General features: G+C 41.9%; 1 long non-coding RNA gene across 1 annotated transcript; it reads right to left on the bottom strand.

Moving 5' to 3' along the window:
* Window positions 1-19,154: 19,154 nt before the first annotated feature.
* Window positions 19,155-33,626, bottom strand: LOC115660829. Its single transcript, XR_004002956.1, has 3 exons — window positions 33,552-33,626; window positions 31,437-31,439; window positions 19,155-19,167 (listed from the first exon to the last, which is right to left on the bottom strand). It is a non-coding gene; the product is annotated as an uncharacterized LOC115660829 (long non-coding RNA).
* Between the last annotated feature and the right edge of the window lie 38,463 nt (window positions 33,627-72,089).

Raw genomic sequence — 72,089 nt, 5'->3', positions numbered from 1 at the left:
CCTTATTTACTCTAGTATAACAAAGCAGAATTTGGCACACTTTTACTGATTGGATTCACTCACAAGCTTAAGTGTTTGCAGGATCAGGCCCTTGGAAGTTAGTGGACTTACTCTGGATTTGCACTAGTGTGAGATCAGAATCTGACCCTGCCTATCTCAAAATTCTACAGAATACATTAAAGCAAATCTTGATTTATTTTTTTCCTTTGGTGTAGAACAAGCCAACCTCCAACACTATGGACCAATCATTTTCATGGAGGGGAGGAAAAGCCCTCATTAAATGACCTGGGGAATTATAAGTCTGTCAGTCTGACATTGATCCCAGGCAAGATAATGGAGCAGCTGATATGGGACTCGATTTAATAATGAATTAAAGGAAGGTAACAAAATTAGTGCCAAACACCGCAGGTTTATGGAAAATAGATTCTGTCAAACTAACTTGATATATTACTTTTATGAGATTACAAGTTTGGTTGATAATGGTAATAGTGTTGATGTAAAAGAATCCACCTTTTGTAAGGTGTTTGACTTGGCACATGACATTTTGATTAAAAAACTAGAAAAATATAATGTTAACATGGCCCCGGTTAAATGCATTACAAGCTGGCTAACAAGCTGGTCATTCTCGAAATGTAATTTTAAATGGGGAATCACAATCAAAATGAGTGTGTTTCTCATCGAGCCCAGCAGGGATTGGCTCTTGGCCCTACCCTATTTAACATTTTTATTAATTGCTTGGTAGAAAACATAAAATTATCACTGATAAAGTTCGCAGATGACAAAAAAAACTGGAGGGAGTGGTAAATAATTAAGAGGACAGGTCACTGATACAGAGCAATCTGGGACATGTGCTAAGCCAGGTGCAAGGAAACAGTATGTGTTTTAATGACTAATTGTAAACGTTTATGTCTAGGAACAAAGGAAGTGGGCCATATTTACAAAGGGACACTCTCTATTCTGGGAAGCCGTGAAAAAGACTCGGGGATGTGGATAATTATGGTTGCTCCCCAGCTGGTATTTGACTGGCCTGGCCAGTTTTTTTTATGGATTTGCCGGTTCCCAGAAAAATAATGTAATCTGCAAAGATTTTTTTATATATGGCTCTAACAATGTGCATCATTATCACAATACACTGGGATATCTAATGTTAAAAGTTTCGGTGTCCAGCTAAAGATGGCGCAATGTTCCCACTTCCGCAGTTTAAGCAATAACAGATCCAAACTGCTTTAAATACAGCAGCTGTCTGCCCACCAACATGGACGTGCACTGCACATATCAGTGAGAGAGGGATTGAGGCACTCGAGGGTGAGCAGATGTGAGATGTTATCAGTCATATCTATATGAGTTCTCTCTCTCAATACTATAAATGGCTATTGGGGTTGACCATAGGATTTGCAGCAGGCTTGCCTGGTTGGGAGGGGATGCCAGGTTTTTTGCAATTCAAAGCTGGGAACCCTGCGGATAAGCAGCTGAACATGAGCTCCTAGTGTGACACTGTGGCCAAAAGAGCTAATGTGATCCTGGGATGCATAAATAGAGGAATCTCGAGTTACATAGAGCGGTTATTTTACCTCTATATTTGGCACTGGTGCAAGTGCAGCTGGAATCCTGTGTCTAGTTCTGTTGTCCACAAGTCAAAAAAGCTGTTGATAAATTGGAGAGGGTTCAGAAAAGAGCCATGAGGATGATTTAAAGGATGAGAAAACCTGCCTTATAGGGATAAACTCAATCTTGTTAGCTTAACAAAGAAGTTAAGGGGTGACTTGATAACAGTCTATAAATAACTACATGGAAAACAAATATTTAATAATAGGTTCTACAGTCTAGCAGAGAAATGTCTAACACCGTCCAATGGCTGGAAGTTAAAGCTGGAAAAAGTTTGGAAATAAGACATCATTTTTTTTAACAGTGAGAGTAATTAGCCATTGGAACAACTTGCCGAGGGTTGTGCTGGAATCACCAGCACTGACCATTTTAATATCAAAAGTGGATATTTTTCTAAAATCTATGCACTAGGAATCATTTTTGGGAACTTCTGAGGAGGGCAGACTAGATAATCACAGTGATCCCTTCTGGCCTTGGAATCTGTCAGTCTATGAACAGCAGTCATTGTTACCACATATAACTCTGTGAGCATGAGAGTACTGTGCTTCTCACAGGGTGTCAGCCTGGAACAGTTAGGAAGCAAAAGCCATCACTGAATGGCAAAGAGAAAAGGGATTAAATGAAGCAAAAGAAATTCAATAATTTCCATTTGTAAGGGAAGAATATAATGAGGCAGGGATGCATTTCAGATTTATCTCTGGAGTCAAATCAGTCTTTAGAAATGTACAATACTATCCTTTACCATTCTACAATATCGTTTGCCCCTGGGTCTCAAACGCACCGTTAGGGGGAATAGTTATGACATTAGGCTGCAGAAAGAATGGCGCTTGTATTGTTACCAAGCAGAAGTGATTTATCTTCATGCTACTAGTTAGTGGCCCTGAAGAGTCTTCTGTCAGTGGCACATCCTATGTATCAAACAAGAAAATGGTGCCTAGAGTAATGACTGACCAGTTACCCATTTCAAAGAGCAGCGATTTCGACAATGTCATGGAATAAATTGGTACCTCTTATGGGGAGCCGGCAAAAACACAGAAAACCCAAATTCCCAAAATGTAGATGAATGAAACGAGTATTAATGCGATTCAGCTACTGTTCACTTTTCCTTGATCAGGCAAGGAAAAAGGCTTCTGCCCTGGAGATTTAAATGCACCTTTGGGTATTTGAGTATTCCACTTTCATGCTGCAATCTGAAGCAGCAAAGCCCACGGAAAGAAACATTCTGTTGGAGTCTAATATGATCTAATTCCCTATCTCTCAGCTGTGCTGCTTGATATCCCAGCATGAAGAAATGTGGACCACTGGATATTGAAACAATCCATTATAATACCAGGGCTGTCTGAGTCTGAATGCTGCCTTTAGATCTTTTAGCAACATGGAGTAGAGGTCTACATCTTGTGAAAGTGGCTGATGTGTAACATTAACCTGCAAAAGAAAGGGGGACGAATGTTATCAATGGGCCGCATTCTGCTTTCAGACAAGCCAATTGTTGCTGTACTGCAACATTTTTTTAACGTAAGCGCTCTCACAATACAGTTTTCCAAAGCGAAGTGCTTTGAATTTTGGTACTGAAGTTCTTAAGCCTATTTTTTTTTCTTGTGGGGAACGGGTAGATGAATGCAAAAGGTTGACAATGTAGTGCAAGGAGCAGCATTGCCCTTTGACGCGATACATTACGGAAACTAGTTGTTGGGATTTCTGTTGTGGTTTTTTTTATATATTTCCACAGGACGTGTTGCTAAATAGCCTGGTCATGAGAACAAAGCAGCTGCAAAATAAATGAAGCACAGACGAAAGGAAAACCTGGCCTTGATGGAAAAGAAGCACAGAGAGAACTTGCCAAGACCAGACACAAAAAAGACACAAAACAGAAAGAGAGAGAGTTGAAAGAATAACTTGCAAGGACACAAAGAGGTAAGGGCCATTGCAGAGAGACATGTAAACCTAGAGAGGGAAACAAGTAATAGAAGCAAAATCAAAATGTAGATCAAGTGTAGAAAGATATTAAGTAAGAAAGAGATCAGAGAGTTTTAAAATCCTACATTCTTTTAACCCCTGCAAGCCTGGAATTGGAATTATCATGAGCCTCCCATACATGTTTTCCTTAAATCCTCTGGAAAATACGTAGTACTAGTACTTAGATGAGCTTTATCAGAGATAATGGTTATTGTAGGGTGCTTTAGTCACATATCAAGTGATTGCTCTGTTATGTGTGGTTGTCACTGCACCTTAAGTTAACTAGTCTGTAAAATAAGGTTAATGATACATATCTACTCACTGGGCTGGTATGAAGCATGTATAAGGTTTGTACTGGCACACTGGGAGAAAACTACATGTGGGGACTTCAGCTTTGTTAAGAAATTATGGAGACAAAACCAGCCCAAAATTGAGCTGTGATTACATATTTGTAAATCTGGAGTGACTCCATTGAATTCAATGGAATCTCTTTAGATTTCCAGCTGTGGAAAATGACTTTTCATTTTGAAGTCAGTTATCTCTGAATCAAATGCCTAATCAGAACTAAGAAAAGAGCTGCAACCCTTGTTCTTCAATATTAGAACTGGGCAAAATTGATCATATGGATTTTTTTTCAGGCAAAAAATGCAGATTCCAAAATGTTATGTAAATTTGTTTCCATTTTGTCAAAGTCTTTTGGTTTAAAAAACGGTTCATTTTGACATTTTTGAAATGTTTTGATTTTTCAAATCAAAATTACTTTTTGTTGTAAAGTTTCCACTCATGTTATTTTTTTAAATAGTCAAAATGGTTTTAAAATGCTCAAAATGAAACCAAATATTTCATTTCAGGTTGAACAAAATGTTTTGTTTGACCCAAAAATGACATTAAATTTTTTTTTGAATCGCCATCAAACTGAATAATCTGTTCCCCCCACCCCAGCTCTACTCAATATGCCATATCTAAAAAGTGACACCACAAGAAGGCTTTCTTGCAGTGTTTTTTTAAGCACTTAAAAAAGGTAGAGGAAAATAGGAGATCTGAGTTTCAAGAAGATACTATGGATGGGGAAATAGTAAGTCTCAATCTTTTCATTAACACCAAGTTTTACTTAAGCCATTTCATAACTTACATAATAGGTAGATTAAACATAGAGCACGCTGGAATTGCACTGTATATTCCCTGTGTCCAGATTCTCTTCTCTATGAATTTCCCTATTGAGAGAAGATAGTACTGTAAGTGTGATTTGTTTTAACTGATACCACCCCCCAGTGTGCACCATCGGAAAAGCCTCCACTAATGTAAATGTCATTACTTTCCCCTGTAAATTCTAATTCTCCTATATTAGTTTTGGAGGCTAACCAATAACCGGCATTGAAACTAGAAAGGGAGCATTTTAAATGTATTTTAAGGTTATTCAGCCAGAAAAGAAAACCAAATGGAAGTGATTTTAATAGTAAAGAGTAATGATGCCAGCTATAGAGTATAAGGGAGGAGACAGTGGATGGTGTGAAAACAAATTCAGACCCTGTACACACACAATCATCAGGGCATATAAAAATACCCTAGTAACCAGCAGCCAGGGAAACACAGAAATGTGAAACTATGGCAACCCAGTATAGGAAGAAGCATTCCTTATTGGGAGATTGTGGAAGGGGAAGAGATGAAAAAACAATAGCCCCTAAATCTCTATATCAGCCTGGTTCCTCATTTTCTCAGCAGCTCAAGGCCTTGTTTAACCCTTTCACCCTGCCAAGTAGAATTCTTTTCCTGAAACTTCCCAGAATCAGCTGTCCATGAATCTACTATGGGGGAAAAGTCTGTGGTTTCACACCAGTATAGTTACCTGTGAGGGCAGGTTCATTAATGTACTACTATACGTGCTAACTTGTGAAATGAAAAAAAAAATAGGAGAGAATTCTGTGAGGCAGCACAAAAGATGCGAAGAAAAATATGGAAATGTAATAGCTGCTTCCTGTAAGGAAATTCACAGTTTTCAGAGGATTGCATTTTGAAATTGGTGGAGCCAATTTACACCATATGAAGATTGGGCCCAATGTATTTTGGAAATAGCACATGCAACATAATGTGGTGACGAAGGATCAGCAAAGAAGCAGAGTTTCGTTTGGGATAACAAATTCACAAAAAAGTGAATTTTGCCCGTTTTTCTCTTATATGAATTTGTTTCAGCTGCGTGTGTGTTGGTTTGAGCTAAAGCTTGGGTCTAATTCTCAGTTGAGGGATTTATGCTTGGTTTAGAGGCAGGTAAATAAAAGCAGACTTTGGTGTTCTCTTTAATTGAGGCACTAATACACATTAAACAGCTATATGAGAGGGTTTGTTTGTTTGAATTTGTGAGTGCTTCTCTGAATGCACACTTCATCTACATTTGTTATCAGCTATAGGGGTAAAGCCCGTTTCTTTGTGTACTGGGGCGGTCACCCCGCTTCGGCCCTGAAGGGGTTAAAACAGCCCTGGGAAAGGGCTGCCCCAGGGAGCCAATAAGGTAGGCTGATTGGGAAGGCAGCGACAGTTGGGGCCACGCCCCAATCAGGCCACACCTGGCCCTGTTATAAGGGCTCAGGGAGGACCTGGGTCAGTCTCTCTCTAGCTTTGGAAAGAGATGGACCTAGCTGAGTGAAGGAGCAAAGGGTACTGTGGACAGAGCAGTGCTGGGGAAGGGGCAGGCTGAGCTGGGGAGCTCAGACCTGGCAACCTCCCAGGCTGTGGCCTGACAGGAAGGCCTAGAGAGGTACTGGGCTGCAGGGAAAGGCAGCGGGTCCAACCCCCCCCTTGCCAATGTTGAGTGGTTTACAGACTGCAGTCTGCCCCAGTGAACAGGGGCTGGATGATGACTGGCAGTGGCCACTGAGGCAAGGTGGGAATAGAGTTTGGGTTCCCCTGGGACTGGGAGGGGAGACCCAGAGTATGGGGAGTACCGGGGGGAGAACCCCAGGGTAGGAACACGGGGCCAGTGGCAGGCAAGGCACCTTTCTGCAGAGGCCACACCAAAGCTAGTGAGAGCTAATTCCCAGGATGACCAGAAGGAGGCGCTGTGCTGGTGAGTCGTCATGTTGCTACACTTAGTGAACACAAAAATAAATGATAGGTTTTTCTTTATCATATCATACAATGATGCCTTTCATTTTTGTTTTGTAAACATTCTTTTAAAACTCTTCAAACAGTTCTCTGTTACTCTTTCTGTGGCTGAAGATGTCACTGGGGGAAAGAAGTAATGGATTTCAAAAGCACTACCTGTAGTCTTGGTCTGTGCATTTACGACTTACTTTAGACCAGTGGTTCTCAAAGGCAGTCAGCCACTTGTTCAGGGAAAGCATCTGGCGGGCCGGGCTGGTTTGTTTATCTGCCGCATCTGCAGGTTCAGCTGATTGCGGTTTGCCGCTTCAGGCCAATGGGGGCTGCGGGAAGGGCGGCCAGCACGTCTCTTGGCCCGAGGGCCAGTGGGAGCTGCGATCGGCCGAACCTGTGGACATGGCAGGTAAACAAATTGGCTCAGCCTGCCAGGGGCTCTCCCTGAACAAGCGGCGGACTGGCTTTGAGAACCACTACTTTAGACAGAGTAAGATGTGTTAGAGTCATGCAGGAATGGTACAAAGATATTTAATAATCCGAGCCTCCCCTATACTAAATGGATACAAATTGCTGCATATTTAAGAAGAGATTTTTTTCATGCACCTTGTGGGATTGAGGAAAATGATTGATTGGTCCAAGAACCATGTGGATTTGTGTGTGTATTTACTTATGTATTTTTGCATGCTCACTGCCTACATTTGTATGTGCAAATGAACATTTAAGTAGCTAAATGATTTGCCTATGTACTGAAATTACCTCTTGCAACAAGAAATTATGGGACCAAATGTGTGCATAGGTAACTGGTCTCACTTCATGAAAATGTTGTCTTATCTGAGCAAAATTGTTGAGCAGTATTATGGTTCTTACCCTGGAGGGAGCTGCATTTTAGCAGTGGATAGCTTGATTATATATAATCCTGTCTTCATTGAAGTCAATGGGGAGTTTTGCTATCGACTTCACAGGAGCCAAGATTTCACCCTGATTGTATTTATATATTGTGGTGCAGCTGCACCACTATATTTGAACTAAAAAGGAAGCCAATAGAAACTTTTTTGCAGGGAACACTTGCAGGACTGGGCCCATTGTTTGAAATGTGCCGTGAGAATTCTTGGATTAAAAAGTCCTATATACATTTTCTTATGGAAAGAAGATACTATCAGATTTTGTTTGTATCACGTATTAACTTTCTGTTTGAAGCACCATGGTAATTTACATTTGACGGAGGGGGCATTAATGATATCTAGCACCTTAGCTATTGAATTTTCACATGTACTTCAATATTGAGTCTATTGTTCTTCCCATCTAAACTACAACATCTGGCAATTTCACCATATTTGTCTGATCGCATAAGACACTGTATCCTGGGTAGTTTTTTGGCACGTACTAATGCCATGCTTGATCAACATACTCCCAGACACAGTCTCATATGTGTTGCTTTCCAGTGTGAAATTGACAAGGACGACATGAATCTGACAGCTCAAGTCGCAGAGGTCAGGATCAAAAGCAGAACCCTGCAGGTAGGGAAGGCACTGAGTTAATGTAGCCGGCTGTTACACTGTATTGCAGGGGGTGCACTGGAAACCCGTTGCAATTACTGGGGTGTCTGGAAGAATGTAACAAAAATTATATTGCCATGGTGCTCTCTATAGGCAGGCAATCAAGTGTTAGACAGCATCACCTAGGAGAAAATTGAGCTATGAAGGGCTGAATACCACTGAACTCGGGAGACAAGCACGCTTGCTGTGAGAGGCGGACAACCAGCTGAAAGGGCACAATTCCAGCTGATGAATGGCGGGGGGAAAAGAAAGAGAAACTGCTAGAGAAATGGTCCTGATTGTATCAGGTCAGAGTGGAAGGTGTGAGTACATGCATTATGTGATCCATATCCATAGATAGCTTGCAGACAGAGGTAGCTTGGCACATTGAGTCACAGTGTTCTGAACAGGGCAGAGCTCTGACATGCATCTGACAAGCAAGGACCCACCAGCGTTTTCTTTTATTGTTGATCTGCTGTCAGTATAGCATCAATGGTATAATCTCAAGGTATAGAGTGGGAGTGCTTTGTGTAACTGTTAACTGTCCTTCCATACATGGGCCTGTGAAATGGCAAAGCTCATTAAACCCTAAGAATTAGAGCTTGTTGGAAAACATGAACAAATTTTCATTGCTGGCTTCAGTTATATATAATTTTTTTTTGGACTAGCTCTTCAGTGGGATTACTTCTGAACAGAGCAGTTGTTGCCTAACCTGCTGGTCAGTGCGTGCATTGCCAAGCCATCTCTACGTGATTTCTGTGACATGAACATTTTTCCACCAGCTGATGTACTGAGACTATCCTATTGTTTTACAGAGGCCACCAAACAACCTTCTGATACTAACAACTTTCAGCATTCTCCCCTGGATTGAACTCCTACTATTGTCTTAGAACTCTAAAGCTCTGTAGTCCATTAATAAGCTTCCATCGCTACGCAAAGCAACACTTTTATATGCTAGTGTCAAATCTACTACAGGAGGTTGACAAAAACCTGGTTTCCTAGTGGAGGTTGTTTAATGGTGGGGTACAATTGTACTCCATAGGGCAGATCCTTCCCTGGGGTAAACTGCTTGGAATGGGTCTACATCAATGCTCACAAAGGAACTTTTAATGTGGGCTGGCAGGGTCCATATGGGCTGTTAGTAGAGAATCATAGAATATCAGGGTTGGAAGAGACCTCAGGAGATCATCTAGTCCAACCCCCCTGCTCAGGGCAGGATCAATCCCCAGACAGATTTTTGCCCCAGATCTCTAAATGGCCCCCTCAAGGATTGAACTCACAACTCTGGGTTTAGCAGGCCAATGCTCAAACCACTGAGCTATCCTTCCCCAATGATATACTAGTGCGCACTAGAGTTTACATCCTCCTAGTATGGACTAATGTCCCATGTAGGCAAGCCCTCCCTAAACTGCATACAGCAACCAAATCTGATGTCATTTTTTGGTATGAAAATAAATTATAGCACCAAATCAAGTAAAAAACCAAACACTTTCTGAGAAATCTTAAGCTGTGAAAATCCTTTCTTTAAGCCTTTTTAAAACCTGTAGCATATCTTGCATTGATTTTCCCACAGATATTCATATTCAGTTTTTCCTTCCATTTTGCTTCCACCCCAGCCAGCAAATCCTTCTAATTACATTGCTTTTCCTCAGCTGCCTTTTTTGTTTGTTTTGATGGAGGCACGTTTGCTACAGGAGACAGCCCAAATAATGCAAAGGACAAACTTGACTTGATTTCAGACCACGCCACTGTTGCTTTCGTAGCAGAAAGTTGCAGAGTTTGGTTGCATGTGCTGCAATGAGGGGGTCTCTGAAAATGTAGCTATGGTTGCAAATTGCAGCTGACCATGAACAATACATGCAGTGGTTTGCTTTGATGTTTTTTTACACTGGTGTATTTTGTCCAAGTAGAAGGGGCTGGTTGTCTGGATTTGCTGGGGAACATGTGTCATTGTGGGGGAAATGGCAGGTTAAGGGTGTCTGTTTATTTGAAATAATGGAAATCATCTGATCAATCAACCTACATGTTCCAGCCTGACAGAAGTTTAAAGGCCAAATTCAATGAGTACAACTCTGACTTCAGCTTCAAGCACTTATTCTAATCTGTCCTTACCATGGTAACATAGAAAGTGATAGGCTGTGGGCAAGCTCTTTTATGGCAATCACATAGCAAGTCTATGGCTGTATGGTATAGGGATTTCAGGGCACTATAGAATGTTCATAAATGCAGCTCAAAATTCATGGTCTCTCAGGAGCTAGTTCCATCACTACAAGTGGCTGCTAAGATAAGGGCAGGGGACAATATATATAATACTGTGGTTCACTTGCCCAGAGCTAATGAGCCTTTGCAAATGGACAGGCTTAACCTCAGCCTCTCTATTCCTCCATTAAGGGTGGGGCTAAGAGAGCTCTCAGCATTACTACCCCAGAGACAGGAGAAATCTCGCCAAGGTACAGGTGGATGGAGCATCTTATAACCCTTCCTCTGTATATATTGCAGGGGAGTCGGCATTTCAACCCTCTCTTCTGAGAACATCTCTTGTGAGTTAATCAAGTACAGCTCAGAGGAGAAAACACCCACTGGGAGAAGTGTTAGTTTTGGGAACCTTAGAATATCAGGGTTGGAAAGGACCTCAGGGAGTCATCTAGTACAACCCCCTGCTTAAAGCAGAACCAATCCCCAGACAGATTTTTGCCCCCTCAGGGATTGAGCTCATAAGCCTGGGTTTAGCAGGCCAATGCTCAAACCACTGAGCTATCTCTCCCCACACTGAAATCAGTAGCTGCTGCTTGCAGGGACTCTCCAATCCCATCACCTGATGATAAGACCTCATGTCACATTACTTTTGAACAATTAACAGAATCCTGCACAATAGCAGGATTTGGGATTGCTCAATCCATTTTAGCTGCTTTTCTTTCTTTCTCTCCATGCCTATAGACGCACTTGTGTTTAAGCTTCTCATCCAAAACATCCATTGTGGCAAAGTGAATGTAAACACTGGATTCATCCTACAGGAGTGAAATAAGTCTTGATTTTAAAGCCTTAGCTCTAATTTTTCTCTTTCAGAGAAGGGCACATTGCAATGAGGAGATGTGTTTTGATCATTCACTGTGTTACAAAGAGAGTGACTCTAAATGGCATTGGGCAAATCCTCAGTTCTAGCCACCACCTGAGGGGTGGGATGGTGCACTGGGTTGTAGAAGAGAAGAGAATTTTGCCTTTCCCCTCCCTGTGCTACATAGCAGCAGCAGAACTGCTCTGTGGCAGGTACTGTAGCTTCTGCACCCTGCTCTGGAATGGCCAACATAACTGCCATTAACCTCCCTAAATCAGCCCCATCTCCATCCCGGAGGGGGCAGTGTTCTATAGCACACACCTCCCCAAATCCTACCTTCCTCCATGGAGCCAGTGTTTCTGAGGCATGAAAGGAGAGCCATTAAATGGTCATGACTTTAGTTTATTGTCCATCTGGTCCAGATTTGAACCAGTTATCTGCAGGGCTTTAGTCTGTCTGCAGAACTGGCACACGTGTCCAAGTGAGGTCCAAGTCTCTAAATGCCCTCCCTGATCTATGTAAATAACGTACATGCGTGTGTAGGGAAAGATTCACAGTTCTGCCTCCAGGATTTGAATACCCAGTTCTCACCCAATTCCCATGAAAATTAATATGCGTATCCTCTATGCAACTCTGAAAATCTCAGCCGTCGTGTCGTGCACTGGATTAAGCATGTCTCTTTCTAGCAGCTAGCACCAGTGATTGGCACAGCCTGCTACTTACTCTTGTGCTTTTGGAGCTATGAGTCCTGAGCTCAGTCCCCATTAATGATTGCTGCATCAACATGAATACCTGCAGCTAGTCTGGGCCAGATTTTCAAAGGTATTTAGGCACCTAAAGATGCAGATAGCTGCTTAGTGGGACTTTGAAAAAATACCTAGGTGCCTAACTCCCATTGAGCTTAGGTATTTTAAAGGTTTTACAAATCCCACTAGACATCTATCTACATATTTAGACACTTAAATAGTCCTATATGCTATGTACACAATGGAAGAGGGTATACGCTTCTTGCATCTGGCCATACATGAAATATTAAAGACTGATAAGCAGTTCACATGCCTGATGGTTCCATGGACACTTGAGGAAATGGACGCTGTTTTAGCTGTCTTGCTGGCCTTACTGCGATTGATTAGACAGGATCTGGCATGCCTGCTTGTATCTCTCTTCTCTCTCCAGACTAACTCAAGAGAAAGTCTGACTAGTGGGTGTGATAGCAGCTTTCACTTTTCTCTGTTGTGGGTATCTACCAGAATGAATGGGGAACTGGGGCTAGCTGATATAGAAATAATATGCTCTCTCTCTCTCTCCACACACACATTACGGCTTCACACATTATATGGATTTTGTTAGTTAACATGTAAATAATATCACATGTCCCTGAACAGCAGCTGAGTCATTATGAAATAGCTTATGAATTGGAAAAGGTCAGAGAGAAAGCCAGCTGCTTTCCTCTCCCTGCCTGTGCTTTCAGTCTGGGCTGAATTATTATTATTTCACTAATTAGTAATCTGCATGCATATTAAAATGATTACTCTATAATATACACTGCATGACAAAACAACAATGGCAAATTGTTTTACTGTGCATAAGAGCTTAACTCTCGCTACAAAAAATGTTTTCTAATACTCCATTTGTATCCTTCTGCTGCTGATTAAAACCTCACTGCTTTTGTTTTTATTAGTCCTCGGTCTTTATGTTACTTTTATCACTGTGAGATCTTTAGAATTAGCCACAAGGGCTCAGCAGCTTTGCTGCGGCCATGTTTCCTTAATAAATCCGGTTACCTCTTGAGGTGTCAGGGAAATGAAATCAAACCCCTTTGTAATAATGTTCTGCAACCCTTTAAATATTGATTTTGACTATTTAGACCTGCTGACAATAATTTTTATCAGAAGGGAAATGAAAGAGGCCAAGGCAAGTCATTTAACCTCTCTGCATGTCAATTTTAGCCTCTGTAAAATGGGGTTTTAGACATGATTTAGGGCAGGCAATAGGAGGAGAGTTTTAAATTTACTTCCCTCTCAGGGGCTTTAGATTATTAGGGCTTAGGTTCTGAACGTTTGCAAAGCACTTTGGGATCGCCTGATAAAAGGTGCTAGGAAAGTGCACAGTATGTTTAACATCTGCCTCATGCCTTTTTGATTGGAAAAGCAAGATGGGTGTTGCAATCTGACTGGATTGTACTGCCTCATTCTGCACTCCAGGTGACTCCAACCCAAGGGTTCCTATGGGAGATTAAAAGAAAAATCAGTGACTGTGAGAGCAGAATATGGGGGTTGGTGACTTTTGTACCTGTGTGTTCCATCGCAGGATTGCTCTTCCATTCCAGGAGCTGCCATATATGCAATTAAAAATCTCTGTCAGCCATGAACATATGAACATACTTTCCTTTCAAAATTCCCTTTTTGCTTCAACAACACTGATAATCCAATTTTCACCAGCAGAGATGAATCATGTCCCTCACGAACACTTTCACAGTGGATGGAGAAGAGCAATCACGCGTATTGATTTCCCTTCCGTTTTTCTCTGGTCACGTCTCTTTCTGAGACAGCTATGAGTAACTCTGCTCCTGTTTTCTTTCGTGCTGCTAGTTTTGGTATCAGGTAAACAATGAATATACAGAGTGTGTGTGTGTGTGTGTGTGTGTGTGTGTGTGTGTGTGTGTGTGTGTGTGTGTGTGAATGAAGTAGCCATAAAGAGTTAGTGTAAAAGCTCTTTCTTGACCAGGGAGGGGAGTAAGGAGCACTCTTCTTCCATTACGTGGCTCTGGAGAGAGCAGAGAACAAGGGCTGATTACCTGCTACTCCCCACTGCAAGCAAATAGATGAAATGTAGTTTGGAAGTGAGAGGAGCCCCTTGCTTTGCCTCTCCTCTTCCCAGATGCACAGGGGGGAATAAGATGATTCACAAAAAAGGGTGAAGGAACGTGTGTCCACCAGAGCAAGGGGGATCAGGGGAGGAACTGTAGTTTTTTGAGTCACAATTTGTTCTCACACAGGATAGATTGCAAAGTTATAATCCAGCTCTCAGGGTGTGTGTGTGTGTTTAAAAAAATAAAAAATAAAATAGAATTGGAAATACACCTATCTCTTAGAACTGGAAGGGACCTTGAAAGGTCATTGGGTCCAGCCCCCTACCTTCACTAGCAGGACCAAATACTGGATTTTTTTGCCCTACCTTCCTAAGTGGCCCCCTCAAGAACTGAACTCATCACTGTGGGTTTAGCAGGCCAATGCTCAAACCACTGCGTTTTCCCTCTCCCATAAATAAATGGAAAAGGTCTCCTTGGAAGAACAGGTTGCTGTAACACAGACTTGAGTGACGGTGGGTCAAAGTCATAACTCCAGTGATTTCAACTGGCTTACACCGGGGGGGAATTAAGCCCATGTACTTTTATACCATGATCTTTCTGTTTTCTTTTTTTTTTAATCATATTCATGGGGAAACTTCCCTAGAAGCTGGGAGGGGAAGGATTATTAGTGTTACAGCTTGAAAACATCCTCTCAAATATATGTAAATTTCTTGTGCAACTGCTGTTTCATTGGATATGTATTTATTCTGTTTTGTGCATCAATAATATAAAGAAGTTTATTCAAAGTTGTCAACAAATCTTTTATTTAAAAGTAAACATGAATAGAAATCATCACAGGAAAATAACCTCTCCATTAATGCACACTTGATGTGTCCTACATTCACTGTTTATCTGTTCAAAAATCAGCTTTGTTCCAGGTAGGCAACTGTTGATCCACCAGCCTTTTTATCCCCTTTGTGCTCCCACTCTACTTCCATCTGAGTCAAATGTAGAGCCTGCTCTTCCGCAAGGAGGGAGAATGTCATGCAGGGTAATGTCATGTGGGAATGAGCCAGCTGGAGACACTCTGTTTGCAAGCACTAGGGCTCTTTTGCAGAACCCAGAGGGTCACCTCTATTCTAGTTTACTCAGATTTGTATACATCTGGTGTTGCACCTGAGTTTACGCTGGTGGCGTGTAGGAATTTTATTCATTATTAGACTTTGAGACTTCTCTAGCACGCTTCAGATGAAGAAGATCTCAAAGCTCTCTACAGAAATTAGAGACTTGATTCGCTTGGTGCCCATGTGACCTACACAAGTATTGTTAAACACCTTTTCGAGCAAAACAGAACTCGGAGTTTGTGACCAACTTTAGTACACACAATGAGTCAGAAGCAGAGCTGGGAATGTAATCCTGGAAACCGAACATACTCCACCTAAAAGGAATTAACAATAAGAGAAATAGCCATGTTGGGACATTTGTAACCAATATTTTGTTAATTCAGGAAAAAGGCATTTTCTTACCTTATCATGATCATCCCTATTTTCCCGCTCTTGACCCTACCATACGCCCTCCCAACCACCTTTCTAAGTTTCTCTGGTGAATTGTTTAGTGCAGCTCATGCTGGTCTTGCATTTTATAATGACTACAGGCAAAAACTAACACCTCTTATGCAATTCTCCCAAACATTAGTGCTTAAAACAAAACTAAACAACTCACGGAACACAACTGGGATGGTTTAGTTCTATTGCCTTGGTTGTTTGGGTAGATTTGTTTGTTTAATTATTTGTATTAGTGCCTAGGAGCCCCAGCCATGGACCAAGATCTTGTTGTGCCAGGTGCTGTACAAAAAGATAGTTCCTGCCCCCAAAGCACTTGGTCTATGTCCATCTCTAGTTGGAATGGAGATGGACCAACTTCTGTCCTGAAGGAACATGTGTCAGGTAGGCTCATCCTGTTTAACTTCAAGATGTAGCCCCTGGGATCTATGAGGGAGGAGATGCACTCTTCCCCAAAATGAAGTCTAGTTTATGTGCCCATTCTGGGCTAAGAGATATGAAGCTGCCAACCAGCTACAATGAGAAATGTGATGGTTTTCATGGAAAGTATTTTTTAATTCAAAAATAAACACGGGAAAAAACATTCCTTTAGCAGTTTTTTTTATAAATGCATCTGACACTGGGGTGTTGTTTCCTGGTGTCAGGGTTGCCCTTTATACATGGGTGATGGAGGATGAACTATTGGGGAGGAAACTGACAGAGCAAAAACCAGCTGCGACAGTTGGACATGGTCTTCGTGAATTGACCTGACACAGCACTAAAGCCGGTTGTGAGAAAGGTGTAACTGACTTCCAGCCAGAGGAAAGGAATCTGTAACTCATAGATTTGTCTTTAAGGACCAAAAGCAGGAGAAATCAGCCATTGATTGTAAAAGCAAACAGAAATAACATTTACTTTCCCCCAGTTTTTCCTGATTACCACTCATTCATTCCCCACCCACACCCCCTAAAAAATCCATAAGGGCTTTGCTTTGCTTTACATTGCATTCCCTTTGCCACACTACAAAAGGTTTATGAAGGCTGTTTCCACAAGCACTCTGTGATTTATAAATTCAGTCAAAAAAGCCATATTCTGCTAGGTAAAATACCCTGCTAGCTAAGTGTAACAGTGATGACCCCTTGCGGATTCAGACAGACTTCTTAGTGCGTGTGCAATGTGACTCATGTGGTATGTGACCAGGATTCATCACGAATTTGATCCACTGGTTGACTCATTAGCTTCCCCAGGTTGGGCCAGGTACTGACAGGGAACATGAATGCTGATCCATGCCCCCCTCTCAGGAAGTCATGTTGGAGGCTGGCTCTCCTGCCAGAACAGAATGGACAGACTCACCCACTGTAACCTTAAGAAAGGATAATGGTTTCCTTTCCATAGTCAACAGCAATTTGCATACCAGCCTGTACTAGGGTAGCTGGCCCCTTAAATGAAATCAGGCCCACTCTCCTCTTCCAGTCCAGGTGCATCTGAGTTTGGTGTAATGAGGAGGGTGGGGCTGCCCCAGGAGTTATAAATGAGAGACAACCCAAAGGCAAGAGAGAGAGAGTCCAGAACTGAGTGTCAGAAAGTGAGCTCCGAGCTGGATTGAGAGAAGGAAGTAGTGTGAGTTTCCCTGGTTGGGTAGTGGAGCCAGATCAGGCTAGTGAAAGCAGGAAGGTAGCTGGGGTGTCCCCTAGCTGGAGAGCCAAGAGAGGGCTGAAGGCTGAAAGAAACAAAGGGAGAACTGTCTGCTGGCTCTTTGAGCTCGAGAGCTGACGCTGGAAGGGCAGAACGGGCTGAAGACTGGGGAATGATGGAGGGATGAGCCTGCTGACATCTCCAGGTGAGAACTAGAACCATACCTGAGCAGGAAACAGAACAGAGAAGCACACCAGTGAGTGAGGCATGGTGAGAGATGGCTGGAGCTGTACCTGTACCTGACAGGTGACTATAGCGAGAGAAGCCTGAGCTGTACCCACTGTGTTGATGGGTTTGTGACAGGCTGAATCACAGAAACCCCCTTGAGAACTGCCAAGTGATGTGCCGAGACTACTTCTGTCCCTGCTTTCCCTGCCAGCACCCTGTCTTGCTGAGCCAGACACTCCGTCTGCTCCAACAAAGACCCAGGGTCTGAATTACTTAACTGAAAGAAGCTTATAAAAGTGTTCTTGTCTTTAACACTCAGATGCCCAACTCCCAATGGGGTCTAAACCCAAATAAATCCATTTTACCCTGTATAAAGTTTATACAGGGTAAACTTACGAACTGCTTGCCCTCTATAACACTGAGAGAGATGCACTGCTGTTTGCCCTCCCTCACACCCTATGTATTAATACATACTGAGTTAATTAATAAGTAAAAAGTGATATTATTAAATACAGAAAGTAGAATTTAAGTGGTTCCAAGTAGTAACAGACAGAACAAAGTGAATTACCAAGTAAAATAAAATAGAAAATGCAAGTCTTATATCTAAGAAAACTGAATACAAATAACACCTCACCAGTTCCAGTAAGCTTCCTTTTACAGACTAGTCTCCTAGTCTGGGTCCAGCAATCACTCACACCCCATGTAGTAACTGTCCTTTGTTCCAGCGTTTTTCTGGTATCCTTGGAGGGGGAGAGGCTCTCTCTTTAGCCAGCTGAAGACCAAATGGAGGGGTGTCCCATGGGCTTAAATAGACTTTCTCTTTGGGTGGAGACCCCTTCCTTTCTCCTATGCAAAGTCCACCTCCAAAACGGTGTTCTGGAGTCACTTGGTCAAGTCACATGTCCATGTATGACTCACAGGTTTTACAGACAGAAGCCATTGCCCACATGATATCTTGAATGTCTCCAGGAAAACTTCTTATGTGGACTGGAGCATTCCAAGATGCATTGTTCCTTATGTGCTTCTTGACTGGGCACTTAATTTTGTGAATTCCTTTCTCCAAGAACTGACCAAATGCTCTACTCGGGTGTTTAGAAATCAAGCCAGTATATGGCCAATATTCATAACTTTGAATAGAAAAATGATACCTGCATGCAAATAGGATTAATAGTCAGTAGATCATAACCTTTACATAGATATGTTACATGGCATATGTAGTATAGAACATATTCCAGTTATCTCATAGTCATAAGTCTATTTCTATAAAGCCTTATGGGAGGCACTGTCACAGGGTTGTTGGGACTTGAAAGATTAAATGTCCTGTTTGGACTGTGCTGGGGAATTCTGGCTTATGGGTGTGGGGCTTCTGTAATAAATTAGCCCAGCAAAGCTTGTGTAGAGTTACTGGGTCCTCCAGAAGAGGGAAATTGAGGCAGGGGATTCTTTGCAGGCACCCAATTTCTGTATAGAGTTCCTTAAAGTAGCATAACAATCTGCATTTCTTCATGTCGACTGTTTTTTAATTCAGAAACATTAGGATAATATTTAACCTTGTCATTTCTCTCTGTAAACAAAGGCTGGTAGGAAAATTTTCATCTACATGTTTTTTTTTTTGTCTGCTTTCCTGGAAAACTTTTGAGTTTTCATTGGAAAACTGTATCGGAAAATTTAAAATATTTTAATCTGCAAACCACAAAAAGGGGTTTGATTCAGGATCATTTCCCCTCCCTGTTTTTTGGTAATTTTTGGTTTAACTGTAATTTTTCAGTGGCCAACTCTTAGCCCCCAAATCACTGTTCAGCTAAATGTCAAAGTTTTCTGTAGGGGGCAAATCCCCATTGTCTAGTCAGCTCTACCATAAACATGGTTTGCCAAAACCAGAGACAGGTAACCACAAAATATAAAGAACAGGTTTTCATTCTGTAGTAAAAAGAGTCTTTAAAAGGCAGGTAATAGAATGTAATGGTTTATGATCCTTTTATGAGCTATTTAATTACCGTGGCCTATTCTGGGTCCAGAGGCCTGTTTGATACCGTAAGTAATAGTTCAAGTATTTATTCAGTGAAATTGCTAATATTGCAACTTGCCTTGTTCTATTTCTGTGTTCTGGTTTTATGGGCTTTACTAGTGTCTGAGAAATTATAGTCATGTCACAGGGAAAGACAATTTCATTCAAAACAATAGTTAATGAAAATTTTAGGGCAAGCTATAATTTTAGTTAAGTAATTCATGGAAGTATTTTTTTATCATGGATTTTTGTAGCTACTTAAAACAAATAATTGATATAGCTTTTATTATAACAGTATCTACATTTCCTCATAATTGTGCCTCAGTTCCGTTTTATTCCTTGATCTTTGTCTGATGCCCTCTATTTCTGTTAGCGTAACAAATCAACCATTCTGCCTAACCTTTATTAAAGGAAATTAGTAACTAAATTCATAAATGTCATGGGACTGATTCAGCTCCTGTTGCAATCTTGCTTTAGATTCTAGTGGGAATTGGATCAAGTCCTATTTATTTCTTTTAATTTTTCTGAATATAGAAAAGAGAACAGCTCTTAACATATGTTTCCTTCTTGTCTAAACTACCATAAAGCCTTAGCTCAACATAAATACAAGAAGGAGACATATGGTAAAAATGGTTCTCTTTTTTGCTAAAAACAAACCAAAAGGAGAACCTTGTCTTTTAAGAAGGAATTATATTTTTAACATATGTCTCTTAAATGTGTGGTAGAATTAAGGCTATAGGGTAGTTTATCCAAGAAGATGAGATGTGGTTGTGCTTTTTGAAGAAAGCCAAACCAAAAGCATATCTTAAAAGAGGACATATACCATTGACATGTGTCTTTCATTCGTGCATATCAGCCTTATGAGTTATGATAGTTTTTGAAGCCTTGGATGTCAACAGCGTGTTGTGGAAGAAAAATAATAGTTTGGAGTTGATAAGTTTTGTATTGGTGTAGATCCAGAAACAGAAGTGTGGGGATTGACCTCAATTATTTATTTCCTAGCTTTTCAGCATTTGAAGAAAACTTTGTTAAAATAGAACAGTGCAGCCTTACCTACAATTAAACAAAGTAAAAGGGCCTTTGTGCAAATGAAAACCAAGTTTTCTGTAAGTGTTACTTAGTGACAGATCTTACCAGTATTTTTAGAGGAGCAGGCATACAACTGCTGTTGCTGGAAACTTGCAATTTTAAATAATGACAACTGGGAACTGCTGTTCTATTTATGGTAACTGTAGCCTGAGCTTGGCGGGGAAATGTCACCACCAACCTAGCACTAGCTTATCTGTCCAGGATGGCTGGGAACACATAAGGGGTATTAATAATCACTTTTATTTCTCACTTAGAAAGCTAGAAATAGTGATGTCTGCTTTCGAGCATTCCAGTCCAGTTAATTGCTTTCAGGGAAATGTAATCAAGAACCATTATCAGCATGTATTAAACTGATACATTCCTAAATCATTGCTCAGGTTTAGATTAGATTAGATTTCTGATTATAGTAAACTCACAGTTTGCCAGTTTTGCAGCTGCCTACAGAGTCTGGTCTTACCACAGAATGTCTTGTTTTGTTTTTACAATGGAGAAAGCACTGTGCAATATTTCATAGGGCATCTGAACACTGACAAACGCAACTATTTCATGTACAATGAGATCCCTCAGAAGACTTTGATCCCATTTTATATATTGAGAATCAAGAGACACCAGACCAAGTCCATCTCTGGTATAACTTCACTGGTCTCTAAGAAATAAATGCGCAATTCTCAATGTCTTTGTTCTGTCCGTATTTATGCTTTGCAGGGCTGACACATAGCAATTGATAGGTAAATCACAGGCATTAAGATCAGAACTTTGACAATCACTACAAAATAGTTGATATGTTGCAATAGCTCAGGGCAAGTGAATACAATCAAGTAATGCTGTCACAAGACATGGTGAAACAATGGTAAATCAGATCTGTCAAAGAGCAAGGGTGTTTTTATTGTTCAGGCACAAGACTGCATACGAGGAGCTCTTGTCACAGAATCAGGAAAAGAATCATGTTATGAGCACGTTCTACAAAAGAGATGTCGACGTAGGTAGGCAGTTAATAAATAATGTGCCTGTAATGGTTACTGGCAATATGCAGCAGTGTACGCAGGCTTTCTAAAACCAAACCAAGTTGTTGCTGGGCACTGCAAATGGCTTCCTTTATGAAGCTCTTTACAGCTTCTCTTGGCTTCACAGACTTCTCGTGTGAGCTTGAAAGGAGGATGGGCCAGTGGTTAGGGAACTAGCTTAGGTCTTAAAAGACCTGGGTCCAAGCTCCTGCTGCTCCACAGACTTCCTGTGCGACCTTAGGAAAGTCGCTTAGCTTTTTTGTGCTGCTCTGTAAAATGGAGATAAATAGCACTTCCTTACCTCACCGAGATATTGTGAGGTTAAGGACTCTGAGGGCAACTGCACCCGTGTTCCATGGTATGGTCCAGCTAGGGCACCTACTCTCAGGCTTCCAGCTCCCCCACCACTGCCTCTCTTGGGCAGAGGCCCACATTTCTCTCTCTCTCTCTCTCTCTCTCTCTCTCCTGGCAGGGGTATTTCAAGGCTTCACAGCTCTCTACCTACACTGTGAATTGCCCAATGAAGTCACACTACCTAAGCAGGCCTGCTTGACTCTTCTCCTCAGACAATTAATAATGTAATTGCCACACACATAAGTTACCACACAGATCTTTCTAAGCAAGCACATTAAATGTTGAGGTAAAAATGTTACAGAGAACATGTTAAAAGCAATTAAAAAAAAAAAAACCTACACACATGCTAATGAGCTTACCAGAGACCACCCCCTGACTCCAACAAAGCTCTGGCCAGTGAATCGTCCTTTGCAACTTACTTAGGGTTTTCCTGTGACTACAAGTTCATGAATCCTTTTGCTCTGAACAAGCACCCTGAGGAATCTGAGGGTCACTTGGGTCTGTGAAGAGACCGGGAATAGGGAATCAGCCAGAATCCCACACAACTAACAGTTCATTCTTCTTAGCACATTGTTTAAAAGAGTCCTTTGAAGCTCATAACACTTCTCAAGATTTACATTAGTCATGTCTCCTAGACAAGATACATACAATCCCACAATAACACACACATTTCCATTTTGACTACAGTGAGCTCCTAAAATGCTTACGCTTAATTCAATAAAGTTTGTCCAGGAAATTGCTATACATGTCACACTTGGCTATGACAGTAAAGGAGACCATATAAGTATCTAAGATATATAGCCTGGATAAAACAGCCATGTCTCTTTATACTTTAGTTTCCAGGTGTAAAATGAACATGATGATTCCCTATCTGATGGGCTATGGTGAGGCTTCATTAATTTAAGATCCTTGAGTGGAAAATGATTGCCTGAATGAGGGCACAGTAGGATGATTATTTCCTATATATTTTAGTACTACTACTAAGATATCTCACTGTTAGGATGATTTTTTTGAGACAGCACAGTGGTAGATGTAGGGTGACCAGATATTTGGGACTTTGTCTTATATATGTGTCTCTTGTCTTGCATCTCCTGTCCCAAATTTTCATGCTTTCTATCTGGTCAGCCTAGGGGCATTGAATATAATAGGTAACATATAACCAGGTAACAGATATTTTCACAAATCAATATATGGTTTGTGAAAATATTTGTTACCCGGTTTTGAACCTGCTTCTCCCTGGGACAGAAATTTAACCTTTGTGCTGCAATGTAACAGTGTCACTGTTCAAATTAAAACCTGCTACTGAGTGCAAATAGAAACATTTCATAGGTAGTGACATGGCCTCTACCTACAAATGTGTTGGTGATTTCAGCCCACTGGGAATTACAAGTGCACAGCAGCTCTAGGAATTGACTCTGTTCGCCAGCCTCTCGAGATTGATGCCGCAAAACATAAGAAAGATCGGATAAGGAGCAATGGGAAAGATTTAACGGTGCAAATCAACATAGCTCCACTGACCACAGCAATTGCAGGCAATCAAGCATAGAAACCATTCCTATCACAACTGCTGTCAGACACCCGGACAGTAGATTTTGACTAATTCAAGCTACTGACATAAAAGCCTTCAATCAATGAGGTTGCAATGTGATAGGAAATGTTTCCATGTTCAGCCAGAAGCAAGAGGCTGAGCACTAATGTGCTACAGAGCAGCATTTGTAAGAAACACAGACACAAATGAGCTGTTCATGTTGGTTTTTCTTTTTTGGTCATTCCAAGAGGTGAGATGTCACATTATAACCTATTAGGATGTCTCTCTTCCAGAATATCTTACAGATTAAGTTAGCTGTTCCTCACCCCATTGGGCAGCAGTTGTTTGATCAAAAATATTATCTCAACCACCAGCAGCTGAATTTTTCCAGGAAACAGAATTGCTCCTATTTTTTAATAAGTTGAAAACAACAGTGTCAAAGAACTCCATACTAAAGCTATACAAAAGGAGCTACACATGATATAAGTGAAGTTAATAAGTTTAACAAATACTATAACCCAACTTAAATTTTAAAATGTGTTGTCATAACTTTAGTGCAATGCCACTAATGTATACTGGCCAAACATACTGAAAATGTATGCAAATTGACTATTTTCTGTTATATTCAGTGTCCCAGCTAGACTCCTAGAAACTTTCAGCAATACCTTGCAATGATCACCAATCAATGTAGCTTGAATGTGGATATTTATTTAAACACATTCCTTAAACTCAATATGTGCTTTTAGAACCTATATATGCATACTATATATGTATAGTGTGTGTATATACACTATATATGTGTATTTAGAAGCTTGATGTGATTGGACAACCCAAAGGTAGAGGATATGAGCCATGGTTTGGCCACCCATGCTATGAGCCACATGCAGCTTTTTTACACTTAAAATGTGGCTTACGGAGCCTTGCATGCCCCCCCACCACACATTTTCCACCTGCCAGACTGGGAATGGGGAAAACTCAAGGCTTCTGCCCTGTGGCAAGGTGGTGGGTCTAGAGGCTTCTGACCTGCGGGGAGGAGGGTCTCAGGACTTCAGCTGAAGCTCTGGGCCCCAGTAGGCATGCCTGGCTCTCAAACTTCTGAAGATTATTGTATATGGCTTGGAGGGTCAGGAAGTTTGGCCAGCCCTGGGATATAGAGTCAAATCAAGAGCAAATGTCTGTTGGAGGAGTTTAAGTAGGTGGCACTGAACAGTAATATATTCCAGTTCAGAAACGAAGACTAGATACACTGGATAAATTATTTCCTGTGTATTGTCCTCTCTCTAGTTAAAAAATTGATTTGAGTGGTTTCGGTTGATGCTATTGATTTCCATGGTATATTTTTCATGCCATAACATACTGCTGTAATTGGCTGTATTGAATATTGGGCCTGGTAGAAAGGAGATTATTTCATTTGTTTAGTTACCACATGGGGTTTCCTATGTAATACACTTGATCTTGACTAGAGCAGGGAAAAACTTGCCATACCAAACCTTTTGTTGATGAAAAATATGGATTCAAGTTGACCAAAAGAATTCATGAAATTGGGTTTATTTTGATAAATAGTTTCAATAAAAAAAGACATTTCAGAAATGACAAAATTGTTCATTTCAGCATTTCTGAAACAATAGTTTGACTTTTCATATCGGAAGGCTATTTTTCATTTTGGAATTTCTCTCAATTTTATATAGACATTTTTCATCCCCCCCTCCTTACAATCACAACAAAATGTTCCATTTTGGGGTTGGCCAAAGTGTTTTAATTGGCACAAAACAAAACTTTTTTCAACATTTAGGTTTGTTGACAATTTCAAAATATTATTTTTGGTCAACTCTAACCAAATTAGAAAAGAAATTGGACTGGATTCCAAACCAAATATTCTGTTATTAGATCAGCCCTCATCTTGAGAACTATCCGTCCATCTTTTGTCTATCTTTCTGCTATGTTTAGTGGTGCCCATTATCAAGTTAGTCTTTACTAACTGTTGCCAAACTATAGAATCATAGACTATCAGGGTTGGAAGGGACCTCAGGGGGTCATCTAGTCCAATCCCCTGCTCATAGCAGGACCAATCCCCAGACAGATTTTTGCCCCAGATCCATAAATGGCACCCTGAAGGATTGAACTCACAACCCTGGGTTTGGTAGGCCAATGAACTATCCCTCCCCCCTATCTGAGATGTCAATTATTTTTTGTACTGTATTTAAGGAAATATTGCTGTACTCAATATTGAATCATAGGACTGGAAGGGACCTTGAGAGGTCATCTAGTCCAGTCCCTTACCACAGGATGGTAACTGATAGCATGGATTAGCTCAGAATGGTAAAATTTTAGTCATTTTACTTTCTCATTTCAAGAAAGTCAGTGAAGTCTGGTGGATAGGGCATCTGACTGATAATTGTACTTGGTTATACTACCAGCTCCACACTTGCTGTGTGATCTGGAGCAAGTCATTTCACCTTGCAGTGTCATCGCATCTTCTGTCTGTTTAGATTGTAAGCTCTTTGAGGCAGGGAATGCCTCTCGTTAAGTATTTGATTATTATCTAGCACAGCGGGGCTATAGTCTTGGTATGCCTGGGCAATACAGTAATATAAATAATTTTATCCAATTGCAAATGAGGTCACAAGGTGCAGAGCCTGATGTCTTTTTAATGGCAACCCCTCTGTATAAGCATTTACTTTTTACACTTTCAAAATATACCAATCCCATTTTTCAGTTGGTGCATGTGGAAGAATATTTAAAATCAATGCAAAATGAACTGTTTGAAGGAATAAATATTCCTACTCCCAACCCCGAAATTAGGATGCAAACTGGAACTAAATCATAGTGCACAATTCTATGTAATAACTCAGGAGTCTGAGCTGGAAATGTTGGAAAGTGGGCTATTGAGAATGACTGGTGCCATGATCTTTCTAGCTTAATCTGGAGTTCTAGAGCAGAGAGATACTTACCACCATTGAAAATTAAATTGAAACATGGAATCACTCAGATTAACAAATCATAACTAGCCTGGAATGATCTCATACTGATAGAGTGAGAAATTCCACGCAAGTGGGGAATTCTTGGCCTCTACCCAGGGCCGGTGCAAGGATGTTTCGCGCCCTAGGCGAAACTTCCACCTTGCGCCCTTCCCCCCCCCCACCCCCACAGCAGCTCCCCCCCATGCCCTGAGGCGCCTCCACTTGTGGAAGCTCCCCACCCTCTGCCCTGAGGCACCCCCCCGCCCCAGCTAACCCCTGCTTCGCGCACAAGCACCCCAAGCATGTTGTCGCTGCTTCACTTCTCCCACCTCCCAGGCTTGGGGCACCTAAGCTGATTGGCTCCACAAGCCTAGGAGGCGGGAGAAGTGAAGTGGCCATGGTGTGCTCAGGGAAGAGGCAGGGCAGGGGTGAGCTGGGATGGGGAGCTCCCCTGCTTGCTGCCCCCCTTACTTGCTGCAGGCGGCCCTCCCCACATTCCCCTGCCCCAGCTCCCTCCACCTAAATGCTGGCAGCTACCAGGACGGCCGAAGATCCGGCTGCTGTGGTCGCTGCCGAAGAAAATGGTGCCCCCAAATGCCAGTGTCCTAGGCGACCGCCTAGGTCACCTAAATGGTTGCACCGGCCCTGCCTCTACCCATCACTAGGACCCTACCAAATTCACAGTCCATTTTGGTCAATTTCACAGTTACTGGATTTTTTAAATCACAAATGTCATGATTTCAGTTATTTAAATCTGAAATTTCAGTGTTGTAATTCTAGGGGTCTTGACTCAAAAGGGAGTTGGGAGGGAGGGGTCAGAAGGTTATTTTGGGGGCGGGGGAGGTCGCGTTACTGCAGTGCTGCTAGATGTGGCCTTGCCATCAGAGCTGGGCAGCTGGAGAGCAGCAGCTGCTGGCAAGGAATCCAGCTGTGAAGGCAGAGCCGCCGCCTGCAGCAGCGCAGAAGTAAGGATGGTATTGTCACCCTTCTGCAGTGCTGCTGGTGAGGAGCTACCTTCAGAGTTGGGCACCCAGCCAACAGCTGCTACTCTCCAGCCATGCAGCTCTGAAGGCAGCGCAGAAGTGAGGGTGGCAATATCACAATCCCTCTAAAATAACCTTGTGACCCCCCCACAACAACTCCCTTTTGTGTCAGGACCCCCAATTTGAGAAACGCCAGTATCCTCTGTGAAATCTGTATCGTGTAGGGTTAAAGCACACAAGACCAGATTTCACAGTGCGAGATCAAATTTCACGGTCGATGACACGATTTTTCATGGCCATGAATTTCATAGGGTCCTACCCAGCACCATGCTTTAGCTGTCCTAAGGACTTCAGTTCCCAGGGTTAGTCAAGCTGGCACGTTTTACACAGGGGCACTAAATTAGCCATTGCTGCAGAAGGGGAATGTGAAATATCACTGTAAATGAGGCTTGTCCATGTCATTGTCTTTGAATCTCCTCTTAGAGGGAGAAAAGACAGACGGGTTGGTTATAGGAAGGTGAGCAAAAGCTGGATGTCTGGAGCATATTGTTGAACTGCAGTATGCTGGTTTATTCCATATAGATATATATCTTCAGTAACTGCTTATCTAGACCTCCTGGTGAACAAGTATGTTACCCAATGGAGCAGTCACTAATTCATCCAGCCAGCCATCTGTGTATTTTAGGGTTTTAGACTGCCATCCATCACTGCAGTAGATGAGCATCTTCCATGGGAAATTGGTAGCAGTCACAAAGTCTCTATTAGTAGCATAGAGTCCTGTGGCACCTTATAGACTAACAGATAGATAAGGTGCCATGGGACTCTTTGCTACTTTTACAGATCCGGGAACACGGCTACCCCTCTGATAAGTCTTTATTGGACTTCATGACATCTCTTCCACACACCAGGGCCCAGTGCTTGGGTATCTGCACCTACTGCTTAGGTGATTCGGAGAAAGGAAAAGAGGCCTTAAAGTTCAGGAATAGAAATCTGGAACAAGATCTGAACTGAGATTCACCGCCCAGGAGGTATGGTGGAGCTAAAGTGGCTCTGGGGGCCTTTATGGCAGTCTCCTCTGGCAGCTCCCAACACCAGTGCTTGTGGCTGTTTTCCTCAGTTTCTATCGTGGGGGAATCCTCCTCCTAGCCTGAACTGGGCTTTTAGGGTCTATTTAGGCAATTCCAGCCCTTCAGCCCCAGCATACAGAGCCCATAGAAGTGTTGAGGATCTTGCCAATGACTTCTATACCCAGCTGTGCCAAAGGTGTTCCTTGTGACCGGGAGCAAGTCACCTAACTGCCTTGTGCCTCAGTTTCCCCACTTATGAAAGAAGGGGTACAGTGGGGATTAATCAAGAAACTATCAAGTGTCTTGAGATTCTTGGATGAGGGGCATTATATTTGAATTGTTTTTACTTTATTATTGCAATTGACTATCTGATTGTCCAGCGATGTCATTAGTGAAATGAAAATTGTTCTCCTTCAGCTAGAAAAGTAAACGCTTTTGACTTTTCTTATGTGGCTAAAAATCATAGACTGCCTGCATGCTTGACAACTTTACAGAAATGTGATGGGAGAGAAGAAACGTGGTTCAAACTTAGAAGCAGGGCATTTAATTGTTAATGATGAGATGTTTAAATCCATTAGCCTTCTTTTCCCTCCAGTTACATGTTTGTAACCTGCCTGCCTGCTGGAAGCTATCACTTTTTGCCTCTGAGTCTTTCAGAAACTGGCACTGATCTCACACCAAGTATTGAGCTGTATTCTGAGTCACAATTAATATCCTCTGTGTGGCTGCTACATCTCTTTCGTTTGGAATCTTGATATGAATCCTGAAACTTGAGAGTCTCCAAGTTCTCATGCAGGGAAAGGAAGGGATGGTAAGATCTAATGGATTTTGCCTTCAGTAATAAAGCTGTGCAAAACTCTGGTTTTGGTCCCTGTAGATTCTTACCCCAGGAGTTCTGACTTAAATTGAACTCGGAGCAGGCCTCTGCCAAATTTGCCAGCCTTCTCAATGTTTCTTACATTAAACTAGGCAAAACTGCTATCGATCATACAGAACTGTAGATTCAAGGTTCTCCTGAAAGTTCCATGAACTTTGATGGGCTTAGCCCAGAGTAAACTACAGAAATTCTGCTCAGCTCTTTAATGACTGTTCTCAGTTACTCCATTGATGTCCCCATTACGAGAGTAAAATGGTACTGGGAATCTTGCTTCAGAGGAGAGCTTTAAGGAGAGATGTGAGGGTGGATAATGAGTTATCCTTTAGTCTGGAGAGTAGCTTTTGGGTTAATCACATCCACAGAGATCACAAAAGCCATTGAAGCAGCTTTTTGGCAATCCAGCTGCTCCACTTACATCAGGCCAAGATGTGCCTACAACCCCAATTGGCTGCTTTGGCACCATAAGTCTTTCCTTTTAGTACAAATTCAAAGAGAACACTCGCCATGAGTTCCTCACAGATATACTCTATCTATGTATCTATCGTGATGTGTGAACTGAAAAGCCAGCAAAAGAATCTGAATTAGGGTTTGGTTTCTATGAGCCAACCAAAGATACTAGTCCATAGATTGTCTGAGTCTACATAACTGGGCTGGAAGTTTCACATCAACACAAACTTCTTCTCAAGGAGATTTTTGGCACTTTCTGTCTCTGGTTAGGATGGAAATGGCATGAGAGAGTATTACAGGCTCCAGTAAGAAGCAAAAAGACCTTAAAGTGTAGTGAGGTGCCAAAGAATTTTTAAGGGAGAGAAAATAAAAGCAACCACATATAAAAGTAAAACCCAACTTTTCAAGCTGTGAAAACAAGTGTGGTTCTAATTTTGAGCATAGATTTGTAAAAGGTCCATTTCATCCAAACCAACTTAATCTTCTTTAATTATGTCCGTTAAGGGCCTCCGCCAATTTCTATAAAATTAAATAAGGCCTGATCCAGATCTCATGAAAGCCTTGGACAGTTCAGATTGATTGCAGTTGCAAGTGGATAAGACCCTAAAAATGGAATGTGTAAGAGAGATGCAGTGTGTAGTTCTATAGATTCCATACTACCTACATTTCTCAAATTTGTTCTTTTTAGAGTGGATTGCAAAACTTTGAAGGTCAGTCTAATTGCACTCTTATTTTATAAATTGCTTTCTTGGCCAGACAATGCCACTCACAGTAGATTAAACCTGAGAGACACTATCTCTGCCTTTGTTTTATAGAAAAGATTTGATAAGTGATTTATTCTCTGTAGAATGCCTTATAAATGTGCTGTTAGATAAGTGATATCTGTCTATCAAGATAGATTTTCATATGGAATCCTTTTCCTTAAAGAATAAATGGATCTATTCCCACTCCCCAATACAAATGCATATGGGCCAGATTCTCAGGTAGAGTAAATGGACATGGCTCCACTGAAGTCAATTTACACCAGCTAGAGATCTGGCCCCTAATAATTTTTCTCTTGCAAGCCTTCATCTCTTCTCACTGAACTCAGATTCTGAACTCATATAATTCTTGCATCTGGTTATTTACTTTCTGCTTTGTATTCTTTTGATAGAGTTTATTAACATACTACATTTTTCTCTCCTGTTCCACAATGTGTGCTGCATCCTTAATCTCTGATTTATAGTCCACGTTTGTTTTCCATAATACTCTTTTGTTGAAAATCAATAAAAAGACAATTTAGAAAAAAGTGGTTCTCTCTAAAGTCTAGTTAAAGAAACTGCCAATAATTAACAACAGAGTGATCCTGCATTCCCTGTGCATTGAAAACTCCCATTGACTTCAGTTGGAGTTTGGGCTTCACAAAGACTCCAGAAACTTGGCTCAGGCTTTTTGAGAATACCTGGGCCTGAATAGTGAAATTGCATCTAGTGTTGTACAAATCTATTCAGCTAAAATTCAAATCCCAACCCAAATCTTACCAAATTTGAACCCAGCTGTTTTTGAGGTTCCAAAAAGGATGTGTTTCCCCACTCTATCTAAAGGTCTGGGGGCAGGGGGCAGGGGGAACAGTTTAAAATGTCTCTATTTTTGCATGCTCAACTTAAGGTCTCTATTTAAGTTCCAGTAATCACTGACCACCCACTCCTTGAAAATTAACCCGCTTTAAGGTGGGCATCCAACCTCTCACATCTCATTAGAAAAAGTGTGGCTCATTAAAGGCTTTACCCAGCTAGCAGATGGGCAAAGGATGAGTGTTCAGCACTTTTAAAGGTGCCATTCAGGTGTCCGAGTTAGGCACTGATGGTCAGGTCTTGAAATATATTTAGGCACCTAACTTCCATTGACTTAAATGGCAGTTAGGAGCCTAAATACTTTTGTGGATCTGGCCCCCAAAAACTAAGGCACTGAAAATCACTAAACTTGAAGATTAGGTCCTGATGTTTGTAGGCCTGAGACACACAGTAGTTTGGGGGAACTTATTTTTGAAACTAACAGCCCATCACTGACTGACTTGACATGTGCATCTCTCCAGGTAGTTCCATTTTCTTCTGGATTACATTGTGTATAGCAGGCAGAGCTGGAAGTAATTTATTAGAAAATTATATATACAAAAGCTTGAAACAAATGCCTTGTCTTTGTCAATATGTAAATGGTATTGCCCGATGAACAAAACCTTACCTACAGTTCTATCTATTTCAGGCTCTAATCAGTGCTTGTATAAATGCAGTTTAATAATTTATTACCTTTTTAACTTTGGTTGAGCTTTATTATGCTTTTCATCGTTGCTGTAAATATGTAAAATGCTGTTAATCAACCTTTGTTGGTGAATATTTGATTAATAGCTAGCAGATGTAACTTGCCTCTGTGTATACGGTGTTAAATGTAATGTACCAACACATAATTCATTATTTTAATAACATGTTGGGATAATAAATCAAAGGAACTCTTGAGAATGCAACAGTCAGAAATACCAAGGGAAAAGCCAGGCATTGCTTTTTCCTTTTTTTTTTGACTTTTTTAATGAAGAGTATGGACCCGATTTTCAGAAATGCTGAGTACCTACTGTTCCCCTTCTTATTAATCATGTTTGTTACAGGAGTGCCTATGCATCAGCTGAGAATGGGGCTCCACTGTGGTACATGCTGTAGAAACACAGAATAAGACAAGGCCTGCTCTGAAGAGCTTACAGTGTAAATAGATGAGACTCACAAAAGGTAAGAGAAAAGGATTAAACACACAAGTAGAGAGGAAAATGCAGTGGTTGCAAACATCATGTTCGTTCCATGATTTGTTTTGGTTTTTATTTTACTTGAGTGGGATCATGTTAGAACAATAGCTATGTGGAGAGACAATTGAAGGGAAGGGTTAGGAGGGGTGCAGGAAACAGCCAGTCAACACAGGGGAGGGAAAACTGCAGGAAGCAGCCTGGTGCAGTCCCTGTGTGAACTGCTTTCTGCAGCTGCTCTGCTGGGTTCAGTCTCTGGCTGGTTCGTTCCTGCAGTTTCTTTCCCAATACTCATATGGCTGAGAGGGGGGCACTGTACATTTCCTAGTGATGTCAGTTGGTTGTAGGGATTCCACATGTGACGGGTTGGATGCCCCGTCCCAGATGTCACCTGATGTGCTAGGGTCTCACTGACCCCCCTGCTACAGTAGCCTGGGCTCCCTCTCCCTGTTTAGCTGAATCAGGCTCTCTAGCCTCTGGCAGCATGCAAGGGTAGGGAGGCCCCGCTGTAGAATCACAGAGTCTGCAAACCGCTCTCTGTGGGAAGACTCAGCTAGGAAATTGCCCAGCTTTCGTGTGCACACCTCCTTTGGGGAGTAAACACAAAATAATATTGTCTTGCACTGTAGAGAAATCTATACAACGTAAGCTCATAAATTCCCCCCCCCCTTAATGTGGAGGAAAATTACGTACAACCTCTTGCTCCCCCCCCAGTTATAAATTGCACAAACTAGGTTTTATAATAAACAAAAACAAGTTTATTAACTACAAAAGGCAGATTTTAAGTGATTATAAGTGATAGCAAACCAAACAAAGCAGATTACCAAGCAAATAAAACATAACATGCATACTAAGCTTAAGATCTTGAAGAGACTGGTTTCAAGAAGTAATTTCTCACCCTAAATTTTGCTTTTGGGCAGGTTGCAGAAATTCCTGAAGGTTAGCTATCCTTCTTGAAGCTTAAATATTCAGACACCTATTCACAGGCGAGATCCCCTTTCTAGCCTGAGCTCAACTCTTCCCCCTACCCCTTGTCTTTTGTTTCTCAGATCTTTCCAGCTGTCATCCTGGGTGGGGATTCAGTGAAGAGTGAACCAAGATCAACTTACTCCCCAATCTTAAGTAGAATTCGCACAAGGCAGGAACCTTTTGTTTCCTAGTCTTGACCTCCCCTCCTTTTAGTGGAAAATCACTAGAAGTCCAAGATGGTGATTAGTACCAGGTGACATGACCCCATGAATTTGTAGTGTCAAAGCAGTGTCCCAGGACCCTTCTCACGAAGGAGAAAGATTAGTATCTTCAAAGTCTTACTGGTTTTTCCTAATGGCCCATCAAGGCTGATGGCCTGCAGTCTGAGTGTTTCCCAAGTACTCACAGTTGTAATTCTTACATAGTCAATATTCCTAACTTTGTATACAGAAATGATACATGCATACAGATTAGATAATCATTCAGTAAATCATACCCTTTCCAATGATACCTCACATGACCCATCTTGCATGAAATATGTCTTAGTTATGCCATATTGATATAATAAACATTTTTTATAAAGAATATGGAGTGTAATGTCAAACCATGCTTCTGAAAATCAGGTCTGTCTTAGAATCACAGCAATGAAATCCAATTCAGGGTTGATGCTCTGTTTAGAAAGTCATAATATTGTGGGTTTTTAGCTTTTACCAAGTGGGAGGTCAGTTCTAATGAGAAAATTCAATTAAAGTGGGCTATTATCAACAGGATGAAAAATCACTTTCGTAGTGATAATTAGGGTGGCTCATTTCAAACAGTTGACAAGAAGGTGTGAGTAACAGTAAGGGGAAATTATCATGGGGAAATTAGTTTTTAGTTTTTATAGTGACCCATCCAACTCCCAGTCTTTATTCAGGCCTAATTTGATGGTGTGCAGTTTGCAAATTAATTCCAGTTCTTCAGTTTCTCATTGGAGTCTGTTTTTGAAGTTTTTGTTGTTGCAGAATTCCACTTTTAAGTCTGTTATTGAGTGTCCAGGGAGGTTGAAGTGTTCTCTGACTGGTTCTTTAGTGTTATAATTCATGATGTCTGATTTGTGTCTGTTTATTCTTTTGCGTAGAGACTGTCCAGTTTGGCCAATGTACATGGCAGAGGGGCGTTGCTGGCACATGATGGCATATATCACATTGGGATATGTGCAGGTGAATGAGCCCCTGATGGTATGGCTGATGTGGTTAGGTCCTGTGATGATGTCCCTTGAATAGATATGTGGATAGAGTTGGCAATGGGGTTTGTTTCAGGGATAGGTTCCTGGGTTAGTATTTCTATTGTGTGGTCATAGGCACCGACTCCATGGGTGCTCCAGCCCTGGAGCACCCATGGGGAAAAATTAGTGGACGCTCTGTACCCACCAGCAGTCAAGTTTTCCTCCTCCCTTCTCCCCTCCGTCTCCCCCCCCCACACGCACTGCTTCCCCACTCCTCCGCCTACTCCCAGCGCTTCCACCGCCAAACAGCTGTTTGGCAGCGTAGCAAGCTCTGGGAGGGATGAGGAGGAGCAGGAACATGGCATGCTCAGGGGAGGAGGCAGGGAAGAGGCAGGGTCGGGTGGGGATTAGGGGAAGGAGTCGGAAAAGGGGCAAGGAGGGGGTGGAGTTGGGGCGGGGACTTTGGAGAAGGGGTTGGAATGGGGGTGGGGCAGCTCCTCATGGAAGGGGTGGAATCGGGGCAGGGTTGGAGTCAGAGGGGGTGCTGAGTACCCACCAGCGGAAGCAGAAGTTGGTGCCTGTGTGTAGTTGCTGAGTGAGTATTTGCTTCAGGTTGAGGGGCTGTCTGTAAGCGAGGACTGGCCTGTAGCGGCAGTAGCTCCTTGAATGGAATAACTCCACGTATGAACATACAGTTGCCATCACAGACAACCACTAGAGCAACTGAAGATTAACTTAAAGCTAATATTTGGCAATTCTCTGTGGTGTGACAAATCATCTGAAAAGGCACCTATTGGGACACTGAAATTAGCAGGATTTATAATGATGAGAAATGTGTGTGCATTTCCCATCATGCATCATAAAATATGGATGTTGACAGTCCTGGGTGCAGTGCTCCCCCGATAAATGCTAGGCTCTTGTTCCCACCACAACAATGCTGGGTTATTGATATATTTTTCTGGGATGATGATGAGCAGAATCTACAGGCAATTACATTTTCATGGATTATGGTAAGTAAAAGAATGAAACGGAGAGTCAAAGGCAGTTGAAATGCAACCATCTAAAATAAAATGAACTAGGCTGATTGTAATTTATCCTGATAATTGCATCCTTTCCAAAATACTTGATGTTTCTTGACCTTTTCTGAAAAACAAAAAGTATATTACCCTGAAAAATGGGGCAGCAGAGCCTTGAATATGCTTTTACAAAATATGTGAAGGCATGAACTTAAATTGTAAAGGATGAGACGAGTGTATCAAATTATATTAAAAAGCTGGACTTTTTTTAAAATGAGAAAAATAAGCTGCCTAGGGAACAATCGAAAGAATAGTGGTCCTATTTTCTGTAGTACACCAGCAGCCTTGATGTATGGAGAGCACCATTAAGTTTTTCTACATCAGTTCTTGTGTGCCCTATCACCATAGTATCTGAGACTCTCAAACAGAAGTTTATTTATCCTCAGAAATGTCCCATGAAGCAAACGAGTAGTGTTATCCACATTTCTTATAGATGGGGAACCAAGGTAGAGAAAAATTAAGTGACTTGCTAAAAATCATACGTGGTCTGAGACAGACCCAGATCTCTAGAGCCTCAGTTCAGTGCCTGGACCATAAGCACTGCCCTTTCCTCCACACTGACGTATTTTAGAAAATAACTCTGTTCTCTTATAGCTGTTGATAATTGCTGATGGTTTTTAATGGCAAGCACCACACAGTATATACAGTATAATGCACCAATACAGCCAAGTATGTGATTTACTATTGACTGAGACATTTTACAAGCTGCATATGTGTGGTGACCTTGACAATGTGTTTGATTCAATGAGAGATTATCAGATTTGATAGGCCTTGTATTTAATTCAGTGCCTTGTTTGAAAGCTACAATGCTCTGCATTGATTTCCATGTGCAATTAATACTTCTTGTCAGTAACAAATGCTTCCAGAGATAATATACTCTATCCATTTCAATCTCTCATGTATGCATTTCAAATCAAATAGCAGCTGGTAGACAGAATCTCCTCAGAAGTGACAGATTTAAGGTGGGAAGATAGTATTAAGAATTGCTTGTATAATATCTTTAACTTTTAAAAGAGAGAAACCAAATAGGTTGAGATGAATCTATGTAATGCCAAAACTAAGGGTACTCAGAAGTCCTCAGATTATTATCATCCAGTGCCTTTCTGTATGCCATTCATTGCTCATGCTTACAGTTGCAGCTGAATATTTAGTCAGGGTTCAGGGCTAATCCTGAGTGAATGAGAAGTTTAACCTCTAAGGTGCACAGTGGAGCTCCTTGATTGGAACCTCTAGGCACTACCACAATACAAATAATGAATAATATTAGCACTGTGTATGATTTGCTTCAGATCTCTATAGTAGAGCTAGCCGAAAAGTTAATGATTTTCCATTCTGAAGGAAATGGAAATATTGAAATTAAATATTCCAAAATATTTTCTTTTGACCTTACAGAAAGATTGCATTTTGATTTTATCCTTTTGATGTATATTGTCATATTTTAAAATTGAATGTAGAGTATAAAAGTTGAAATGTTTCAACTTTAGATAGAACACAAATGTTGAAATGATAAAGTCAAAATGAAACGTTTTGATGTTATGAAAACAATACCTTTCCCAGAGAAAACTTTCAAGTGATGGATACATTCCTGTGAAATGTTTAGGTTTTGTCAAATCAGCATTTTCTGGCGCAAAACTGTCCAACTGGAAAAGTTTCCAATCAGCTCTAATCTGTGATTGTGAATTCAGATTTTTTTAAATAGCCCATTTTAGAAATGGGCCCTAACTGACATCACTTTTCCAACCCTCCCCCTATCAAATTCTGCAGCGTTTAATAGAACCTATGTCCAAACCATTTTTGGCTTTGGTTTTTCAAAATCGCTATAATATCTGCATCCAAACAATATGCTGCTTTGTAGAGTTGTCTTTGGTATTATATATAATGGTCTTTGAAGCTTCAGTTTATTTTGTCTCTTTGATGCATGTTAGAAATAAATGATAAAGTGAGCGGTGTGGCTTAGACCATGAATCCTACCTTATAAAATATCTGTAAGGGCTAGGCTTTTATCTGGGTAGGTACTTAAGGAGCCTCATCACTATAGTATCTAACTGCCTCACCAGTGTTAATGGATTTCATTCTCTCACTGCCCCCAGTGTGGTTGGGAAGTATTATCATCATTTTATGGCTGGACTATTGAGGCACAATCTAGATTAAATGACTTGCACAAGGTCATGGGAATGGAGTACGGGTCTCCTAAATCCCAGTCTCGAGACTAACCCATTCTGCCATCCTTTCATTCCAGTCTTATTCCTTACGTTCCCACATACACTGTGCACCGAGTGATGCTTCTCAGCATTGCTTGGAGAGTTTTGTATTCTGTAGCTCTGGGGTTCTTGATGAAGAAGCTAGATTATTAGAGATCTGTGCCAATCTGGGGACAGCATATTCTATTCGCTCTTGCAAACCTTAAAGTTCCACAGTAAAACAAGAGCTACGCACCTCTGCCAAGCCTCCTCATCTATTTTGCATTTAGCGTGCAGATGCTGGGATGTTTTATAGGCTGCATTTTCCTATGCTTTTTTAATCTTTCTTCATTAAGGGCCTCTGGCATGTGACAGGTAATTTGCCTGCTAACAGCTTCTTCCATTAACACTACCCTTAGATTGAATGTGTATGAGGAAATGGATAACGGATGTTGTGCCATTTAATGGAATACCTGTCCCTCATCTACTCTGAGCCCATCGTGTGTGTCTTCTCCCCTCCCACATTTCTGCTACTGCGTGACTGGTGGGACGGCTGTGTGTGTGTGTATTGCATATACCCCAGACGTTTATCCCAAGCCACTGTATGCTATTTATTATTCAAAGGGGTTGCTTGTGCAGATGTTCACATCCTTGTACCCTCTTGCCTCCCACTGTTCCTTTTTAATACACAAACGGATTGCACTGTTGTCATCTTTTGCTTCAAGAGAAATAAATCCCAAGCCAGTCCTGTTTTCTTTCCTTATTCCTCGGAAATAGTTAATTCATACATGGAGCCTTCTCTTCCTCTTCACCACCTTATGGGCATGTTTTTTCCTGAATTAGGTTCAGTCCAAATCCATGGAAGAAATAGGAAAATCTATATAGATATCTCCCTGGTTATTTATTTTTTTTTAAAGCCACCTTGTTAATATGATGCTGTCTGGTTAAATGGCATGCTACTTCACAGGATATACCAATGACACACACATTTCAGAGGTTTAATATTTTATCTGTATACATCTGAGTCCCATTGTGCTAGATGTTGTACAATCCTATAACTAACAAGACATTCCCTGCCCCAAAGAGCTTATGGTCTAAGTTTAAGGTGAGAGACAACAGGTGCGTGCACCAACCAGATGGGGGAATACAAGGAAGAGTGAGACCGTTGTAATCAACATAAGCACTGGTCACAGCCCACTCGCTGCCTATATTGTCTAATTATAATACTAGACCTACAGAGAGAGAGAGAGAGAGAGGGCTGGATAGAGAAGTATAATTAATGGTATGTAAAATGCTGAAAATATCACAGCACATCACATTAAAATGTTCACGATTTCCTTCTGGGCCACATCAGGGTACAGAAATTTGACTTTTTGCCAAAGTTTGTAGAAAGTAGAATCTCAGTACACCTCTACCCCGATATAACTGTCCTCAGGAGCTAAAAAATCTTACCGCATTATAAGTGAAACCGTATTATATCAAACTTGCTTTGATCCGCCGGAATGCATAGCCCTGTCTCTGTTCCCCTCCCCGCCCCCAAGATTCAAGATTTAGTTCTGTTTATAGATCTTTTTTGGCTTGTAAAGTGTCTCGTTGGATATTCAGAACTACTGACAGAGTAAAGGACAGCGCTTTCCTGTTTGGTTGGCGGGGGGTGGTTTTGGTTGAAAAATGACTGATTGTTTTTGTCAAAACTGATCCTTTTTCTGTGTAAGGTACAGTTCTGACAAAACTTTTGTTGGAATGGAATTTCTGGTCAAAACCTGAGACAGACATTTCTTCCCTTAACCCTCCCCCCCCCCCCACACACACACACCAGTCTAGACAGGTAGGCTAGTGGTTAGGGCCTGGGATATGGAAGACCCACGTTCAAGCCCTGCTGCAAATTGGGATATCATATTTTCTAGATGAGTATCCTAGTCACCAGACTAGTAACTATCATGAGGTGGGCTCTCCCTATCTGTTTTTTGTTTTTGTTTGTTTAAAGATGTTTCATCTGTATGTAGAACAGGAAAAATGTTTGAAACCTCAAAAACCAGAAAACTCTTTCTCACTCAGCTCTAGTGAAACACAGCCTCCAGGGAAGTTTGCCCATGAGATACAAAACCCGATGCACTAGCCCCTGAAATCTTGTGAACTCTAACATGCTAATAGGGTTATTTTTCAGCACAACCTTAAAGGAGTCCAAAAGGCTATTGATGAAGAGTGTCTCACCCTTACCTCCTTTAACCCTCCTCCCTGTGGAAATTCATTGTGATGTAGTTAAAACTGTTTAAAATTCTACGCTGTCACTTTAAATTTCAGATTTTTTCCTGGTCCTCTGTAGGGAAGGTGCAATCTGGGCCTAGCAGCAGTCAGTTTGCAGTCAGGAAGCTTAGAGTAAAGTGGGGTGATTGTGCTTCTCTGCCTTGGGGAGCAGCCTGCTTTGTCCCTTTCTATTTTAGCATTCTGGTGTGTCATCATTTGGGATTCCAAGATTTAAAATAACATCATGTTGCAACCTTCCAGTAAGAGTGCCACCTGTTTTTTTTATCTAACCTCTCTCTCTCTATGACTTGAACATAACATTCATGGCACCAAAGACAGGTGCAGAATTAAACTTTTTACAAGGGCTGGAATCATAGGGACTGCTACTGGAACCTTCAGATATGGTGAAGAACAAGGCCATGATTCCGTGATGAGACCACGGGTTAGGGCTGGGAAGGACTCAGGCTGAGAGAAGTAGAAACCTCAGAGGCTATAAACGCTTTCTTTGCTTCCAATATAACATGTGCAATAAAAAAGGGGACTGTGCTTTCATCTGCTTTCTCCCTTTGAAAAGCACTTGAAAGATGGAGGGAGCAGTGAGTGAAGAGCGCAATGTTGGTCAAAGCCCTAACATGCCAAATTTCCCCCATCCCCTACTGAGCAGCTGAGGCAGTGGATCAGGAGGGAATGGGAGCTCAAACCAATGCCTCAGATTGTTTAAAGGAGGTTTCTTTTCACAAATCATCTGAGTAGAAGCCCATGTATGTAGCCTCCATGAGGAGAAGGGAGGTATGTGCCTGCCGATTCAAGAGAGGGAGAGAACATGTTGTCTGCTGGCTCAGGGTGTGTGTATGTGTTGCTGTACAAAACAAACCCCATGGCTGGAAAAAATTGAATATCAGGTGTGTTTACTACTGACATTCTGGAACATCCACACTGTGTTTTGGGGTGAGACCTGTGAGGTCTTTTTCTCACAGTCCCAATATCATTTCCCCCTGTAGAGTAGCAGTACATCTCTCCATCACCCTTTCAGAGCCCACTAGTAAAGGTATTTGGTACTTCCTCTAGAATCAGTCACTTATGGAGTCAGCTGTCACAGCTCTGACTATTAGCTGTAGGAAGTTGTGGCCTTGAACGCTTGTGGTTTCCTCTCCCACAGGCCATGGTCATCCACCTTGCATCATTCGCAGACCCTCTTGCCCTCAATGTTCAGGACGGAGCCTGAGATCTGAGGAGATCCCTAGAGAGGCAGCATTATGCTGCTGCTATTGATCACAAGACAAGGCCAGAATAGCTTTTATATGTGCTTCATTTCCCCACTCACTGCCTTTCGTTAGGTTTGTGAACCTAGCAAACTTAGAACACATGTTCATGTCCCCTGAAAGCCTTGCATGGGCTTTCCCATGCTTGTCCAGAGGTGCACTGCTAAGGAAGAAGAAATCTCCCAGGATGCAGTTCACTTGTTACCCTAAAACTTTGATTTTACCCAGAGAACACTTAGCTCACTGCTGCTTTCCAACCATATTCCTTTTTATCCCAGCTGCATTAATGATATGATGACTCTGGAATGCTCATACCTGAGTTCCACAAGAGAATATGCCTCTCGTGAAATCAGAATGCTTACTCAGCCACGTTTTTATTCATGCCTCTGGCTTGCAGCCTGTATTGAAATGAAAATTCTGCAGGCCTGTCACCAGCCTTCATTTTGGATGTTTGTCATGTGCTGGGTCTATGTGATTGAGATCTCCAGAGCTCAGCTCCATTTTCACCACCTTTGGCTTGTACAGAAATCAGCAAGAAGTGCAAATATTAATAATATAGACTCCGGACCAGATCCCTCTCTGGTGTAAATTGCTCTAGCTCCATTTAAGTCAATGGAGCTGTGCTGATTTGCACCAGCTGATTCCTAGATCTCCAGCTGGCGTAAACTGGTGTCACTCTACTGATTTGATTCCCTAGGTGAGGATCTGGCCAAGACTGTCATGGAGCTAATGCATAGCCTGTCGATTACCACCTGTTTTTAGGTAATAAAATTCTGACTTCCGCAGTAAATTTCACTCCTGAGGGAATGGATGACTCAGGGAGAGTAGCAATTGGATACAGAGCCTTTGACCTTTTGGTCCCTAGTTCCTAACCATCCCAGGACGTAGTGACCAAAAGTTATCATATGACAGGCACATGTTAAATTACAAGTATCTCTGCTACAAGGCCACCTCCACTTTTGACATTAATAGTCAAAGCCGCAAAGCCAGTGACTGAATGGATATGGAACCAAAATTACCCTTTATCTTCAGGTGTGGTTCCATCAGAACAGGATTGCTATATGTCGGCAAGACAGCATGAAAGATATTACATTACTGTTGAACACGTTATACTTGTTCAGTGGGTAAATGGAGGACTTCAGTCTAGTACCCTTCATGAGCACTGAAGTACTCCCAAATATACGATTATTGAAGTGAACCCAAAGATTATTTATTTGGGTAGAAAGCATCTTTTTAGCAAATTTGATACTCTCGAAAGCCATGCATTATAACTCAGTATTGCCATTTTGTTAAGCCTTAATAGTGATCGATTGTTTTACGCCTATGCTGTGAATCTTTTGCAGATAAAATATTTCAGTTGCAAACTTTCATCACCAAGAAGTTTTTTGAGTTGGGGTTTATTTTGCTCTATTTTATCATTCAAATGGTCTAGAGGACCTCAATGACTGAAAACCAGCAAGTAAATAAAGTCCTATCCATTATATATCCTAACAGCAGGCCTAGGGACTGAAGGATGAGGAGGAATATTTAAATCATCAGGTGAAGCTAAACTGTGCTGTGTGGAATGAGTGAGTGAAGTGACATTCTAATCAAATCTGACAGCACTATTGCATTGTAATTATAGACTGCCAGAGGCACTTTTTAGACTATCTGTACTTTTGGGGTAGTTTGCATCTAAATTAAAATTGAACTTCAAAGCAGTTAACTGGGGATGCATTTCCAAGGAGTTTAAAAAAAAATGAAAGAAACTAACTGATTAGCGTTATGTTTTGTACCAGCTGCTTGCTACTGTAAAAAAAAACACAAAACAAAACAAAAAAAACCAGGCAGCCATGTTGATAATCAGAAACGAGTATCTTGAATGCCATTAATTTTCTTCTGAATTATTTATGGGTTTTTTTGTTCCATTTGTGCAGTTCATTTTAAATGTTGATTTAGCGTCCCCAAAAAGACTAAAAAGAGATCTGGAAAAGCTCCAAAGAGCCAGCTAGTAGCAATGTGAATTTGTTTAAATGTCCTCCTCTCAACAGAACCCTGATCTACTTAATATTTATGGAAATGATGATTAAATAAATCTTTCCTCCCCGTTTACAGTGAAACAATGGAGTAAACTGCTTTAAAAGAGAATTAGCTGGTTTGGGGATGAAATGCCATGCAAATATGAGGGTTTCTGAAAAAGGTAAAGCACATGATTGTATACTGCAAACATCTGTCTGTCTGCTTTACAGATGTTCTGCTTGCAAATCCTTTTCTGATTAAATATCTAGACAACCACAAAAAGGAGTTTGTGTCTCCAAGATGTTTTCTCTTTGTTGTTATACTGTGGATCCACTTATTGGAAGCAACAGCCTAATTCTTGTGACTCAAGCCTTCTATCAGATACAGGCGTGCATCACTTGGCATATTGTAATATCAGCCAGTGTTCTTGGACGGGCATGTGCTGTATCAAGATACATGGCAAGCAGGTTGTGTGTTGGAAGGAAGGGCTAGGTCATTAATCAAGACCTGTGTACAAACATGGGACAGTCTAATACAAAGGTAGTATCTTTTGGATTCATTATTTCTTCTCCTTTTCTCTTTCTTTTATCTCCTCTCCCTACATCTGTAAGTAATCTTTCTTTTGGTTTACAAGACTTGAGAAATTGCCATACTGAAATAGAGAAATAGCAAGTCTAATACAGTGTCCTACTTTCAGCAATGGTTAAAGTTGGATGCTTCAGAAGAATGGAGTAAACCCCCATAATGTATCTAACTTGGCTACACTATACCATAGGGCACTGCTTCTCAACCCATGGCCTATGGGCCACTTCTGGCCCAACTGGCACATAGCTGCAGCCCATGTGACACCCTCAAGGCCATACAGGTAGTATATGTATTGTGAGTATGCAACCCACATAACACAGAGAGAGTTGCATATGTGGCCCACAATGATAAATAATTTTGAGAACCACTGCCATAGGAGGGCATTTCTTCCTGCCCACAAATGGTGACTAGCTTCTGCCTTGAAGCATGATAATTCTTTGAATATCATCATAATGAGTGTACAGTAATTGTAAGTGATAAAAGACACCGCTCATATATAATCCAGGAATTTATCAACTCTAATGTCTACATTTCCAATACTCTTGCCTAGTATACTTGAACTCTCCCAAAGTTTAATCTCAGAAGACTTTATCTAATTGGATAGATGCACAATTGCCCTATACAACAAATACCTATTCATGCAGACTGGTGTCCATGCAAAATTTGCACAAGCAAGTTCAGGAGCTGGGCTTGAAAATTTGGGGTTGAGTTATTTTTTTGACCATCCGCTACCGCATTCCTAACCTGAAAGTCTCACTTCTGTGCTGATACATTGTTTTCCACCCCACAAAGTGGTGTATTTATAATCTCTTAGGAAATGCAATTTTATCATAATTTCATTATTGTTTTATTACAGAGATCTCACTTTGGATGTGTATTTGTGATTATTTAGTCGTGGTTTTTTTTACAGACTATGTGTGTAACTAATAGCACTTGGGAGCTTTTTACATAGATACAAGCCCGCTAGATCAAACTCACTCCCAGTCTGTAGCTTTCCATTTGTTAAGGCAGGACATTCATTCTCACAGAATTAGTCGTGTTCAGAGTAGAGCTGGTCAGCAGCATTTTTCATTAAACATTTTGTGAAAAATACTTAATGTTTCTCATCAAAACTTTGAAATTTTCAAAACTATGCATGCCATGTTTACCTAACTTACATGTCCAGATCAGGTGTTTGCATTTTGCACATTTGTCCAGTTTTTGCACCTGAGTTCACTGGTGTAAGTGAGACAGAATTTGGCTCATAGGTTTTCAAATCAAATTAGAAATGATTGCCCTTAAAAAGGCTGGGTACTGTAAAGCTGACAAAGACAAAACTCATACACTTCAGTGGCAGCTTTGGCTGCACCAGGACTGCAGGCTTGAGCGTTAAGCTTCTGATGCTGCAAGGACTTTCATGCATGCTTTACCCGAATTCAATGACACTAGTCATAGTGTGTAAGTCTTTGCAGGAGCCTAAAAGTGCATCTGGATAGTTTTCTAGAGAGAAATGAATAAAACCAACCTTTTTGTGTGTTTGGAGCAGCCATCGCTCATTAGATCTAGGTTCAGAGTCCAGTTATTAGTTAATGAACACAGCTTCAAATATATATTTGTAAACTGCTGTCTCACTTGGTTCCTTTTGTTTTTCCTGTCAACTGCTATGGTTACATGGCTGGGTTTTATTTTTCATAATTCTAACACCGTGTTTTTCACAGTTTCGCTACAAATTATTGCTGCGGGACTTCTTCTCACCCAGCGATGACAAGTTATTAAAGAAAAAGGCTTGAAGACATTTTGACTGAAAGCAGTTTTTCCCATTTACGTCTTGACAACGTATCAGCCATTCTCAGAAACGGGGAGGCAATTTTACAAAACCACTCTGCTCCCTTCTGTGTCTCACAGCACATGGAAAGTCTGAGAGTTCCACAGGAAATATAGCTCAGAGCTGATGCCTAGACATGTGTGCTAGCAGCTTGTAAATCTTAACAGACTCTGGGTGGTTTAGAAGGTTTGCCAGCTGTAGGCCAGGATACTGATAGGATGGCTGCCTAACTGCAGGAACTGAACAGCCACTGTCAGATGTCTCCAGCCTAGTCATAGGAACTATATTACAGGTATGCTGGAGCACTTGGATGAGAAGCCATGTTCTGGCTAGAGCCTGACCCTGACCCCCAATTTCCCTGGCTTTATACCAAGTCAGCAGCACCCCTCCCCGGCAAGCACAGCTCATTTTTGAGACAGTGCTGACTATCTGAAGGTCAATGGGGAGGTTGCATGTGAACTTTTAGCTAGTGGGGGCTTCCCTCTGGGCTACAGAGGCAGAATGAGGCTAGTCCCTCTGAGAGGTCGTCTCCTTTTCTCACAACTCTTTCCTTACTCCTTAAACCATTCAAGCACTTGAGCTTCCAGCAGATTGGGTCCAGGGTGGATAGTAGGGCATTCTCTGTAACACATTTCCTCATCTTTTTTCTTTTCTGAGACAATCACTGGATGGATAATGGGTGGATCCTTTCTAGTTTATCATAGTCCACTTCACTGGGTACAAAGTAGCCTGGGTAAATGTTGTATGTAGTGGCAGCTTTTAGCAGGAAGTGCAATTGAATGCATTCTGCAGCTTCACGTCATCACTTTCTGCCCTTATATGTTGGAGTCTCAAACAGTGTTTCCTGGGACTACCACATTTTAGAGGATGTACTTCTTAGAGTGAAGGTAGAGGATGGGAGGGGCATGGGAGTTCAGAGTGCCAAGTGCATAGTAGGTAGGAAAATTGGTGGGTGCCTACAGAATCATCAGCCATTGTAAGTTCAGCCCATCTCTTAATTCGTCATTAGACATTTTCTCCATTGAACATATGTCGGGCCTGAAATGCAGAAGAAAGACACACAATCGGAAGAGGGAGCAGAGCCTTTCTTTTAAGTATGGAAATTATTCTTCAAATGTCTTTGTTGACAGCTGGTGTGGCACAAAATAAACATAGGTCTATTTGCAAGTAAGCAAGAATTAGCATAAACAGCAGCTGCTGCATTACCAAAAAACATGTAACAATAAAGAATTTTTTCTGCCTTCAGAAACAAAGGTAGGTAAAGAGCCTGCATGAAATAATGAGTTAGTTAACCACCTGTTAAAGTTCTGAGCACCAGCAAAATGAAAGAGCCATTTGCTGATGGCATAAGCATTTTTCTGAATCAGTTTTTCTAATTAAAACTGAATCTGTTTTTATGGGGGAAAAATGGCACTGTGGTGTTAAAAATGTTTTCCCCCATAGATAAGTGGCATTTCTTTACTTGGTTTTTAATTTTCTTTTTTCACTTAGTTGTCACTAATTCTTACAGGCACACTTGGATGGGGTTTGTTAATTTTTTCTCCTCTTATGTAGTATATAAAAGCCACATCAGGCCACCAGAACCTTTAATCATGTTTATGGCCAGATCTCATTCAGAAAGATATATTTATGGTCTGTTGTCTCCATTTCTTTCTGTGGTAAGAGCTGGTTAGTAGCCTACTCGACAACATTGTCATGTTTTAATAAAAACTAATGGCCCCAGACAGTGAAATGCAGAAGCAAGAGAGAAGCAGCAAGTTTCAATGCATACCTTTAGACTAATCATGCTTGGGTTTATTGCTTTATCAGTTTTTCCATTGAAGAAGGCTTTCCTATTTAGTTAACTGGATGCATGATCTTTATGGGAAAGTTATCTGGGAAATGCAGTAGATTATTTAGTTGACACAGGTATTTTCTTATTTCACCAATAATTACAAAGGTTGTACTGCTCCACATCAGCTATCAGTTTGTTCTCAATTTGCAGCTATGACTCCATGTTTTTCTGACAATAAAATCTTCTAAAAAAATGGGCACACTCTAAATAATAACACTACTTAGAACTTACATAGGGTTTTACATCTTCAAAGTGCTTTAGCAGCTAAGGCCAGATCCAAAGCACACTGAAGTCAATCGGAGTCTTTCCACTGACATCAGTGGCCTTGGATCAGATTGGCTTAGAGCCGAATTCTGATATCCGTGCTCATCTGAGTAGCACTTTGCTCAAAGAGTTGCTCCATTAAAGTCAATGAGACAATTTGTGGAGTAATACTACTCAGTCTGAATAAGGGCATGAGAGTGTAGCCTTAAATGGTTAATACTCACAACACCCCTCTGAAGTAGTATTACTACCCCAAATTTATAGATGGAGAAATGGTCTAATGACTTATCTTAGAAATGTAGGGCTACAAGGGACCTCAAGATGATCTAGTCCATCCCCCCCCAGACTGAGGCAGGACCAAGTAAACCTAGACCATCCCTAACAGATGTTTGTCTAACCGGTTCTGAAAAACTACAATGATGGGAGTTCTACAATCTTCCCTGGTAATCTACTCCAGTACTTAACTATCCTTATAGTTAGAAACTTTTTCCTCATATCTAACCTAAATGTCCCTTGGTGCAGATTAAGTAGACTATTTCTTGTCCTGCCTTAAGTGGACATGGAAAACAATTGATCACCATCCTCTTTACAACAGCCCTTAACATACTTTAAGACTATTACCAGGTCATGCCTCAGTCTTTTCTCAAGACTAAACATGCCAATTTTTAAATGTTTCCTTGCTTAAAGCATGGAGAAAGTCAATGTCCAAATGTGGCCTAGATCTCAGGAGCTCATGGCTTCCACTTTCCTGTTCAGTCCACTAGACTGCACCTCTTCTCTTGCTATATAAGGTTTTAGAGTTTCCTACAGAGAGAGCCTGGGTTTTTCAAATGGAAGTGTTTGTTTTGTCAACCTGTCAATAGTTTTTCTGGAAAAGGGTTATATGGGATATTTCTCAAAAGGAATATAATTTGTATTCAGTCATAGTCCCTATACTATAGACAGCTGTATTGTAGCCTAAAGGTGGCTGTATTTCACAGGTGTATATTGTGAAGGTGGTGGAAGAAACACATCAGGATTTTTGGAAATAAAAATCACTCAGGCAATTTGGGTCTCATAGATTTCTCACAGTTTTCATTAAGATTTCATCATTTTAGATGTTAAAATGGCTTTTATTTAAAGAGTAAAAAAATTCTCCTTTACTTCATTTTGGATGTGGCACCAACATCAAAAGTGGAGAGACCACTGTCATTTTTTACTGCAGCACCTTTCACAAAATTTTACTTCTCTATTCTTTCTGATATGGTATTTTTGGAAGCTTCTATTTGACTTTCATCTCTGAAAATATTGGTCTTCTATATCAGTCAGTCTTTCTATATATCTGAAGAGGGATATGTGTATGTGAATTTATATAGGTATACAAGTATGGAGAGACCTTGTTTCTGCTGCAGAGTGAAAGCAAATCTGTGAAGTCTTTACACCACAAAGTAGAACTACCAGTGCTAAAAATTTATCAGTTTCACTTTGGATGGGGTTATTTTTTCTGTCTTTATTCACATTCTGAGTACCAGACTGTGATAACTTTAGTTACGTTTAGTAGTATCTTATGTGACAGACCGACAATACCCTGCAATATCCTGTGTGGCAGTCTATATTATTATGGTCACCACTTTTACAATACTATGATAAATTTTGTACAAAGTATGCCTTGTGAGATCATTTGAAATGTCATAATCTGCTGGACATTATTGTCCTGTTGAAATATTTGTATCAACATTATATGCAAAGTTATAAGTTTCTACTGTATAACATTGCTGTAACATGAGTTAGAAAGTCAGGTTCAAACTAGTTTTTCAGATAAAAAGAGCTATCACTGGCTTAAGCAGTCACTCTTCAGCAATGGGAAGGTGTAAACAAGAAATGTATATTTCATTACAGAAATGGTTCAATCCTCATGCCCACAGGAGACGATCTGTTGCCTGCACATCAGTGGGAGTAATCCTCAAAGAGGGATGGGTGATATAAAATGAAAGACAGTTGCCTCCACTTCAGCTTTCCTGCTCCCATCTCTCTGCTCATGATAACAACAACGCTCAAAGAACTAAGGGGGAGTGGTCGCGGGCTGGAAGAAGACCCAGCCTGTGAAATTTACAGCAGCATATGGTGACACAACCTTTGCTTTTATAGACTCATAGACTCTAGGACTGGAAGGGACCTCGAGAGGTCATCGAGTCCAGTCCCCTGCCCTCATGGCAGGACCAAATATTGTCTAGACCATCCCTAATAGATATTTATCTAACCTACTCTTAAATATCTCCAGAGATGGAGATTCCACAACTTCCCTAGGCAATCTATTCCAGTGTTTAACTACCCTGACAGTTAGGAACTTTTTCCTAATGTCCAACCTGAATCTCCCTTGCTGCAGGTTAAGTTCATTGCTTCTTGTTCTATCATTGGAGGCTAAGATGAACAAGTTTTCTCCCTCCTCCTGATGACACCCTTTTAGATACCTGAAAACTGCTATCATGTTCCCTCTTAGTCTTCTCTTTTCCAAACTAAACAAACCCAATTCCTTCAGCCTTTCTTCATAGGTCATGTTCTCAAGACCTTTAATCATTCTTGTTGCTCTTCTCTGGACCCTCTCCAATTTTTCCACATCTTTCTTGAAATGCGGTGCCCAGAACTGGACACAATACTCCAGTTGAGGCCTAACCAGCGCAGAGTAAAGCGGAAGAATGACTTCTCGTGTCTTGTTTACAACACACCTGTTAATGCATCCCAGAATCACGTTTGCTTTTTTTGCAACAGTATCACACTGTTGACTCATATTAAGCTTGTGGTCTACTATGACCCCTAGATCTCTTTCTGCCATACTCCTTCCTAGACAGTCTCTTCCCATTCTGTATGTGTGAAACTGATTGTTCCTTCCTAAGTGGAGCACTTTGCATTTATCTATATTTATTTTTAAGGCCGCTTAATTTGTTAAATTAGGATTAGCTTACATATTACTCTCATTTTCTTTTGTAACCAATTCTGACTTTTATGCACCAATACTTGTAATCACTTAAAATCTATTTGTAGTTAATAAACTTGTTTTTTTATCTTAACCCATATGCTTGGATTAAAGTGTGTGAGGAAACTCCATTTCGGATAGCAGGGCTGGTGCATATATCATTTTCCCTCGATGAAATGACAGACTTTCTGAGAGCTTGCATTGTTCAGTAGTGTGCTGGACAGTACAAGATGCACATTTCTGGGGGAAAGTCTGGGACTAGAGAATTTGCTGGTATTGCTCTGCAGTTTAATTCGTGAGTGGCTAGTAGCACCCAATGCCGGTCAACTAGGAGTGAGTTTACAGGCCAGGAGTGGATGTTTATACAACAAGCAGTGTAAGAGGCACCCAGGTTGGACAACTGAGGGCACACCTGTTCAACAGTCCAGATTGTATCCTGGGGAATGTCACATCCTGGTCAAACCTTATGGAATTAAGAGAAACTTTACGGAAATAAGTTAAACTTTACTGAATTAGGTTCAATACCTTTGGAGTCTAGTGTGTTAAAAATGCAATTGTGTATGTGCTATTGTAGAATTGTTTGAAACTTTTCTATGGGCAGGATTAATGCCATCTCTGGGAAATAAAAAGGAATTTCAAAGAAATTTTTGGGGACAATGCCTGTGAAGTGGAATTTCTAGGAGATGCATGAGGGTGTGGGGAACGCAAATGTCCCACTTCAAATCCATACTTTTGAAGCTATGCCTGGGGTAAAAACAAGTTGTCTGCTAATTACCTGCTCTTTGAAACTCCATCTCAAAGACCCCTGAACATTATAAAAGGTGGACTAAACATGTCATGAGCAGACTCGTTCTGAGCTGAAGCTGTGATGAACTTGAAACCTCTTGGGTGGGGTTTAGAAGGACTGCTCCTGCCACAGCCCATGGGGTGATCTCTGGTTAGCATATTAGCAACTGTATAGGCTCTTATGTTCTTTTTAGTGTGTTTTCTCCGTAGTGCTTTTACTAGAAGGAAAACATAGGCTTGCCTAGGAAGTTCTATGTGGTAACTTATAACTGTTGGAGATTATGCTGTATAATGACTCTGAGGAGAGAGAGCAAGCAGGCCTGTTAAGGCACCCTATCTCTGCTGGGAATAACATAGTGAAAGCCAGGAACTGTTCAGCCTGGAGATACGCCAGTCAGAAGGTAACAAGATGCAGGTGTTGTGCTGATAAAGACATTAATGGTGGTGAGGTGGTCAGATACTACAATGATGGCAGGCCACATAAGTAGACAAATAGACAGTATTGATAATGGGATTCAAAGATTAGGTTGTTCGTTCACACTCAGCCTTTTTCACGTTCATTCACCACTGCTCTTAATATAGTTACTTTGGGTACTACTCTGCTGATGCTCTTTTGGCTACGTCTTCCCGCTCCCTAGTCTGCTGAGCGACATCACACTCAATAACAGTTCTGCTCTTGGATCTGAAACAACCCAGCTTCCCCACCCCCTCCTTCATTCCAGTGTTAAAAAATGAAAATCAAATGTTGGGGTTTTTTTTCAAACCAATTTCTGTGCGAGTGATGCTCCACCGGATTTCAGTTTATGCAAAAAATGTCACAGACTATCGCATGTCTGAGAAATGTCGTCTCTACCTGTCAATTTATTCTCTGTGTTCAGTTAAATTCTAACACCCAGTGCTCCTCCAGGTACAGTATCTGTAGCTGACAATATTACTAGGCTTGTGCATTATGCATTCTCTCTCTCTCCACTTACATATGCATATTTCTGAAGAGAAAATGATAGATGACCAAAACCAGGGTGTTTTCCTACCAATGGAGGAAATGTGTGAGTAGTAGAAGGTGTTTGTGTGCAAATATCTAGAGGTAGATGACAGGCAGTATCACAAAGGAAGACATGTACATAGGGAAGAGCCCTTATTTTCATGACCGTTGCAAGATGGCATGTGATTTTTACATAGCATGTTATGCTGTCCCACAGAGCTGGAAATCATTTCTCCCTGTCTGTTCTCTCCAGGGCTCCCTCGTCACGGTGGATACAAGAAGTTCTGCGGTTTTTCTAACAACAATGTATGCCTCTCCGTTCTCCAAATAGTTGCAGTGGTGGTGATTTGCATCTGACATCTTAGGGGAAAAAGTGGCAGTTGTGAGGGGATATGCTGAATTATTGGAAAGAATGCATCAGGTTATGGTGCATGGAACAGGGGACCTGGCTTCTATTTTTGGTTCTGTTAATGACATGCTATGTAACTATGGACAAATCTCTGAACCACTCAGTGGCTTAGTTTGCCTCTTTGCAAAATGGGTCTGACAAAACATGCTGTTCATTGTCCTTTTTGGACCTTCATCTAGCTGTCTGCAGAACGTGCATATGCAGCTTTTATTACTGGAGTACTGAGCACCTCCCAATCATGGATCTGTTTATCCTCCCACTCCCCCATGAGGCAGGGGAAATCCCATTTTACAGATAGGGAATTGCATCACAGAGAGATTAAAGCCCATTTCTCAAAGGTATTTAGGTGCCTAACTCCCACTGAAATCACGTAACTTAATGTTACACGGTCTGCAGCAGAATTCAGAATTGAACCCCAATTTCTTGACTCTGACCATCCTTCCTCCCGATGCTGCCGTGGGTTTTTTCCCCCACTTTGGACTGAAAGACACTGGACTTCTAAAATCTTTTGATGTCGCCCATTTGAACAAAATCCTCATGCTATGTACTGTCACTTGCTACCATCACTTCACTCTCTTTAGAGACCCAGAAAAGGACTATGAGAAGTAGGGATCTCTCTGAACAGAAGCAACTTACACACGTTGCAGTGAGCGAACGTCCACACTCCTTATGGTGGTAGGTAGAGTACTTACACTGCATGCCCCCCTAGCACGGGTATAAGTATCAATGAAGATGAGTAGGCACTGCTTTGGCAGATAGAGACACGCCTGAATCGTATAGTGTGTCCCCTATACTGCTCTCCTCTCTACATGACCAAGCAGTGTCCTCCCACCTGCACGGCCATTTTTAGCAGTGCAGTGTCCTTTTCTCGCCCCACTTTCCCCACTGCCTCCTCCCTGCCAGAGCCTTTCCCTGGCGTATGTAGCTACGTGCTACAGGGTGGATGCAGCTTGCTTTTCACTGCAGTATGTAGCTCCAGGTACATTACATGGCACCACTAGTGGGGTGCTGTGTAGAAGTTGCCTTAGTTTCCTCACGTTATGGCCTTTAATGCTTTGTGTGCCATCAGCTTTTTGTGCCAGCCATCCACTTATCCTTCTGTCTAGTCTCCGTCCCATCAATAACTGCACTGGATGCTGGTAGCCTAATAGTTCTCTCTGTCGCTCTCCTTTTTTAATTTTTTAATAACAAAAACTAGTCCCCTGGTATCAGACCTCCCTGAGCTGGGAATCCGCGAGCCCCTTATCAATCTGCTTTCTCTACGAAACCCATATTCTACAGGGATTCTAGAATCTATTATTCTCTCTTCTCTGCCTCTGGTGCCACAGCCAGTCTGGAAGAGAGACCACTTGAAAAGAGAGAGCAATGCCAATATGGTTTATGAATTCCTGGCACATTGCTTCACCCTGAAGGATATATTAAGCAGCAAGGATTTTTAAAACAAAGACCTCTACTAACCTCACCACAGGCAGTGAATCTGCTGATATATTATTAATTTTATGCACTAACTTCAAATGATCTGACTAAAACAGCACTTGTCTTCTCCTTGCACTTGCTCATCGTATGACTACTGCCCCATCCAGAAATGTCACTTTCCTTTCCTCCCTTGCTGTTTTAAAATATATAAGCTCCAAGTCTATTTAAACCACAATAACCCAATTATCCTGCACAGAAATAGGGCTAAAGCCAAAAGAAAACTATTATAATCCCTACAATGAAAGTCCACAGCTAACAACTGAGAAAAGAATAAACATTATTAAAATTGTTACATGTTAAGATCTACATCATTTGTAGATAAGAAACTAATTTACATTTTAATGTTAAATATCTGGAAATACTACTTATGTCTTAAACTATCTGCTGAATAGTACGTACCGACATGGCTACAACTGCAGTGCATGCATAGAATAATTCCGTTAGCTAAGAATCTCATTCATATTTATATTGTCCAAAGGGAGAAATGTATTTGGATCATAAGCCAAATATTTACGGTGGGATTTTCCAAAGAGCTTGGCATTGACCAAACTCTCTTTTCGCCAGATAATTTTTGTTCTACCTTTAATAGCTTTGGGGCATTTGTTTCCAGTTTACAACAAGGGCTGGATACTTCTGAAGTCAATGGGGGCAGGATTGGGCTGCAAATTTTATTCCCTAAAGTCTAGTGGGTGGGCGTAGAAACCCGATGCACTTGGAGAGCAGGGAAGAGATTAATTCAGGTCATGAATGAGGTAGGAAGGGGACCAGCGGGGGCCAGTTATACCCCAGTGAGGCTTGGAGTGTGACCAGCCTGTGCTTGCAGTGGGAGGGAAGAAGGAAGTGCCTTTGGAGAAGGCTAGTGAAAGGATTCAAATCTACTGATCCACAGGATCCAGCAAGTGGTAGAGGGAGAAGTAGGATGTGATTACTGGAGTAGTTTTCAGGCAGTTTTTGCTTCTCTGGAGGGAGACTGGCTGGAGCGAGCCATCCTCTTTTATTCTTTTGTTTTGTCTGGTCTGGGGTGCAGAAACTTCTCATTTGTGGAACTCTTTTGAAACCCAGAAGCGAAGGTCTTTTTCTGCTTTGACTTGAGGGACAAGCTACTCTACTTGCTGGAGAGACACTGAGGCAGCAACTGCCCCATTCAGAAAGAGGTAGGGCACTTGCCCATAGGTCTGTTACAACAGTAGTTTAAAACCTTATCTGGTGTGGAATCAAAATGTTTCTCTTTCTCAGCAGACTGGAAAAAACATGGCCTGGAGAGGGTACTAAGATGGAATCAAGTAGGAAAAGGCCCTAAATGTACCTGCTTTTTAAAGGAAAAAAATAGAAAATAAACTCCCAGGTTTATCCTAGGATCTCTGTCATGGGGAGGATGCTAACAATTATTAAAAGTACAACAGAGCAGAAGAAAACATTTCAAATTACAATAACCTTGCAGCTCCAATACCTTGACTATGCCACAAGTTTAAGCAGTTTAAGCAGGGCCGGCTTCAGGCACCAGCCGAGCAAGCTCGTGCTTGGGGCAGCAGATTCTATGGGGGGCATTCTGCCCAATCCTAAGGTGGCATAGCAGAGTGTTTTTTGTTTTTTTTTCTTTGGTTCCCTGATCTGGCCGCCCTGTAGGGGACAGAGGAGGGGAGTGCCCTGCTGGGGCTGGGACTGTGCCTCCGAGGGCTCTAGGGCTGGGGGCCTAGCCTGGGGCAGGGTCCAGCAGCCGCCTTGAGAGGACTCTGGGCTCCGGCAGGGCCTCAGTTGAAGGGGTGAGGCTTCAGGCAGTAGGGGCAGGGCTGGAGGGGCTAGCCTCCCTGAACTGGCGATCCACACACTGCCCATGGGTAGAACAATGTAGGGAGGATTGCAATGCTACTGCCAAGCCTGTTCTGTGGATAAGTGGAGGATCTCTGCTTCCAAGGCTATCAGAGGACACTTTCTACCAGTGCTGAGCCCCACTCCAATTTTTTAAAGAACAAGACTTTGGTCTGATTCAGAGGAACCTACAGTACCTGACACTTACTGGCTCGTCTTTGGTCTAGAAACAAAGTGAAAATTCCACAGGAGCCAGCCTTATCTGTGAGATCACCAGGTCTTCCTGATCTCTGAGTAGACTGGCCCAAAGCCAAAGCTGCAGAAGACAGTATAAACAATTGCCTCTGAGACCTCTGGGGAGTGTACAGCAGCAGGCCCCATTAAAGTTTTAACAGAGTGCAGTGTGCCCATTGGCTGTTGTGGAAGGACCTTCCCAGTCATATTGCTCTTCTGCTGCAAGCTTGAGAGTCCCCTTCTTTCTCACATGTGTCCCTGGTATACAATTGGCCAAGATTAAGACTGCACTCTTATGGTGGGGCAAATCACAAGGGAGGAGGAAGACTTCTTGTGCCATCTCTCATCTTTTTCAGGATTATCAGGGTGAGGTGCAATATTGCCCATTAATTTTTTTTCAAAGCCTAGGGGTTTGGATACCTAACTCCAGCTTCTATTAAATGAGTAATTAGGCATCAGTTGTTTGAGCAACTCTGAAAATCCCAGTCATCATTCTCAGTACAGATGAGCCTTCGCTGCCAAGTTCAGCTCCAGATCTGAACTTCTCTAGAGTTCAGTTGGGCTCCTGGGCTATATAAGTTTTGAGATGTTGCTCTTCATTGCTGTCATTAAACTCCTATCTTTGCCTGTTGAATAGGCTCTTAAGTTGCCCCCTTACAGTATGGTAATTATTCTAATCATATTAAAGTGCAGAAGAAACTTCAGTGAGGAAAATAAAAACAGACTGTACTCATGGTGGCAAACTTTATTTCCTTTAATGTTCTGTTTTTATGTCTTACTGCCTGGACCTATCCCACTAATAAGCTTTTAATGACTGTTCCCACTGATATTATAGTACTTCGTTCTTTGCATGCCGCCTTTATTTTCTGCAAGAAAAATCAATTAAGCACCATGCCTCCCTGACCCCTTCTTATATTAAGGCTTATCCCAACAATTAGGATTGCATTATAGCCTTCCGTCTTTTTTAATTTTTGTTCTACAGACATTCCAGCAAGTCAGGTGTCAGTGCAAAGATTAACTTTACTGCAACACAGCACATATTTTAGCTCATGTTGGTATGAAACCACTTCAGTGGCCTAATTACGCCTACATGATTTTTTTTTCTTTTCAAGACCGATATTTAACAGGGCCGGTGTTACTTTTGCAGTGGTTTCCTTGATAACTTATTTTCAATGTGAATATGGTAGGTTTTGGGGGGAGGGAGGGGTCGGAGAGACTGCAAGATGCATTTTTCTACAATCCAGAGCATTGAAAGATTTCACAGATTTGCCTAGAAGGGGCAGCTCTTGCCACCTGTGCTACACGGGCCTTAGCACTCAGCCAGTGATTCTGGCATCTAGCCCAGCTACTGGTGGTTGAATCAGAGCATGTCTTTTAGAACGGCACTTGGTCTTGATTTTAAATACTCCGAGTGATAATTTACTGCATCTCTTGGTAATCTGTTCCAATGGCTAGTTACTGTTACTGGTAGAAATTTGCATCTTATTTCCATTTAGAACTCTGCCAACTTCCATGGGTAAGCAAAGTTGCTGCACTTCAGAAAATAGACCCAAACTTCAACAATTACCCTTAATTTAATCATTTAATGGAAAGGTACAATTTATAACTATGGCTTCAGCACCACGCATCACTCTGTCCTATCTGTCACTTGGCCCTGAAGCTCATAGTTCGGTTAACTTGATCCTTCCTACCTCCTTCCACCAAGTTTGTATAAAACAAACAAAAACTTCCTGATTATTTCTCCTGGGCTGGATGTCCTAGCACAAAGCAAGCACACTTTGGTTCTCCTGGTGTTTGCTGTAACAAATGGCTCACGAATGCAGCTCTACATGTACATGACCCGATGGCACCAGAAGAGACTTTCCTTGCAAATAGCATTATCAATCACAGCCCTATCTGCACCACTGCTCTAGAGGATTAACCCTATCGGTTCTCCCTGCCTCCTCCATCCTCATATGCCATGCAATTGCAGGGTATTCGCCCCTCCTCTTACATCCACAAGGCACAGACAACTTAATTTCTGTGATAGCTATGGGTTGCTTTATTGTTTATATGGGCGGATAACTGTTCAGAGTGCTCTGGTATAATAGAGCACTGGTTGGATTATATACCTATGGACATCAGGGTCTCCCCTCTTGCTCTCCCACTGTGATGTGAGAAGGACCCCATAGAAAAGAATGGGGACACAAGGCAGTGCAGTGGATCTGAAATTAATGTTGAGCCAAACCAAAACAAAATACTTTGATTAGGGAACATCAAAACATTTAGCTTTGATCAAAAATGTCAAAACAAAATGTTTCAAGATTTCTCTAATTGAAGCTTTCCGTTTTTGATTTGTTTCAGTGATGCATCAGTTCTCTTATCAAAACAACTTCAGCAGAATTTACGACCAGCTCTAGAGAAAACACTTTACTTATTATAGAGTGTGTTGGTGGTGTTGCGATCCCAAGGGGCCACAGACAAAATCAGCACTCCTGCTTGCATTCTTTTTGTTCCTTTTTAATTTTAAGCAGGTCATGGGACCTCACTTATCAACCGTGGCAATCTTTTTGCTGCTAATTGGTTAGATGTCAGATGATGATAAAAGGGAATAATTTCAGTTGTATTCATTTCATGAGATGTTTTTTGTTTTAGTAGATATTTGCTGTTCTTATCAGATCTACTGTGATAAGTCACTGACATGAGAAACTGTTACCTCCTTTGGATTGTTTTTGTAGGACCACTTTTCCTTGACTCATACAGTGCGTGCAGTCTGAAGAGAATTTCCTTTGCCTTATTTTGAACCCACTCAAACCGTGTGGGTTAAATTACATAACCGCTGTTGCTGTCTGGGAAAGACTGTTGTAAAAGGCATCAGCGATCCATGGAAAAGATCTAGTGGAAAAACAGGACAGGGGGGTCTTGACTATGGAAAAGGGAGTGGGGACAGGGAAATATTTCTAACAAATATATACATGGTGTATTAGATTCTCACCTGCCATATACTGTAGCTCCAGTGAATTCAGTGTTGCTATACTGATTTATATCAGCTGAGGATCTGGCCCATTATATCCTATGTACCATCATCTGTTTCTTCCAGCATAGCTTTTTTTGGGGTACTTATATTCCTCATGTCTAGCACAGACTTCCTTGGAGCTAAGAAATCTCTTATTTTAAAATGAAATCTTCCTCTAGAGATGCCCGGGGCAGGGTTTAAATGACAGGCATCAAGGTTTTTGTACTTAAAGTAGTTGCAAAGTCTAAAACAGTATAGGAGGGTTCAAGTATCAGAGGGTAGCCGTGTTAGTCTGGATCTGTAAAAGCAGCAAAGAATCCTGTGGCACCTTATAGACTAACAGACGTTTTGGAGCATGAGCTTTCGTGGGTGAATACCCACTTCCTCAGATGCATGTCTGAGGAAGGCATGCATCTGAGGAAGTGGGTATTCACCCACGAAAGCTCATGCTCCAAAACGTCTGTTAGTCTATAAGGTGCCACAGGATTCTTTGCTGCTTCTATAGGAGGATTGCAAACATGAAACTCCTGAGGTTCTTCTATCTCCAGCACATTGGCTGTCTGTACCTACTTAGCACTGAACTAGGCAGGAGGCCACAGGCTTGCACCGTAGGGTTGATAACTTGATAGTACAAAGTACTATAACAGTGTATGAAGTTTCCTTGTGGGGGTTGCATTGAACAGCAATATACCAATTGACTGAAAAAAATTAGTACAACTAGAAAGTGCCAGAACCATGCACTTCACAGGAAAGACTAACTGATCAGATCCCGTATTCTCATGATCCTTAAAGAAAAGGAATTCGAGTTGCACTGATAACTAGGACTGTCCATGTGTGGTGTGGGTGAGGTGGTTTTTTTGTTTGTTTTTTGTGTTTTGGTTGTAGTTTGTTTGTTTGTTTGTTTGTTTGTTTGTTTTGGGTGGAATGTCTTTTATTGGTCAGTCTATTCAAATGAAAACTGTATCCAGGAAAGGATTGTTTAGGCTGAATCTCCTGTCTTTAAATATCTTGCAATTGTTAAAACAGGATGTTTTGGCATTTTTTAAATGAAAAATTCTGCTTCTTGGTTTGAAATACTGCATTTTAAAAGATAAAAAGTCAAAACTGAAATGTGTTAACATCCACAGAACATTTACATTGGGGGTGACATTACCCAGTGTACAACCTGGACTGATGAAGAGCTGTGTTTCCTCACTTGTCCAAACTGGGATGCCTTTTACACTGCGTTACTGGTGAACAGCCACCCCTGGCCAGTTAAAACACAGCCTCCAGTGTGTAACTTACTCAGTACTGTGTAGCTGGGAGTGCTACTAGCTAGTCCAGAGGTGGCCAACCTGAGCCTGAGAAGGAGCCAGAATTTTACCAATGTCCATTGCCAAAGAGCCACAGTAGTATGTCAACATCCCCCCCCACCATCAGCTCCCTCCTCCCCCTCCCCCAGTTCCCAGCGCCTCCCACCCACTGGCAGAGCCCCCAATCAGCGCCTCCCCCTCTATCCCTCCCTTCCTCCCCACACCTCCCAATCAGCAGTTTTGTGGCTCTATGGGGGGGGGAGGAGTGAGGGTATGGCACACGTGGGAAGGGGTGAAGTCGGGGCAAGCCTTTGGCAGAGCCAGGGGTTGAACAGTGAGCACCCATCGGCACATTGGAAAGTTGGCGCCTGTAGCTCCAGCCCCGGAATCGGTGCCTATACAAGGAGTCACGTATTAACTTCTGAAGAGCCACATGTGGCTCCGGAGTCATAGGCTGGACATCCCTGAGCTAGTCACTCATGAATTATGCTGCGGAAGAACCCCAGCAGATCCTTTTAGGCCCAGCCATGTCCCCCAGAAATGTGCATCTTGCACTGCCCAGCACTCTCCTGGACAATGCAAGCTCATAGAAAGTCTGTCATTTCATCAAAGGGAAATGATATGCCCAGACCCTGTTATCTTAAGTGAACGTTCCCAAACATTTCAGTCAAAACACACTGATTTAGAAAAAACAATAAAAGAGGTTTATTAAGTACAGACAGAAAAGAGATTTTAAGTGGCTACAAGTAATGAGGCATAAACGTCAGGATTGGTTAAAGAATAGCTTGCATTTTATCTTTTTAAGTGCCTGATTTAACAGGCTGAGTGAACTTAAAAGCAAAAGGCTTTCTCTCCCCATAAGCTACAGCCATCTGTACTGTCTGAAAAGCCTCTCAGCCAAGACCCCCTGCTCTTCCCCTTCCTTTCTGATTCCATTCTTTAAGGGTTGTTGATGTCCTGAGTAGAGACGAAGGCAACCTTGCTAAGTCATGGTGACAAACAGCCTCTTGTGGCTGTAGGGTTTCCAGGTGTCCAGTTTTCGACTGGAACGTCCAGTTGGAAAGGGACCCTGGTGACTCTAGTCAGCACTGCTGACCGGGCCACTAAAAGTTCAGTCAGCAATGCAGTGTTTGTGTGGGGTAAATCAGGCTCTTTGCCTGCCCTGGCTCTGTGTGGGAGCTTTCAGAAATGGCTAGCATGTCCGGCTCCTAGGCGCAGGGTGGCCAAGGAGGCTCTATGCACTGCCCCACCCAGAGCACTGGCTCCGTGGGCTTGCATGGGCAGTGCCTGCAGGCAGCATGCAGCGCCCCTGGACTCCTTCACCTAGGAGCCGGACATGCCGGCCGCTTTCAGGAGCTATGCAGAGCCAGGGCAGGGAGGGAGCCTGCCTTAGCCCTGCCTGGGAGCTGCCTGAGGTAAACGCCACCTGCCTTGAGCCCACACCCTGAAACCCTCATTTCTGGCCTTACCCCAGAGCCTTTTCCCACACCCCAAGCTCCTGCCCCAACCCGGTGAAAGTGAGTGAGGGAGAGTGAGCAATGGAGGGAGGGAGGATGGAGTGAGTGCATCGGGCCTCAGAGAAGGGGCAGGGGTGGGGCAAGGCAAAGGTGTTTGGTTTTGAGTGATTAGAAAGTTGGCAACCCTATGTGGATGTGAGGTTTGAATTGTCTGTATTAAGAAGAGGGCCTGAAACATAAGGCCTTATATTAGAGGCCTGGTATGAGGCCTGAGGCCTGGACTAAAGTAGTCAAAACTGCTGTTATAAAGCAAAGTTAAGTTGTGAGCAAGAGGCAGGCCCTGCTCACAGAATCTGGCAAGAATAGGGCTGATGTTGCAGAAACACACATTCCTAAGTAGAGCTAGGCACAAGAATATATATGCAAACACATTCCAGAAAGGTGGTACCAGAACACCTTGATACCAGAACATCCCCCAAAGATAACAGGAATACACTGACCCAGCCTGGATGACAGCATGATGGATAGAGATGTTTTGATTAATCCAACCTGTAGAAGGCAATGGTTGACACCCTAATGTGCCAGAGAGTGGCGCCCTAATACATTAGGGGCAATATGTAATTTTTTTGTATTGATGTATAAAGATGTATCTCAGAGGGAGTGTCTTTGGCCAGCCTAGGGAGCCGGGGAAGGTCCCACCACTGATCAAGCTGCGTCTGTTGTCATGAGCATATATGTTTTAGTATCCTCGTACAGTGTGCCAGATGCTATTACCGTGATTCGTAGACAATAAATCTGGTCAGGCACCTTCGCTACTAAACCAAGTCTTGTGGTCTTATTGGGCAGTTCGATCGGAGCCTGCTGTACGTCTGGCCAGAGCCAGTGCAGCACACAGAGAGAACACACGCATGCAGCCAAACGTCTGATGACAGTCTCCTTGTGATGAACTGTAAATATCTTGTTCACTCCTTCCCACTGCCAGAGAATGGTCGCTTAACTAAGTGATAGCCCACTTGACTTGTCTGTGGGTGCCAGCGTGTCTTTGTCTCTAAAGAACTAGTTTGGCCCTGTCTTCTTATCTGTGGAACATATTACAGCAGGGGTCAGCAACCTTCAGCACATGGCCCATCAGGGTAATCCGCTGGTGGACTGCAAGACATTTTGTTTACATTGACTGTCCGCAGGCATGGCCCCCCCGCAGCTCCCAGTGGCTGCGCTTCGCTGTTCCCAGCCAATGGGAGCTGCGGGAAGTGGTGGCCAGCACTTAAACAATTAGAAGGAGGGAAGGAAAAAAAGAAATGTGACTTGAAAGAGAAAATCTTGAAACCCTAAAAAACACAGTGTATACTTTGAAAAGCTTAACTTTTTTCACTCTCCATTAGCTTAGATTACACTTAATCTTTCATGATTAACTTCTGCAAACCTAAGTTTCAAAATGAAGGCCCCCATGCTGGGACCATTCAGATGGCTACAGCTAAGCTTTTGCAGAGTGAGGGTGTTAGAGCACTTTGCGGTGATTGTAGCCAGAGACTGAATTACAGGGACCAGATCCTCAGCTAGTATAAGCTTCTTTGTCTTCAGTGGAATGATGTTTGGCAGCTGAGAATCTGTCTCCTTGTTTTTATTCCTGTCTCTACCACTGAGTCATTTAGTGACATTGGGAAAGTCAGTTCTCTGTGCTTCAGTTTATGCTTCCTCCTTTGTTGGATATTAACCTGTATTGCAGAGGTGTTGAGATGCTTATGTTGGAATCCTTTAATGAAAGGTGGCAGTACTGTAAATGGGCAAGTTGCATTGCGTTTGATACGTTGTACGCTATCTTTTACATTCATCAGCAGTTATCCCTGGCAGCATTTCTGTACCTATGTATGTGGTGCTGATATGTCATCGAAAAGATCTAATGTATTTTGAAGACTGTCATTTTCCCATAAGCTGCAGAGCTAGAGGAAGCTACAGAACCTGTGAAGAATGGCAGAGCTGTAGTGAGCTTCCTGTTAACGAAGTTCTACCACCTCTAGTGGGGCAGTGCAGAGGAGAATCGTCTTCCTTTTCAACCAATCGAGAGGAGGGAAAAGGACAAAAAGGGACATCTATAGTTAGCTGTCTGCACATTTGTGATAGGAAAAAAATAATGCTATGCTGCAATTATCAAGATTTAATTAAAAATTAAAATGGATGGATAAAATGGAACTCCAAACTTGCTCACAGTCTCTGTGATTCTGCCTCAGCAGTCATTTTTAGAATACTGAATAATATACTGTACTTGCTGTGTTAGCCTCTGTGGCAAACTGACGTTCTGCTTTGAAAAAGGAGTTCATTGTTCCCCTGAAATATGAGGTTCTGAAAGCCAAATTTCCCTTTCATGTCTGTAAGCAAAACTTCCAAAGAATATCTTTTTAAATAATTGGACAGTTATATGCAGGACTTCATTTTATGCAGACATGTCTGCTTTGCGTATGTGACTGTAGATTATTTGGAAAAACAAACAACAAATATGTTACAATTGTAGGTGTGGCTTGCTTGATTTAGGATTAGATTTTAACCTTACAGTCTGCCCTGATTAACAGGTAAGGTAGCACTTAGCTGAAGAGAACGTACTGACTATCACAATTCAATCCCTGACTCCCTTTGTCTGCAGAACATAAGAACGGCCATACTGGGTCAGACCAAAGATGCACCTGGACCAGTATCCTGTCTTCCGACAGTAGTCAATGCCAGGTGCCCCAGAGGGAAAGAACAGAACAGGTAATCATCAAGTGATCCATTCCTTGTCGCTCATACCCAGCTTCTGGCAAACAGAGGCTAGGGACACCATCCCTGCCCATCTTGACTAATAGCCACTGGTGGACCTATCCTTCATAAATTTATCTAGTTCTTTTTTGAACTCTGTTATAATCTTGGCCTTCCCAACATCCTCTGGCAAGGAGTTACACTGGCTGACTGTGCGTTGTGAAAAAAATACTTCCTTTTGTTTGTTTTAAACCTGTTGCATATTAATTTCATTTGGTGACCCCTAGTTCTTGTGTTGTGAGAAGGAGCAAATAACACTTCCTTATTTACTTTCTCCAGGAGGAAGTTATCTGCACCAGCCCTTTACCTGACATAGCTTATTTCCCCCTGTATGCTGGCCAGCATAGCTGAGCCAGTATGTTGGGAGGGGATGGAGTGGAGGTCCCCCTTCTTACACATGCAAGCAATGGCCAAACAGTGCTTCCTCCTACCCCCAGTTCTTCAATATAGAAACAAGCAGAGGAGTGAGGGAATGCCTAATGTCATTGGGTTAGCATGAGTCCGTTTGGCTCAACATTAATGAAAGAGGGCAAGGTATTTAGAAATCCTTCGATGAAAGGTGCTATATAAGAAATGCAGTGCCCTGTTACTCTTATAAACTGATCTAAAAGTCTCAAATGTTTTGGCTTTAAAAATAAAAGAAAGCTAGCTCTGGCAGAGATCAATGTGGTGAAGCTAATGATAGTGTGTCTTTTTTGCTTTTTCATACCAGGATGCTTCCACATCTATGGTGTCGGATTCACATACGCTCTGACAGGCAAGCAGGTGTCTCTCACATCTACTGTAAGCTCGTCATTTTCACTTGAAGCAGAAAATGAGATGGATTGGAGCAGACTCCTATGGCCCTGAAGAGAAAAGGCGATAATATAATACAAATCACTTCTAAAATCAAACTGGTTGAAGATCTGTGATCTGCCAGGCCTTCTGCTGTGCTCCTTTCCACCTCCCACCCCCAGAATTGAGCAGAATGAGGAAAAAATGCAGGAACCAAAGGGAAAACTCTAAAAAGCATGGTAATGGCAAGACATGCTCTTCATAAACTAGTTACATATCAGAAACAAGGAATGGCAAATTTTAAGATACTGCAGGTAGCCAAAGAAGCTGCTGAAATCACAGTTTAAGGGTAGTTGAAATTCATGGCCTGACTTCCAGAGATGTTGAATGCTTAGAGCCCCAAATGAAAGCAACAAAATCGGGGTGCTCAGCAATACTGAGAAATTAGAGCAAGAGAAAGGATAAGGATTAAGTGAGCTTGAAGGCTATTGTGACTTCCTTGCAAGAAATCGAGGGCATAGGCTGGCCACAAAACTCAAGCACATCTAAGTCTCCTTTATATTATTGGAGATGACATTTGTTATATCAGAGTCCAGGCATGCAGAGAGAAGAGAAGGCTTTTATTCCGAGCATTGAATAGATCTCGGGGTGTGGCAAATATGATGATGGGATGATTCTGATTGTCACTTGCTCAAATGGTTCTTAAAGCAGTATTATGCACCTAGGTTCTGACAGTCAGTAGTTCCTGCTGCACAGGTCTGAGTGCAAATCATTGCTGCTGGAAGCTGAATTGCTGTTACTCGGCCAGAACTTGAAATCATAGCCAAAGACTTCATTAATGTCAAATTCTTGTTCCGCCCTTGTCAGGAGGTGTATGCAATGTAATCCTCACTGTACATGGTGGCTGTCAGGTGTCCTTTCTTGTGGCAGCTGCCTCTGTTAGCATAGCCAGAATCTGAGCAGAAAACTTCTGCTGCAGACTCCATCTGCTTTCTTGTTTTCTGGTGTGTGCTTGTAGGCCTAACTAAAATACCAGTGAAGGCAGTTATGTCCCCAATTTTAGCAAGCATATGCCTAAGCCTAAATGCAAATAAAGTCCGATGGAACCACGCACTGGAGTTGGCTGGGAAAACTTCAAATTTTCAGTGAAATCAAACTCTCTCCACTAAGCGATTAAAAACTTGGATTTGGAATCCTTTCATGGTGCCTCTGGAAGTTGTAGTTCAGGCGTCTTATGTTCCTTTCTCTCTGGGCTGAGTTCCATGATGCACCATAGTCTCCCTTCTTGTTGAGCCACTGAGGTACATCATGGGAGTCTCTGGCTCTGGTGCATTGTGGAAGATGTAGTCTGGCATGAGAAATGTGGTCCAAACAAGAAAATGCAGCCATGAGGCACCGTGGTGGTATTTCCAGAGCAGATGTTTGGGGAGGGGGGCAGTAGAGGAGGAGGGTTTTTGTGTTTTACAAAGCTTAATTTTTTTCATTTTGTTTAAAATCAGTCTTCCACCAAATGGTTTTAATGGAAATTTTTGACTATACTCCCCCGCCTACATACTTTCTGAAATGGGGCAGCCAGAACTTGGTCCCAAGTTTTGTACTTAAGTAGACTGCTGTCTGAGTCCACGAACAGCTTTCACTGAGCTGCCATCTCATCTCCAGATAGGCATTTGAGGAGCCTGCTTGCTCAGGCTGTGACACACTTTAATTGTGAGATGGAGCAAAGAAATCCAGTGTTTAAAGTGGAATTCAACTGATTATTCTAATGAATGCTAAAACTTGCTTTCCTACCATAATGTTCCACATTATAGCTACTAAAACTCTTCCAGGAGCCTTAATGAAGGTGGCATCAACCTTATTATATCATACATGTGCAACTGCATGCTTTGCTAAGAAGAGCATTCACTGCAGAGAGGATTAGACAGTGTTTTTGTCTCCCTTGATGGTTCCTAACACTGAAAAGAGATTATAAATCTTAATAGCAAATTGATAAGGGAGATTGGTGACTCATACCTGGGAACTAAGAAGGTATAGGTAGGTGGTTACTGTTGTACAAGGATTGTAGTATGAACACAACTAGGAAAACGTTACTTTAGTAGGAAAGCTTCCTACTTCAAGGTCAGCTAAACAATGTAATAGCTTGCAAGGGGAGTGTCATGGTCTAATTCCCCACTCTGAACCTTACCGTCCAAAAGATGGGGTACCAGCATGAATTCCTCTAAGCTCAATTACCAGCTTAGTACTTATAGCGCTGCCACCAACCAGGAATTCCAGTGCCTGGTACACTCTGGTCCCCCCAAAACCTTGCCCGGGGACCCTCAAGACCCAGTCCCTCTGGATCTTAACACAAGGAAAGTAAACCCTTTCCCTCACTGTTGCCTCTCCCAGGCTTCCCCTCCCTGGGTTACCCTGGAAGATCACTGTGATTCAAACTCCTTGAATCTTAAAACAGAGAGGAAAATTCACCTTCCCCCCTCCTCCTCTCTCCCCCTCCCAGAGTCTCTCTGAGAGAGAAAGTAATCCTAACACTGAGAGAAAATTAACCTTTCTCTCCCCCTTCCCTCCTTTCTCCCCACCAATTCCCTGGTGAATCCAGACCCTGTCCCCTGGGGTCTCACCAGAATAAAAAACAATTAGGTTCTTAAACAAGAAAAGCTTTTAATTAAGGAAAGAACAAAGGTAAAAATTATCTTTGTAAATTTTAAGATGGAATAGGTACAGGGTCTTTCAGCTATAGACACTGGGAATACCCTCCCAGCCTAAGTATTCAAGTACAAATTAAAATCCTTTCAGCAAATACACATTTGCAAATAAAGAAAACAACCATAAGCCTAACTCGCTTTATTTACCTAGTACTCACTATTCTGAACTTATAAGAACCTGTATCAGGGAGATTGGAGAGAAACCTGGTTGCACGTCTGGTCCCTCTGAGCCCCCAGAGTGAACAACAACCAAAAACTAACAGCACACACACAAACTTTCCTCCCTCAAGATTTGAAAGTATCCTGTCTCCTGATTGGTTCTCTGGTCAGGTGACAGCCTGGCTCACTGATTTTGTTAAACCTTTACAGGCAAAAGAGATTTGAAGTACTTCTATTCCATTAACTCTTAACTATCCATTTATGACAGGGAGCCATTGGGCACAAGAACAGATAAAACACTTAAGAGATCAGTGCCAAAGATGCTGTTGTGCTAGTGCAGGGGATTGGACTACATGGCCCACAAGTTCCTCTTGATTCCAACAAATATCTTGTACAATTCATAGCCTGAGGTCCTGCTTCTCTTTGCATAGACAGTACTGTAAACACAAATGGAATGTGGTAATCTCTGCAAGTTGCACCTGATTTTGAGCCTTTTCTTCTTCCTCTTCTCTCTGTAAACGTTGTCCTTCACCTGTCAGTCACTTGCCATCTCTGTAGCCATTAATGCCACACTTTTTGCCATTGTATCCAAGTTCCCAGAATAACACTGCCTGGCACTGCACTATATGGTACTTTTAATCTATAGAAGCAAATAAACTACAGGCCTGCTGCAGCACGGTACGTGAGCTTCTCTCTGTATTTGCATTCTGCCTGCACCTGAGAGGCTGGGTTGACGGGGAAAACATTCATTGCAACTTCTCCTTCCTGCTTGTACTTGTGCAGATGCGGCAACAATCTGGTATGATATGTTTGGCAAGAACTTCGGGGCAGCCTTAAGACAGACACTGAATCGTGAGGGTAATTAATCCTTGGAACAACTTTCCAAAAGATGTTATGAATTCTTAATAACTTGGAGTCTACAAAGCGAGATGGAATGTCTTTCTAATAGGTATGCTGTAGTTCAACAAGAAACGATTGGTCTTGATGCAAGAATTCCTACATGAAATTCCAAGGCCCATATTATACAGGAAGTCAGACAAGATGATCACAATGGTCCCTTCTGGCCTGAAACTGAAACAGAAGGCTATCTAATAAGTGCAATTACTTGTATCAGGTTGCACTATACTCTAAATATTTTCAATATAGGCAACTTTACAAGAAGATCTGTAGACACCTTTCTGTGGGTAGCTGCACCTGTATTCCTCCCTCCCCTGGGAAGTACACTTCAGGAGTGCCCAGTCAGGTCTCCAGTGTCACCTACCTCTGGGTAGGGACCTATGTCCCACTCCTGACTGGGGCATTTTAAAGCTGCACTGTGATATCCCCAGCAAGCCAGTCTGCCTGACAGCCAGTGCCTGTGTGTTGCTTTCTATTTGAGGGCTATGAACAGTGCATTGCCTGCAGTTACAAGTTACCACGCAGCTTCTTCTAAGCAAGCATGTTTATTCTTAAGGGGAAAGCACTACAAAGGAAAACAAACCGATTTATAAACCATAAACCAATCCTGCTCCCCTTGAAGTTCATGAGTCTTGCAATTGACTTCAACTGCAGTAGGATTGAACCCTCAATCTGCATTGGCAACCAATATTATAGCAGTGCCAATGCATGGCCTGTATATGGCACCTCTCATCTCTTTACTCCAGTGTAAATCCAGAATACTGTTGAAAGTACATCTGTATTTGAGCCGTGTGTGTGTGTGATTTCCAGCATGCAAAGATGTACCTATGTCAGCTCTGCTCAAGCTGTCATGCTTAAATAGCAGTGTTGCTGGGGTAACCCAGGTGGGAGCTTGGGCTAGCCACTCAAATATGTAACAACAGGGTCCATGTGGGTACGTATTTGCGCAGGTAGCATGAGCCACTGCCCAGACTATACTGCTCGAGCTAGCACAGGTACATCTGTGAATTCAGGGTGAATCTACACTGAGCTGGGAGGTGTGATTCCCAGTGTGCCTAGGTACATCTAGGCACACTGGGAATCACACTTCCCAGCTCAATGTGGATTCACCCTGAATTTCACTGGCAAGAGGTCTGAGTTGGACCGATAATACTTGCATAACTAAAGCTACCTTATTAACATAAAAATAATCTGACTTGACTGCAGGCAAGTAAATTCAGGATTAAATCCTCTATACATAATAGTAAGCCCCAAACTAAAGCTAACGCAGCAACCAATAGTGTTTTGTTGTTGGCTTAATCCTGAACTGAATTTTTTGCTTTTGTGTGCCTTTCAGACTCCTACTGATGTTTTTAATGGAGTCCTTGCTGAAGGAATTTCCTTTTTTGAGGGGGAAAAAAGAATTTGTTCCAGATTTTTTGCAGTTTGGTGTATTTATTGTAATTACCAGAGAGATGTCATTGGTGTGTTTTTAGTAGGAAAAGATGCTCAGGGTTACTTATGACTGTCTCACAATATAATATATAGTAGGTCAAACCCTGAAAGCTGTAGAGTACCCTTTCTACTCCATTGACCCCAGTGGGATTTTTGGGTACTCAGGCTTATTGTATTCTCTTCCACAGTTGACTTGTACACAGCATTACAATACATTTAGAAGTGTTCTATATTTCTAATATGCAGCTGAGAAAGACCTGGGGCCTCTTCCAAACCATACTGAAGACCACGGAAAAGATAACTGCTGATTTGAATGGGCTTTGGCTAAAATGCTATCAGTGTGGTGAGGAATGGGTGGCATCTGTCACAGCTTGAAATGAATTCAAGTTACACATGGGCTCCATAAATTAAACCCTGGGCTAGATCCTTCGCAGGTATGAATTGGTGTTGCTCAGCTGAAGTCAATGGAGTAATGTATGTCTGCACCAGCTGAGAATCTAGCCCTATAGGGCAAAGATCTCCTGATACCTCCATCAACACATACAACTCACTAGAATGAGAGTTGTAAATAGGTATCTGAGACTGTAACTTGGTCTACCATGAACAATTATATTTTCCTTGGCTCTTATTAAAGCCCTTCTTTCCAAGGCACATGGGGGGCATTCAGTAAAATCTATTAAAACATAATACAGGTAAAACAGGAAAAAATAAACTAGAAACCTAATTTCTTCCTGTAAATGATATTCAAACTTGCAAATGTGCCCAGATCTGAGGAGAAGCTCTGTGGAGCTCAAAAGTTTGCCCCTTCCATCATCCAAAGTTGGTCCAATAAAAGAGATTCCCTCACCTAATAAATGGTCAGTCATTTGGTAGTGTCTTGGGCCAGCCTTCTTGCCTCCACTGGTAATAGTGGAGTTACACCCACGAGGAATTTGTCACATGCACTTTTTTAATGTAGTGTAATTTTAGCTACACTAATTACTTGCTGTAATGT

This window comes from Gopherus evgoodei, chromosome 13 (assembly GCF_007399415.2).
Source record: "Gopherus evgoodei ecotype Sinaloan lineage chromosome 13, rGopEvg1_v1.p, whole genome shotgun sequence".
Classification (NCBI taxonomy): Eukaryota; Metazoa; Chordata; order Testudines; family Testudinidae; genus Gopherus; species Gopherus evgoodei.
Note: the sequence above shows the minus strand (reverse complement) of the source record. Positions and strands in the feature narration are given on the sequence as shown.